This window comes from Melanaphis sacchari, unplaced genomic scaffold, assembly GCF_002803265.2.
Source record: "Melanaphis sacchari strain LSU unplaced genomic scaffold, SCAv2.0 Contig14_pilon_pilon, whole genome shotgun sequence".
Lineage (NCBI taxonomy): Eukaryota > Metazoa > Arthropoda > Insecta > Hemiptera > Aphididae > Melanaphis > Melanaphis sacchari.
This window is the reverse complement of record NW_020270656.1, coordinates 447,320-519,408: the sequence shown is the minus strand read 5'-3', so window position 1 is coordinate 519,408 and position 72,089 is coordinate 447,320. Positions and strand designations below refer to the sequence as shown.

Sequence of the window (72,089 nt, the reverse complement as noted above, 5' to 3'; positions counted from 1 at the left end):
TGCGTACATTTTATGATTTGCAATTTATAATATTAATAGTAGATTAACAATTATTTGTGCCAACAATATTTTAAAAATATTGTGTTCAAATGTATTTTATAATTTTTTTCACTCACGTATTAACTTAAACTTTCATTAGTTAAAAATAACATATTTTTATTTTTATTTTGTCGTTTTATCTATTAATCAATAAAAAAAAAATCCTTACTTGGTGGTAACCAAATAATGAATATTATGTTTATAATACAAATTATATTTACACGAATGAAGTTGTCATGATATCCAATAAGTATTAATATTTTATGTTTAAACGAAAATTACACATCAGCAAAAATGGATGCTCAAAAAACTACAAAACAAACAAATTTCGTCTCATTATATTCGTATTTAATACCACCCAAATATTATAATATTTATTTACGTTAATTTAAAACTGTATCAAACATTTTATTTTTGACGAAAACGATTATAATTATAATATCACACCTGCAAGTGCTACAATATCATTTCAATAGCATTATAGTTTTCTTGTATTTTAATAAAAGTATATGCAATGAGTATTTAACGTTAAAAATATAAGTGTACGTTTATTATCGAGCTAGATATTATATTGTTGAATAATATTAAAATCGTACTATTGTTGTGAAATATTTGATGATACAGGCGATAAAATATAATGTCATATTCAAAACAGTTATTATAGTTACTCATTTTAATATGTTTTTACTCAGAATCTAAATATGAACAGTCATTCGACCAAAGAAGCTTTTTTTTTAATGAATTTTTATTTTCTTACTCATGAACATTTTACAGCAAAAATTTCATAAGAAATTTCATAATTTTAGATTTGAAACGTAGCAAAAAAGAATGTATTTATATAAAACCTTTTTAACTCTCTTTTAACGCAAAAAAAATGTTCAATGCAGACTCAATAAACACAATTTTTTTTTTTTTTTTTAACACATCATTTTACAAAACTTATCTTTTGAATCTAAAATATAACCCATTCTATGTGAGATAACACAATAAAATATAAGTACCATGGAAAAAGTCAAGCGTTAGAAATGTGCGTATCATACAAATGGAGCTACTATATAGATTTTTGAGTAAAAAATAAGTATACTAAACGCAGTTCCGATAATTTTATAGCGCATCATACATATTATATAAGCACGAAAAAAACATAAAAATTCCATTATAAAATATTATAGAAAAAATGAATCAAGGAACATTTTTGTAACTAGTTATAATAAAATATTATCTTTGGGCTTAGATTTAATAAATACAATATTGTTTATATTATTTAAATTGAACAATAGTTATTTTATATCATTGCATAATTATTGAAAAATAAAATGGAAATTATTATAACTGCGCTCGATATGATAGTGTTTTATAAACGAGTAGGTATTAAAAACCAATTAACCAGTGTTGTTCATAGTAGGAAATTTTGGTCGGTAGTATTTAGAGCATTAAATGATGTAATACATATTTTGTAAAATGCAAATTATGTAACAATATTTGTAAACATCTAAGATTTCGGAAAACATTAAATTAATTATAAAATACAAAATAATACATACCTAATATTTTAAAACTCAGTAAGATAAATAAACAACTAAATTAAATATTTTATAAAAGTGCAATTCAAATATATATTACAAAAACTTGATTAAAAATCGATGTTTAAATATAGAATTGGCGTTTTTTTTTAATTTTTTCTTACCAAATTATTTATAGTGATTTTTTTTTATTATTTTTATTTTTTATAGACATATACTATAATATCATTATTTTTTTTTTTTTATAATTTTAGAATAATATTAACGTACAATATAAAATATACTCTTTTCCACCAAATTCATGCCATAAACAATGCAAAAATAAAATATCACATAATAATTCGAAAGTAATTAAAGATGACCATATTCATCTACATCTTTTAATTATATTTTATCCAGACTAATTTGTAAGTTAAATTCTATTATTAATCCGTTTATTTACCATCTAATAGCAGATCTCGGTGCATTTTGGCTGTTTTAAAGGCATTAATTATTATATACACATTAATAATTCACAATCAAAATCCATTTATAATATCCATTATATAGTTTCAAACGCTCTGAGAGTATTCGCCTAAAATAAAACTTGTTATCATAAAATCTACCACTTCTCTCTTATGTAATTTGCGCACATTTCCTAGTATACTAAATAATTAAAAAAGTAATAATACTGGATGTATTTTTTTAGTATTTTTTCTACATTAACAACTATTTGACAAATTTTAGTCGTTGTATAACTATATTAATCATATCAAAAATATTTATATTTAGTAGGAACATATTTGTAAGTAAAATTATAGATTAAAATTTAATGTTATTTTATTTTTTTAACTAATTCTACGAGTTTTCTTTATTTTTTTAATTAACTAGTTCATAGATCTGTTACGACTTGTATTTTTAAGCTAATACTATTTCAATGATTTTTTGAGTATAAGAATGAAACTTAAACAATTTTATTGATTGTTGAAAATATAAAATGTATAGATCTATGTTGTAATGAAGTTCAATTTTTTATAGTTTTATGCGCATTTAAGTCATGAAAATTGTTAAATATTATTATAAGCACTATATTAATTTTTTATTTAGCTATAGTTTTATTTTATTTTATCATTCGTTAATTATATTATTGTAACCGAAATTATTTTAATCGTCAAGACGTTATAAACATTACAGAGGACAAAATGTATATAATAATAATAATAATAAAATAGATATTATATGATATTATTCATTGGTATACTCACTATATTTTTTTTATTCTTAAACTGTAAACCTGAAAATACTCAAGTGACGTATGATGTATGACAATCTATAATTCAGGCTAGTTACAAATTAAAAAACAAAAAAATAGAAATTAAACCACTGTAATCTGAGGGTCACGACGCTCGGCAAATAGCGTGATAATGTAGCCGTTTTGCCTATTCGAAACGCCGTGTTACCGTTAGCGTAAGTTACTGACGTAGGACTGAGGGGTTGCCCGGAATTGAGACCATTCAAAAAAAATGATATGGCAATTACAGCAATACGTCCAGAACAGTTACGGTCGATAAATTATTCTTTGATTTACAACATATAATAATACAAGGTTCAAAATGGAAGTATTTTCTTTATTTTTTTTTTTTTTTTTTTTTTTTTTTTTTTTATCGATATAAGAAGACCTTTTAAAGTTGTATATTATTTCTTGCAAATCGAACACAGTCATTAGTGCTGCTCAGACAAGTTGTTTTCAAAACTTTTCCACAGAAAACCGTCAGCCAAATTACGAAAACCCTTTTAACAGTAGTAAAATGCCGAGCACGTTTCGGCGATATCCATTTCGGTGAATAATACTATAGTGGCTTGAAATATTTACAAACTGTCAATATATTTCGATGAAGAGCCCCGTGTCAGATGTTTTATGTGCAATTTTCAAAAGAAAAAAATGCCCGTTGCAATCCGAATTCGAACATCGTAAAAATACAATATTATAGTTCTTCATATGGTTAAAATATTATCACCCGCGTATTATATACGTTTGTACGATAGACTAAACCAATAGACGATGAGTGAGTGTCACGATACTTAAAAATTCGTTACAAATCGTTTATATATTTTCAAAACTCTGCGCCCAGTTAATATAGTGCTGTATATTGTATCAATCTTAATATCGACGAATCACGACATAGTGTTCCGCGTGAAGGAACAGTTTTACCGATAATAACGAATACAGTATTTTTGTATTCCGTTTAAGCATAATGAATTGTTAACCATAAACCGCTCTCGATAAAATATGTATATAATATATATCCACCACGATTGTTTACTGCTGAAAGTTTTGCTCTCAAACCTGAAATATTGGAAGCCGCGCCCGCCACAAATGATGGTGATACGGACGACTTGGGCAAAAAAAAAAGAAACAACAAAAAAAAAAAAAAAAACTATCATTAAGACTTTGAGCCCCGCTGTTTACGTGGTGGAAGATGGCTGAGGGTAAGTACCACCTGCAGTATACACAATATTTTATAGAAAGGCGGTGAAAAGGAGTGTGAGCGGCGGTGAAAAAGAGATTTCGCGAAAATACACAGGGGAAAGAAAACGCGCATACACATACGTACTTAAAGATGTGTATATATATATAAATACTATATATACCTACACCGTACGTGTGCGTGTATACAAGTCACGGTGATAGTAAAGTCGAAACGGCGACTGGCGGAGGGGAGAGACGTCGGGGAGGGCTGTGATGGCAAGAGAGCGAAACGTTCGAAGGGGCTGGCACTGGGGGTTGCGGCTGGTGTTCGGTAAAGGGGAGGGGTTGGCGCAATTCAATTACACGCCGTTAGCTCATTTAGTATTTAGCTAACGGTTGTCGTCATAGAAACGGGGACGCGCGCAGAATCCACTCTAACCGGAGGTGCCCAGGGGGTGTCGTCGCGCGCCTTATAAAACGCTGATGCTGTGGCGGCGGACGCTCACTCACGAACCCCAGCCACGATGAAGACGACAACCACGACGACGACCGTTCCGAGTTGGTCTCTCTCTCCGACTTCCAACACTCAACTACGCTTTCGAAGTCGTTCGCGTAAGTATGTTTTATATTTTATTATTTAATACCGAGACGATGATTTAAAATTAAAAATATGATAGTATTACTAAACCAGTGTTGTAAAGTATTTGAATAAAATTATTCGAGTAAAAGTTTTCGATTTGTTTTATTTTTTTATCATAAAAAATAATATTTCAAAATATTTTTTTTTAAGTATAATAATTATATTATTTTTTACCTCGTAGTTATTTTTTTTATTTTAATCCCTTTGTTATTATTATTGTTATTATGCATCATTTTATCTGAAACTTTCATTGATACGTAACTAAAAGTTTTTTCAGACAATAATTATTATTTACGTAAATTTTTTCATATTATTTTTAATAATAGGTACTATTCAAACTTGTTATCATATTTTTAAAAATCATTGTAAGTAGGTATCTAAATCATAATTAAAATCATTAAATTTATTTTAATTTTAATATAATTAGGTCTAAAAATTTTTTTAAAGTATTCTTTACAACACTGCAGTATAATAAACGTAGGTATACTACGTAATTTAAACACTCGTGCGATATGCAAACAAGTTTAATAACCGCATTGTATTATGCTTATATAAGTATAAACTTGTTACAATTTTTTGTTAAAAATTCCTCAAAAGTTTTAAAGCTAAAAAAAAAAAAAATTAATACATTTTAACATATAAAATTTATCTCACTTGTGGTAATTAATGTACCTACCTAATAACGAAAATAATATTATACCCACAAAAATTATTTCAATACTACCAACTAATTTTATTAGGTAATTACTTATTTTTAAGATGTTCTATTAAAATTACTTACAAATAATAATCATATTTTACATGAGTTGAATTTTTTCACATATTATATATTTAAACAATGGCAAGAAAGGAAAAAAATTGGCACGTATTTTTTTTTTTTTTTTATTATTATTATTTAAAACGAAAAATGTATACTAACTGCTTTTTATATTCTATTTAATAATGAAAATATGATTCCAAACTTATATTTCTTTTAAGACCTATATTTATTTTAAACTAAGAATAAATATAGGTTTCATAGTAAAATATAGATTTAAATGTATACAATTCCATTTATTTTTAATGATTCTGTACTTAAACTGCATTTACGTGTGTAAGTAAAATTTAACTTTTATCGGATTGTAATGACAATATCAAACGGGGGATTGGATCTATTGAACCAAAGTATACACTTCTATAAATATATTCGAGTAACAAAAACATTAAATGGTCTTTATTATATTATTATTGTTTCTTCAATCGGCTTCGGAAACGTGTCAATAAAAACTTCTGGTTCCCCAGACCATAAAATTGTTTCAATAAGGGTGGTGATATTATTTTATTTTCTCATTCATAATATAGTACAAACACTTAAACATTTTTTTTTTTACAACACAGTCCGTTGCTGTTTTTATTATTCTTATTATTCAATCAGGGAGTAATAAAGTATTGATGTAGAGGATGGGGAATAATTCAGCCGGGTTGTAACAAAAAAAAAACAATAAAACTTCACGTCAATAGGTACATGTCATTTAGTCGCTGACAAGTGTAGGCCGTGTAGGAAGCCGATGAGTTGATCTCCTGCTCTATTATTACCATTATTATTATTATTATTATTATTATATAGAGATAGATATATAGGCAGACGGCCACAGGAAACTCGTACGTAAGTACGGCGCCGCCGTCTCGTCCGTCAATCCCACTCACTGATCAGAGGGGGCACTTGGTATACGTGGTAAAAGTGCACTTGACATGTTGCCCTGACTTTTCACACGCGGAGGCCATAATTTTCCCTCGTCTCGTAATAAAGTTCACGCCATGTACTTTTGCCAGTAATTTACAGAACCTCTGTTAACAGAAAGGAAAAAAAAGTACATCTATACCAAGCGATTCGAGTGGTAAACAAAAACTCCCGGTCCTTTATTATAATATATTATATATGCACAACTGGGTATTTAAATTAAAACGAGTAACGACGTTTTTCCGGCCAACATCCTCTGCACCCGAATAACAGCAGCAATTAATTGTTATTAAACGCGTTTGCTTATTATTTTTTATTGAATTATAAATATTTTAATTCAATATAACTAAACTGTACGCCACAATCGTGTTTCATTATTGATTAACTGTGGTAATTTTTTACTATAAATCTCACGACAGTATCATGCACAATAAATATTTAGTATATACAATTCAGTTTAATCATTAAATGCTTAATGGATGGTGTATTTTGTCCAAACGTATTTAAAAAATACTGTTATTTAAAATTGAAAAAAATAACATTTATCTATTAAAATAATCATAGTGGTTTTATTCCTATGATGCAATTTTAGTAAACTTCAATAGTCAGGTTAAATATTATAAGTATCTTTCTACCTATTACGTTGCACAACAACTAAATGTTAATGATTAAGTATAAATAATAACTTTCTTAATAGAAAAATATTTTTTGTTTCAAAAGAAATATATAAAAGTATTTATTATATGTTAATTATATAAATACGTCGCGATAATTTTTATTGGTATTTGATCTATTATTCAAGATTTAAAGCCTCCGACAAGTTATTACTTTGAAAATATATTAAAAACTATTAGATTTTTTTACATAAATAATTGAAATTGAAAAGAATTATTTTAACATATTTTTATCTAAAATACGTACTTTTTATGATTTTTTAAATGATTATTTATTCATAAAATAGCTTGAATTTATAAATTGATTTTATTTGTATCTCAAATATTTTATTAAATTTGAACACTAAAAATAAATATATACTAATAAATGCAAATATTATTTTGTAACAAGCGTGACTCATCATACTCTAATATTCCTTTTGAATTATTATTTATGATCTTTCTTAGTACATAACGCAATTGATAATTTACTTCAAATCTATATTATTATTTATGAATTATTTTTGTCTATACAATTGTTCAGTTATTTGTCCAATTGGATGAAAAATAATATTTTTAGCTGTTCAAATCGTTTCAAACTAATGAAAAACGTAATGAAATTATTTCATTATAAATGTTTAAAAATAAATAAATAACTTAATATTAACAGCATATATTTTGAAAATATTTTGAGAAATAACGTTTCTTAATGGACAGAGTTTAAAATAAAGGAAAATTAATTTAATATGTTTGTAAAAGATATAGGTATTAGTTTATAAATACTTATGAATACATTTCTTGCGCAGTTTTAAGACATCTATTTGATGTATTGACACGTTTTTACTTTCGGAATTTATAAAATCAAAATATTTAAGACGTAAATTGTAGTCTGTATGATATAAAACGGGTAGAAGGAGCGAGGATGATAAAAAAACTTACTCAAATTTAAATATTGCTTCGTAGGGATGGTGATGACTAATAATAATTATTAAATAACTGAACACACAAATTTTATTTTAAAATTGAATTACTCCGTGAAAAACACATCGTTTAACAACATTATTTGGTTTGCTACTATTATTAATAAATGTATATATATTATATACTATTAAAAATGTTTTTGAGTTTTAATTAAACCTAATGCGCATTAAATGCTATTTTATTCTCTGCGCGTGTTATATCCTGAAGTTCGCAAGTGCACACTTATCCAACAATATCAATATGGTATATTTTTTGTATTTATAGTCAAAAATCAAACAAATTAAGTTAACGACACAAATTTTATCGTAGAGGAATTTTACGTCCAAAACTATTATCAAAATTTGGTTTACGGATAAATAATTTGCTTTGATTGTTAATGTCCTCCATGGGGACCAAATTGACGATGCGTACAAGTTACACCAGACCAATTCCCTAATGTACCTACCTACTCTTGATGTCATATTGATTTATCAACATCATATTTCACTGAAATATATACACGTACTTATATAGTATATATATAATTCCTGAGGTTTATGACGATTACTTTTAGAGTGTATTTAGAGTAATACTTCCCGAGCATTCACCTTACATTAAGTTCCTTTAGTAAATTGTTTTAACTTAAATCAGATATTTTTTACACTAAAAATATCATAAAATTATTGAATTCTATCCATCCATCTATTAATCTACTTACACATGAGCATAAATATATTATAACTGCTAATGCAACTAAAATAAAAGTAACCTTAAAAATATCCAAAAATTAAATGAAATCTTTTTAACAAAGTTAATACATATAAAATGATTATTTATAGGATATTTTACAATAATATATCTTGTATAAAACAATTATACGTTATTCGCTTTGTAAATCCAATAACAAACTTAAAATCTTTATCTCGTTCTGTGCAGCGCCCGTTATACAAAATGTATTTATACCTATGATATATTCCCTCGTCGTATGTATTATGCATTGTCGTGTTATATTTAGTATCTATGTATAAACTATTTATATGTTAGTTACTTACGCAATAAACTTGGTCTGGTTTTAGCATTCACACTTAAGTATTATTATGATAGCAATGTATGTCGTATCCGGTCGTCGCCATTTAACCCTCGATTTGTTCTGATAATTTTTTTTTCTTTATCGTTGTTTCCCTGATGTATTTTAATAAATGTTGCATGCATATTTATTAAATTGTCGGGTTACAACGTAAATAATTTAACACGATCTGCAAATAAAGGATCTGGGAAACATTATATATGAACGAAACACCGACCGCATTGTCCTCAAACGATGTAGCATGTTCAAATGAATGAACCCAACCTAATATTAAATAGGTAGATACTGCAGTTACAGCAATGCAGTAATACAGTAATATTATATTTGTTTGAGTTTTAATTACAAAAATGTTCAATAGAGTGATTGTACTTTACATTTTATTTCCGGTAATTTTACTATATTTAAGTCCTATTATTGCGCATAATTTAAATAGCTATATAATTATAATTGCAGTGCTTTGTTTGGAGGTTAATTTTAATATAAATTAGTTACTGAAAGTTCTTAAACACATATAATTTTAAACACTTTCAAGTTGTGAAGAGTTTAATTAAAACTTGTTGAAAACAATCACTGTGAAACTTTAGCAACAATATATAAAATTCGATAATTTTCTCATACTCAATTATAATTTGCTCGTGTCTTACAATAATAATCAGTTTTTCGTTTTACGTCCGCTCGACATATCCTTATTTTCGAAACCATTAACTAAAAGTAAAAGAAAATATTGACGATAAATCTTTGAGGATATATATACATACTGTCGGGATTGTCCAAATTGTATTATTATTATTATTATTAAATTACAACTCCATTATACTTCAGATATTTATATATTTTTGGTGCGTCATTTTGCTCACAAAGTTCATGAAATGAAGCATAATTTATTAGTATTACTTACACTGAACAAATAAATGTAAGTAACTTAATCGTGTTTCTATAATTTTTCTTTAGAACTGTCAAGTAAGTAAATGTAAGTATAATTTAACGCGCCTTGTCGAGCATCGCTGTCACTCGTCGTCATCAGTAATTAATGAATAATCATACAGATGCAGAAAGGTTTGATGATATTAAAATAAAAGTTTTTTCCGTTTAGGTACCAACCGATTTGCTTGTTTAAATAATAATAATTTATATAATATATTACAATAGTAATAATAACTAATAGGCTTCAATACTGATTTTATTTATATTTTATTGATTACTGATTGCAAGTCAAACCAATAAAAATAATCGTGCAGTAAACATTTGAGTAATATAATATTACTAATCAAATTTAAATATTTAACTAACGCCAGTTTCAAAAAAATAATTTATTTTATATTTCACAGTTAATCTAACAGAATATAATTAAATATTTTTGAATTCCCGTTGTTTTTTAACATAATTATCGTTAGATTTCAGATTTATTTGGAAATTTGGTCGTTTTGATGCCAACACGAATATTTTATAAAAACTGTTATAGTATCTTTATTTATCAATAGAATCCAATCAATTATTATAGTCCATCGAATACGTTATGTTTAAAAAACATTTTATTTATAATTATTCAACTGGTACATAATATCATAAACTTCTAGTTGTTTTATTATCGTTATACTCGTATATTGAATAAAATACTACTGTACTCGTGACCCTATTCTCTGCGACGTCGGTCGCAAACCTTGGCTGCACCATATGCTAACAGGAAATATCTGTTGGTCTACAGCAATGATATTATTAGAATGATTAAATATATATATAATCGTGTGAGATACGAAGTCGATAACGGTGCATACTTGAACGAATACCATATGCATGTATATTAAGGTTTCTGATTAGGGTAGGTATAGTATTTAGAAAAATGTCATATGTGTGTTTTTAAAAAAAGAGAGGTATTAAGTAAAATTCCACCGTGGACTCTTGCGGCATTTGCAGCGTTGAAAATAGTCGTTGTATTTGTGCAGCATCACTAATATTGCATAAATGCACAATACGCGTGTGTGTGTGTGTAAAGTCTCGATACAAAGAATGCAGAATAAAATATGTATATACGATCGTCTTCTGGGAAAAATTCTCAGGATTATATAATGTAACTGGAAACTTCTACCGAGTGATTGGGGATGAGAGCTTTATTTTTCTGCTAAGCTTCTATCAGTATAGGGGTGAGATTAAAAGTGTGAGGAGAGGACATCCCGCTTCTGTCACCGATATAAGTTTTAGTGAGAATAATATATATATATATATATATATGTGTGTGTGTGTGTGTGTGTGTGTGTGTGTGTGTGTGGAATGTGAGATGTAGAACTTGTATATATATATATATATAAAAGCTGGTTAGTAGTAAAATGTATATATCCTTCGGGTGGTTTTTAGATATTCGTATAAGAGCGAAGAGCCATTTGTTGGTTTGAGTATTTTATACGAATCTATCAGTGCAAATGTATTCGCGTCCAACGACATGTTATTAGTCATTAAATACAAAAAACATTTCATAACCAGTATACTTACTTCAAACGGATAATAAAATATGTATTTATCATACGCGTAATTTCCTTTTTTGAATATAGCACCTTTTTTATAATTTAAAACTTAAAACATTTTTACGTACAATTTTTATCATTGAGGGTCGATTAACCATTATTTTAAATTTATGTTTTTTTTTTTTTTTTTTATATTATCTAGCAATTTAATTCTAAGATAGATATTTTTAAAACGTTTTTCCTTTAATAATTAAATATATCTATTAAAGCGAGTCTAAATTGATTTTAAAAAAAAGTTGGAATTAAAATACTATTGTAATATCATAATTTGCTATTTGACGTGTTTATAAAGTAGGTAGCTTTTAATAAAACTTCACAAAATAAATATAGTTTATGGAAGTGCTACTACTATTATATTATATTTTTTCGATTTACCAATATATGTAATTAGACTCGGAAATATATTTATACAATCCAATTAATAGTACAAATATAGAGTATTTACATTTAAAGTAATTGGTACATTTTTAATAAGAATTTTTCATTGTCATTTGTATGACACAAGACGTTTGCCGACTTAAATATTTGTCTGATTTAAAACATTTTTAATATTTTATACCACGCGTGCTATAACATCTGCTGTTAAAACAGATAAAGTTTTTAACAATTAGATTATTTTCAACATTGTTATTATATTTGCTGGTAAACTCGATTGTAGTTTGAAAATCCATAATGTAATTTAATAGTTTAACAAGAAAATAACATGATAAATGGAGGATGAATTGTTATAGGACAAAAATTGTAAAAACAAAAATATTATTTTTGAATACTCAAACACTATAGAAATATGTGTTCTATAAGAAGAACAATAAGTTTTATCATTATTATTGTATACTAATTGATGAATAACTTAATTCCATTTTTCCATTCTACTGGTATATATATATATATATATATATTATATGCTAATATTTCGTTTAAAAATAGTTAAATTAAAACGAATGTCTTATTTTAATTGTGTGATTATAAATAACACTTAATATCAGTTATAAAACAAACTGTTTCTAATAATAAAAGACATAACTTTGAACTCGTGCATTCAATTATAAATAATTACTACGATTTTTTATAGTTTATCAGTTAAATAAATAAAGCCAAGTCAAAATATTATTATATATTTTAATTTGTTAGAATCAATATTAAACACATTATGTTAGCCCCTCTACGAAAATACATGCTTTACAAGCTAATGTATTTTTAAAGTTTGATTAAAAAATATTAAATACAATGCGATTTAACATTTAAATTACAACGACCAAATATAGTTGTATTAATGCTTGTTAGATTTAAATGATTTACGAAATAAATAATTTTTTTTAAAAACTCGCCAAGTCAAAATCATAATATCTGTAAGAAAATTCTACCCCCTTAAATTTGAATTAAAACAATTTATTAAAATAGTTTGCATTGACATATGTATATATTGAGGCAACAACGTACACTGTTTTTCTCTTGAACGCAAAAATTCTAAACACGACCCTGAGTCACAGGTATAATATGTAAATATATTTTTCAAAAGTAGAGCGACGCCAGCTGTTATATTATACATACATTTATAGATACGTATTGCATGTCGACGCAGGAAGTGTTTCGAATCAAAATATTGTTTTTGGTCGATTGCGTAAATGGCGTCGGTAATGCATCGGGCCAAATATATAATATTATGCAGGACTGCAGAAATTACAACGCGTTTTATATATAGCTTATAATCATAATTCATAGTACATTAGTATATTATTTTATGTTACCTATTATGTTAGACTTGACCTCCTCGTATACACGAGTCACGACTTCCGCCGTCCCACCGCGGGACCGATTTCCTGACGTTCCCACGTCATTTAATTCGAATCTAAATAAGATTATATCAATAGAAAAACGATTGTTTTAGGAAGTTCGTAGTAATTTCGTGTCATCAAAACGTATCAATTTAAAGTCATAATATTTTGGACACTAATATAATACATTGTAAGGTCATAATATTATGCAATAAAAACTCAATTTCACAAATAGGTCAGGATATTTTGAAATATTTTGTTATGTTAAATTATTTAATTTAACACCAGTGATGTCATAAAATCTTAAGCACATTGCTCTTCATCTTCGTAGAAAAGAATTGAGATACTATTGATTTTTGAGATTGTTACTTTCGAACGTTGATCATTTTTGCTGCGGGCTTTATTCAAATTTCAATTGCCAAAATCAATTTTGTCGGCTAAACACTAAATACATATTATCAAACGTAATTTTGTTATTATACAATTATAACATAATTGTGTAGGTAATAAGTACTACTGGAATGCGGAATCGGAGCGTTTTTAGGCGCCGCAAAAGTCAGCCAAACAATATAAAATATAATTATTATTTCGACCGGGATGATTCCATCTGTATATGAAATACAAAAACCACATGAATAATAGGAAATGATTTTTTACGCGAATATAGTTTGATGAATCCGTTCACGATACGCGTATAAAATAATCAAGATATGAAGGGGGAGAATGTAAGCGTCGCTGTTTAATTAATAATAATAATTTCAAAAGGATTTTAGTAGATCGCATATAGCGCACACGCTCTCTCTCAAACCCCTACGATCACACCGTAGCCGCCGACGTCGCTTGATTGACACGTTTAAATGCTCGTCCCTTTATAATATGCACAGGAAACAATCAGTTTCATCGGTACGATGATATATATTATATTAATAAAAATAATAACGACATGAAGCGTGATTCTTTTACGACGACCCGTATTTGAAACAGCGACAACAGACGCTTTTAAAAACCGAATAAACCGATCGTCCGCTATTTAAATTGTCATTTGAATAACTTACGAAGACAGTACAGGAATTCGTTATTCGTAAATTCGTTGCACATCGATTTCGATGAGATTAGGTTTTGAATTCGACAACGAGTTGTTCTAACATGTATGAATTATTCTGCATAAATGTGAATATGAATTACCATTTTATAACTATGCGCACCACCAATAAGTCATTATAAATCAAACTCAAATATGGTTATACGTATCGTACACTACAAATTATACTTATTATATACTAATAAATGGTATTTTTCAATATTTCATTGTCGAATTTGATTTAATTAATACGATTTTTGTGCACAAAATTTTGATATTGTACAATATTAATATGCACCCGGCATCAGTATTGAACATTTCATTTTGACCACTTATTCGTTTTAATATCGTTTAACGAGAATGCGTTTTTTAAACCATTATTTTTTAACAGCACCTCCGTGTAGATATGATACGAGTATTTAGTCATACGGAATCCGAACGTCCTGCCAATGTACGAATGTATACAAGGGTATAAACCACTTTAATATTATTAATTAAAATAATTTTATCTAATTATTCAAGTCCCGAATTAAAATAATCGATTAAGGTTTAAGTTTGTATCAACACATATATTATAAATAATACATTATATTAATATTATTTATAATATTTTATTATCCTTTGCATTATCTTTTAAGACGTCAATAAAACGCAAGTAGTATAGTATCAGAAGTATTATATTATGCAATTAGGTATATGTAATTCTTAACTAATATTTAATAAATACGTGATTCATAATAAATTAATATACGCAAGAAAACGTATTTTCAAAATCATTTCGTGAAAAACAATTTTTTTCCAGCTTGAATATTATATCATTATGACGTGTAGAATAACATAAATACGTGAATTATGGAAAAATTGAATGAAATATATTTTGTATTTATTTATTTATAACACAATTCCATCCGTTTTGAGCGAAAGACGCACACCGTATTCGATCGGGATCGAATAAGTAGGAAAACATTTTCCCCATTGGATTGTATAATATAATTTATAATACATCTAAGGTTTTGGCGGAACCTATGTATATAATGTTAAAATTATGTAAAAGTACAACGAGCTTGTGACCATATAATACTGATGGAAAAGTATTTTAAAGAGATTATTCTTTTACAATCGACCCGGCCATTGTAATTTTTGTTTGATATTTTTCTTTCATTCGAAAAAGCTTACAGAAAATATATTATATACTTTACGATTCTTTTTTAATTTTTTTTCAATAATCAAGTACCTACTCCATCGTTTTTCTCGTCTCTGGCTTGCAGATCATATTAATATTCGTTTATAAAAATAATAATAATAATAATAATACACAACATGCGCTAACCCTATTTCTATTACTCTGATTTTCTATTAAAATAATACAAAATATATGATCGTTCGTACAAGTGCATTAAGTTTTTCTCTCTATATTTTTTATAATTGACCATTGTAACTTTTATCATAATAAAAAATTAAAACAAATTGTTATTTGATTAAATTACCAGCTTTAAGGCACAATGTTTCCTGTTTATTAAGTACGTAATGACTGGTGTTGCTCGAGTATTTTTAAATAATAATACACTAATACTAGGTACATCACTTTAATAATAATGAATAATATGAAACTATTGTTCATTTTTTTATTTTTATATTCCAACTTTCAAATACGTGTACCTATAACAAACTCTCAGTTTTATCTTTTCAATTAACACGCTGTACTCTGTAGAGATTATTTCATCTACAAACTTAATATGGATTATTAGCTTATCAAAACAATTTTAAAAAATATACATCTAATGATCGATAAATCAGTTTTAATTCCCAATATACGAGTAGCTAGTATTGATATTATATTTTACAATTTATTACATTATTACAATCGTAATATGAGTCATTAGTTATGACGTATACCTACTGTTTATACAGTGTTGCAGTTGTGTATTATGCAGTATTCTGTAAAAGTATGTGCTGTGTTTATAAATTCATTTAACATTGAAAGAGTAATATTTTAAATATTTAAATATGATTTTAAGAAAAATTTTAATTTTAATATTAGTACACATTTGACCAAAACTAAGTATTTAGATAAACATTAAATAGTGCCACAATACCAGCTGGTCAGTGTACATGTTGCCAGATAAGTTCATATTTTTGTCTACAGATTACCCGCATAACATAATATAATAATATATAATAGGCGAAAGTCATTTGTACACATGATAGGTACAAAAACAAATAATAGTTGAAATAATAATAATAATATAATACACTGATATTACAGTGCCCATATACTATAATAGTGTATAGCCTCTACAAAACAAACGATTGTTATAAAACGTTGTAATACGATATAACAACGCACAGACACATACTATTATTACACCAGTTGAGTGCAGTGTAATGCAATTTAGAACGTTTATATGTATATAAAATTGGTCATTTGAGCGCATTATGTGGGATAGTGGTATTTGTACAAAAGGGTTGTTGTCACAATGGAAAAATGATCGCGTCTTAAACCCTCGACTAACTATATATTATTATTATAGTCTATACACTGTTTTCGTCCGGTAATCCTACTCCGACACGTTAATGTCTCAATCACAGCCGCACCCACGTACATCGCTTGCGTTATATTTTACGTACATTTCACTGTTATAATAATATTCTTTAAACACGGCCGTCCAAGAAACTTTTAAAATATTCCACGTGCGGTCTACAGTACCTAACCTAATCTTTTTGTTTTTCCGCGGCGTCCATCACCGCATTGTTACAGTTTCATATCACGGACAGTGTTATACATGGTTATCATCTCGAACAGCGAACGAGTAATAGGATGTTGTAATAATATTATACTGCGCGTTATTACTTATTAGCTAAAAACTAGGAAATGACGCAATAGAATATTGTATGCTAGCGGCAATCTTGAAATATATCATTATATTATTATAATTATTATTATTATTCTCACTCGTTATAGACATATTTTTCCAATATTTTAAGTGTTATTTAATATAACACTATGTACCGTTAAAATGAACGATAACGAGTAAAAGAACATTATTATTAACGTAGGCTATTAATTCTAAACATTTGATAAGATAACTTGGACACAATACTATGCGGTCCGAATGGTCCGATGCATGTTTCATCGTATGTTATCCATCATCACTGTTATATCTTTCAAAATTTCGACTACTGTAAACTAATGCGCACTGTCATACGGACGAATCGAGATCACAACAATACACATAAATACATAATACTAGTTCTTCGCAAGTCACAGAAGAAATCATTCAAATGTATATTATTTACGACTACGTTAGTTTTTATGCTGTCAAAACGTTTGAACTCAATTTTGTACTTTGTATAGAATAGTAACATATTAACATATTAATAATATTGTTAACACGTGCGCGGATTGTATAGAAAACACGTAATTTTAATGATCATCACCTTTGAGCTATATTATGGTTTTTTTTTTTTTTTTAATCAATAACTGTTATTGTATATATATTTTTTGGCCTAATCATACTCGATTCGCTGTGCCTTTATATTACCCGACGTGTAGTTACAAATGATTAATCGGTGTTTTAATCCGTTTAATTTCTAGTTCGCAGCCGCATTTGGTTTTCGGACTCGCCGTAACGCACGCGAACTACGACTATTATTATATAGGTAGTGGTGCAATACTATCCGAGCTGGTGGTAATATTCGAAATTGAATTTTGGCATACGAACCCACAGCGTGCGGGCGCGCTCGCGTTTTATGTGAAAAGGATGACGCGGGTAATATAGCCGGCCACTCAAATAAATAATAATAAAAAATAAAAGCGTAACGATCGAATGCACTAACAAAATTTGTATAAAATGAGAAGCAATTTTTTTCCTAGAGAAGTTTTAAACGAACGTGCGGCATATATATATATACATCACGGTAGTACGTCGACTGCGGAGCGTGCGAGTAGTAAGTAAATTGCTTTGGCCTGCAATGGAAATACGTACATAATGCACAACGTGGGCTTTTATAAAATATATATCATATAATATATGGCCGGGCGAAGATTGAGACGATAGCATACCTATGTGGAACATATAGATATTCCCTGTTTTTGTGCTATATTGTACATACCGATATCGTCTATCGATTGGCGTTAATTTATAAAATAAAAAAATAATATATATTCGTGACCGTTGTATATTGATGTTATCAGACATTTGATCATGTTTAGATAAGATCGTACGTAGATCATTTAGTGAGCACGATTTTAGAGACCAATTTGAGCGCACTACGTCAGATGAATAGGTAAGTTCAAAGGACAAAATAATTTCTGTTGTAAAAATGTTCAAATTACAGTTTAAATTTATTAACATTAATGATAGTCAGAAAAATATCCTTATAAAAATATCCTCATAAAAGTATATACCTATATTTAATCACGTTTTCAAAATATACGGATTCTTCAGCATAGGTATTAAATTTTGAACAACGCCAAGGAATAAAATTCGAACATTTATTTTTATTTTTATTGTAATTTATACACTAGGTCAATATATAACCATTAAATGCAATTTTATGTCTTCGAATTGTTTCGATTAAATCCATTTTTAAAGACGCTGTGTAGTAAACCAATACTATTTTAAAAAGTTATTGAATGCAGATTCTTTGCAGTATACCATATATTATAATCACTTAGACACATTTTTATTGTAACAAATCGAAACAAGGATATTCAAATCATAGCTACATTGGGAAAATACTTCTAATTTAATATATAGTAATTAATAGTAATATATATATATATATATATATATATATATATATATATATAATATTATACCTTTTATTAAGTAAATATTATTAAAGTTATTAATTATAAATTATAGTTCAGCAAGTATATTAGTAGTTTATTAACTTTTATATTGAGGATTTTTTCCACAATTTAATAATTAAAGCGTTTTCAGTACGTTTATCGTTTAACATAAAATTCGGATTGTACAGTGTAAACATGAGTATAATACTATAATACGCTTAGTAATAACGTTTAGTTTAATAATTTTCATTGTCGTAATAGCTTCTTATATGTACATAAGTACCTAAATGCTTTTTAAGTTCATAATGGAAATTAAAAAAGTAATATTAAAACACTTAATATGAGGAAAAAAGTGTTCAATTAGATTTAACAAGTATCGATTACCTATATAAAACTCTCAAATAAATTAAATAAATAATATCTTTTTTAAAAGTTTTACTAAATAAATTGAAATTGAAATTTCACTTACAATTTATACATAAAAAGCAAAGAAATTATTAATTCATTAATTTTATTTTTTCCCCATACAAAGCAATCTTTGTCTCACTCAAATAATCACTAAAAAATAGTACTCGTGTTCAAATGTACTAAAAAAGTGAGCTCAAACAACCCATGGTAATTTTAGGGTAAAAAAATGTCACCCGAGCTCAAAAACGGGCAACGCCCTCATTATTATACGAAACAGTTTCTCCGAAATAAAGTTCAATCTTCTGTCGCCCGCATAGAATCAATTGTTTAGACCTTGGAGGCTTAGCCATTGTATTCATAACATTAGCTATTATGTAATATATGACTTTTAAATAAACAATATAAAACAGACAACAAACAACAGTATATTATTAGAACATTATTTAGTGTAACTACAATAATTTTTTAATATTGTGTGGTTGCTCTGTTAAGACAATTGAGCACTGACTACTGAGTGGTGTAAAATAATATATGAAAAAGAGGAGCACATTCAACACAAACACTGTTTCCCCCACTTTGTTTTAGTGTTATAAATTCATTTTTTGTTTAATAAGCGTTGATTAAGTACAGATTTAAACAATAGCAGAGATACTTGCGAAAATGTATTCAATAAAATAGTATAATATCATAATATATCTATTTATCTCTGATTTTTTAATCGATTTTTATTTAAATAAAAATGTAACAATGAATATGAATACAATTTTAAATATTATAAAACACCCGAGTATATAATATTAATGTTCCTAGACAAACAATATTGTAATATTTTATCATTTCACGTCAAAAGAGACGTTTAAATTATTTAAGTGAATTTGTTGATATATTTACGCTTACCTACGCGTAACTGATTGAATGATTTTTTTTTGTTTTTTGCAGTACATATAATACACTTATTATTCATGATTATTATATCAAAAACGAACTTCCATATTATGCTCCGTCCCTTATACTCGTACGAGTATCTAATACTAGACGTAATTCAATATTGTTGAGTGGTGACATTGACATAATATACCTAATATACCTATGGGAAAATTCAAAAGTTTTCATTTAATTTCAAAAATTCATATTCACTTATGATGATGTGTGAAATGAAGTAAAAAATATTCTTAAAGTAATCAAGTTTCGATATAGTGCATGTTACAAATGTTCAGTATAATCCAACTATCCGTCCAGCGACCACATATATACTATATCTCTATATGACTATATGTTTTATAAACTATAATCTATTATTCTGTACGATATTCAAAATTTAATATATATATATTTTGATATACCATCATCTCGATACTAACCGATGGTAATTTTCGATTATTACAAACGCTCACAACACACGTAAAGTGACGAAAAGAATAATAAAAAAATAACCAATTATTTCATTAAATATGACATTTAAATATTTAATGCAACACAACTAACATGTATATAGTACAAAAATATGCATTGTACATGACAACAGTCCACGTCATCGCGTGATTAGTAGCAAAATATCGATTATAATAAGTAACCAATTTACGACAGAAAACGTTGAGTTATTGACAAAAAAATAAAAAATTTATCAAAATATTTCATGATATGGAAAAATCAACATTAATGACCCATAAAAATAACGGAAAACTGTTTACGTTGTTGATCGCTCTAAAAAGTAAAAACCAATTTATCATTATAAAAAACCATGTTTAAGTTTTAAGTACAGTTTCACGTTATTATTCTTGACAAAGTTTGTGTAACCACACTTAAAGAAATATAAACTGAATAGTGAATACAAAATATTATAAGTAAACGTGATTACAGTTTACAAAGGTATCACAGAGTTCAATTCAAATGTTAATGTTTTTCTTTGACGCGTTTAGAATTTTGTTTCATTATTCTAAAAAATAATCAAATTAAGAGGATTTAAAATAATATAATATCGATTTTTTTTTTTTTTATTAGCTTCAAGTAATAAATTATTATAGCTCAACAATTAGAGAACACTTTAAGAATAATATCGATTTTATCATAAACATTAAACAGATTATTAGATTTATATATATAAACATACATTTTTTTTTTTTAATCTACATATGCTAATCAATTACTTAACATAATACGTAATTATTATAATGTAATAATTTCATCATATTTCAAAAACTTTGAATTCAAGACTGTATTATAATACAAATATAATATTATTATTATAATTCAAACTTAAATTATATAATTTTGTTTTACTACAGCACTTTTAACGTATATTTTGTACATATAAAATGCCAAAAAAATATTATCGTATAATCATATCCTTTAATAATTTTAATGATAATTGTTAAAAAATAAGTGGCAAAATTGTTATCAATAATTTATTGTATTTACGAGAAAATATTAATCTAATTCCGTAATTAGCCTTGAAATAAAAATTAAATACAAAGAATCAAAACAAGTATATACCAGTAACCTCATAAAATCTATAAAATTAAATTTTATCCAAAATATATACATATTATGATATGGATATAATTATATCTAAAAATCAAAAAATATAAAAACTAATATTCCGTTAAACAGACAATTGGTTGTTGATTACGTCGTAATAATAATTAATAATCGTACATTAACTCTCAACATTGTACTTTTGTGTACCTAACTATAAATGAGTATAATATTATTAATATTATATTGTGTAATCAATATTATGCCAATATGAATAATTCTTTTTTTTTCATTTTTATATAACACCTACATGAAAAAAAAAAATTCTAACGTGTGTTACGTAATTGATAAAAATAAAAAATAAAAATAAATTACGACAGTTTATAATTCAATAATATGTTATAAATTATAATAAATTCATCTTAGATTATCACGAACGGTAGCATTATGCCATAAACGTATGCATAATAATAATGTAATATTAATCGTTTCGAATCAATATAATACGTATACGCTATATCCATTGTAATATCGATATTACATGCGTGTAGTGGAATATTATCTAGGATTTCATCAAGGGGTTTTATCGGTGGTATTTACGATAAATCCATCGTATCATCTTCCTTTTCATAAATACGCCTCTGCTCTGCATTCGTGTATGATGGGTACACCTATATTGTTATAATACCTAATATAGACTTTAATAATACTATGCCGCTGTACGTGTCATGTCGGATACATTGCTGACAGTCCAGAATTTAGGGGATTTTTAGGGAATCAGTCAAATAGTTTTAAAGAGGCTGTAAATGTTAACTTACGATAAATTTTATATTTTTACCTAATACAAAATAAGATAATATGGCTACATGCCTCTACGTGTGTATTTTGTGTATTTTTATGTATTTATTCTGTTCAAAGAAATCAAATAAGTAACATCGTAAATGATGCATAAACTATACAGAATTTATTTTAAGAGGAGCTGTTCAATTATGTAGCATTAAAAGGGTGGCAAACGTCCGAAATGTACAGAGCGGAGTGAATGAATGGTGTACGGTAAAAGGTCTTATAAAGACACGGTCAGAGAGCGCACATAATAATAAATTATTATTATGATAATAATACGTAGTATTTTCGGACAAACGGTCAGACTTTTCTAGGTACTTATACCGAATAACTCCGAACTAGGCAGCTGCGAAGTCTGGCCGCGAAATGCTTCTGTACTGACAATAACCAGCTCATTGTTGTATTAAACACCGCGTATACGACAAAAAAACAGCGCATAAATAATATTTTATTAATAACGGTGATGTTGGTGATGAAATAATTTCAATAATATTGCAATAATAATGATAGTCTCTGTCTCTCTGCTCGTGTATATTAATTTCTTAACAACGTTGGTATATAGCGACAGGATCATAATATAATTATAACCACAAAAGTATTATATGTTATTTCGACGAGACTGCCGATATTAAATCCATGAACGATAGATGAACAAACAAAATCCAAATGAGCCAAATGTGACCGTCAAAATATAAAAAAAAATTCTTGTAAAACGATATGAATTTATAATAATTTATCATTACTGTTATTATTATTATTATTATTATTATATTATTATGCATTTTCCGTCAACCCTTTTTGCATCGTCTCGACTAGTCCACCGGTTGAAACGCTAGCGCTCAACTCACGCACGCGCGCTGTATTTATTGCATTTTATTATAATGTTATAGCCGTTCCGTTTTCTCTCTCCACTCGGCGGCACTCGCGCCACCACACTCGGCCGCCGACGACGACGACGACGACGACGACGTTCGACGTTCATTTGGCTCGCGTGTGCCGTACCGGTCCCGGTACGGCGGCAATCGTCGTTCTCCGCGTCACACTCTTGGCCGCTGCGGTTCCCGATCACTGTGTCTGCAGCAGGACTCTCCAGGACTCTCCAGGATTTCGTCCGTCGTAAGTATCTTGCGCTTTCGATATCGTTTTAGTTATTATAAAATAATATTATCGCCGTCGTCCCCGAACTCACACGGTTCTCTTTTACACGTATAAACGCGCGCGTTTCACACATGAGTTCGAACTACGTGTCATATAATTGTATATTTTATAGTATCGGCGTTTATTACGCACTCGAAAAAAAATTCACATTAATTTTATACTCCGTGGTAGTATGACGTCGAATTTCGGACTCGGGAGCGAAACACTCCTCGCCCCTCCTCTTCCTTCTCCTTTTATGTGGGCACATTTCGCATTGATCAAGAGTTCTATTTGGTGCCATCGTTACATAGCAAAAATTGTGAAACGTTAAAAAGTTAATATTTCGACAACAATTAAATATATTAATAAATTGTACATATTATTTTTTTTTTATCATCAATTATTATATTACGAACCATTAGTATACTTCTTTGGCGATAACGGTTTATATATATATATATATACATAATACAAATATTATACAATTTCCCGGGTGTCTATCTTTAACTGTTAAAGATCATTGGTGATACGATTTAGATAAGTCTGACCGTGGACTATAATAAGGAAAAAAAATCATAATAGCGAAGTACTACTATACTTAGTTTATTATTAAAAAAAAAAATTATCGTGTATCTAATTATTTGACGGTTAGTTTATTTTCGCGCTCTAATGATGTCATTGTACCTATATCGGATTATATATAATGATACATTATATAACTGTTGAACAGTAAATATTATTTTTTTTCGTTAACGACCATTTCCTGTCCATCATTATAATATAACAATGTTATGTCGTACGAGTCTACCTACAACGGGTACAACTGGTACAAGCTCGCACGATTTTAAGATAATATTCAAAACTAAGAGATAAAATAATCGTCCAGAGTTGGTCATCACTCGCCGAGTATAACGCTCACCATGGTATAATGCAGTCAATTCAAACGTTTATTCAATTATTTCAAACTACATTAGTAAGAGCATACATGGACGGTATGAGTATACGACCATATTACAATATTGTTATTGCCATGCAAGATCATTGATCCAATCAACCTAGTGACCTTATACACATTATATTATATTGTAGTATGTTGAACGTTCCAATAACGATACACATCGCTTTGTATAAATTAATCCGCGCGCGTTTAATTTTGTTCGCCTATTATGGCATTTTGTTTTCTAATGCGTCCGGCCACGAAATTAATTTATCTTGGCAACGACGGTTAGACCGTTCGGTCGTTAACGGTGTCGATAATAATTATCATTCGTCGCAGCTGCGCCCTTTCCCGAATTAATTTCTATACCACGTCGAAAATCGAGTTGTATTGTACCTATGCTGCAGTGTATTATATACAATATTATATCCCCTAACACCCTGCTCGCGTCTTCCCGTTCCAGCTACAGCGTCTCTCCCTCCCGAAACAATCTTTAAACTGGAAAAAAAAACATAAACGAATTTCTAAAGTTTTTATGAAACTTACCCGAAGCGCATGGAAGTTTGATATCTGCAAATATAAGGATAAACGACTCCCGTTTAAAATCCCATCATCCATATTTGATTGCGGTTTAGAGTTAGTGGTATACTTTTAGGGTAGAAAAACGTAGACATTTTTATAACACAATATTTTATCATTAAATCATGTTGTTTTATAGATATATTTCCCGCGTTCAAATGGCTATACAGGTTAAGCGAGACTTCATAGAAGTCAGTTATTATTGAATAAGTAAATTTGTTCACAAAAAAAACTATCAAGGTTTTCTCTATAAAAATCGATTACTTACAAATTTACAAAAACTAAAATTAAATTATATTTCTTATAATACGAACCGAGTATAATTTATCTATACCTATTGATTTTTAAAAGCAATTTCAATAATTGTATTGGTATGTATACTAAGATAACAAATTTTTCTACTGCAGAGGTCGTCGCGCTTATTATTACATACTAATCGGTTCCGAATAAGTAATAATATTATAATTTATAAGTATCAAATTATTACATTTTAAATATAGTTTAAATATTATTTTATGCTTGATGTCATTGATCTTATAAAATAAAACAATAGAAGGAACATAGCTTATGAACCGAAGCTCCGTTTTAAAACATAGTGTTCAATTACGTGCCATATTTTGAAAAATATTATTATGATTTTAATATAAAAAACTCAAAACCTATCTCAAAGAGTTACACGATATAAATTTCATTTCTACATTTTACGTTAACAATTTTTTACTTATTAGTTATTACTATTTATTTAGCTTATTCTTTTTTGTTATTTAAATAAATATTTATCATGATATAATATTTTTATTTATCAATCAATATAATATCTATGCTTTGTTTAAACTTCCGTAAAGTATTATTTTGTAATTATTTTGATTATTAACCGAATTTTGAGCTAAAATCAACTACAAAACAATACCATAGTTTTAATTACTGAATACTAATTATATGTCAAACATATTTATTGAAATAACAATCGCCATATTAATTGGTAGGTTACAGTTAATAATTAAAAAAATACTTCGGTCGCATAATAATTAAAGTCGTATAGGTAATAACGTTACCGGCATTTGTGACAACATATTTTGTTAAACAATGTTCGTGTTACATTAAATCACATTATTGAAAGTGTTTTTTGTCACGATAAAATATGTCGGAAAACTTAAAAACAAAAATATTTTAAGCCTTTATTGTGAACTTAGACTACAGGATAATGACCTAGTGTCAAGTATAATATATGGTTTAAAATGGGATCCTTTATCGAGTTTTTATTCTTTCTTTTTCTTTTTTTCTTTGATAGAAAGAGAAGAGACAATATTGGAATGGCTTTTGTAATTTTTTCTGGGTTACAGTGACAGGTAGTCTCGCAAAGTAATTAAAACGTTTGCTCATTTTACAAGTCTGACAAAAAGCTACAAACAAATAAAGGGCAGAGGAAATTGAATAGTTTCACTTGTGTTTGACAATAATTAATGACAATACCATTTTGTAATTTTTCTGTTATTATTATTACTATTATTATTATTGCTACATTATAAATTTCCAAATCGTTCGCAAATATTATAATATATTACTGACCATCAATATATTTTATCATCTGTCTGCATACACATACACATAATTATAATATATGTAGGTACAAGTATATATTATTTACGATCTACCAACATATTATTTCGATTCACTTGGACTTGCGACACACAAAAAACATAATACAATGCATTTTACAGATGTTACCCTGCAGGAGGGTCGTGTTGCACACGCCCGTCTGCACCTGGAAAACTGTAGTCTTAAATATTATTTTTATTTGTGCGTGCACATGAATGCAACTGCATGGGTACCGAATTTCGCAACCCCGTTAAATCGCTGCACACGTTACTGTAAAAAAAAGATTTACTCAGTTGATTTTTTATCTCTTTTTAGAAGCGGTTAATTAAAATCGTATTTTTACCTTTTTTTTTTTATTGCTGCGCTATGCTGACGAATACAACCGGCATTCTTGTATAATCCCTTCGGTCAAGTCACCAACTCGTGTTTAATTCTATTCTAAACAATTCGTTTGATGTGTTTAACTTTTTCATAAAAGCTGGTTGACCGTTTTTATCTCGTAACTTTTTTTTCTGAAAGTTTGTGGAACTGTAAATTATATACGGCAAACTGCATTATATTCCTGCGGTGAATTCTGAATAGTTATACAATATGTATATACATGTTCGGGTGGCTTTTTTCTCCGATTAATACGCACACTGCCATCCTTCCAGAATTGCTCTAAAGTTAATTAAAATTTTATTCTGAAACCGGGTTTATACGTTATACTAAACAACAATGAACCTGACTACATGCATAATGTATTTTTGCTGTGCCTCAGTAGTATCGAATTTATCCCTCTTGCCGGAAAAGCTTTTAATATTGAATTTTTATCATCACGAACAGAGCCGGCACGAGCTATTTTGCCGCCCTGGGCTAAATTATAAATGCCGCCCTATTAAAACTAAATAAATAAAAAAATTAAATAATCATATGATACAAATTATGCAATAATATTGGTTTATCTAAAAACATTTATTTTCATAGACATAATATTTTCGTCATAAACATAAAATTAAAGTATAAAATAGTCTTTACATAACACATGGATATAAATATACTAATAATATTAATACAATTATAAAATTGCGAAAGTTTTAGCTAAAATGCCGCTCGTCCAGGCCGTCCCTGCCTTCTGCCGGCCCTGGTCACGAAAACGCCCAATGGACGCGAATTATTATCATTATTACTATTATTTCCGGCTTGATTCACTGCTATACAATAATTTATCAAATGACTACGAAACACATACTGTTGCGCGGTGCATACATAAGACACGCAGCCAGCTGCAGCCATCCCTATAACATAGTATATACGTGTATAAATATTTTGCAATGTGCGGGTCGAAGGTAACCGTTATACTTGACCGTCATTTTTTGTCATCAAACGTTTGATTTATGGTCGTGCTTGTCACGTATTAATAATGTATTAAACATAAAGCTACCAACAAAAATGAAAATGTCCACCTCAACTGCTGCTAGCAATGTTGAAATGCGTTCAAAATTAAATGTCACGGTGGCGAACGCATATATCAAATTACCACTGTCACTGTGTCATACTAAAGCTGATCTTCAAATTAAATACCATTCGAAATCCCGACGGTTAATATAGAAATAAAAAAATAAAAAAACGTTTATAGCATAATATGTCGGTGTATTACAGTTGAACTTATCGAACAAAAGATAGGCCAAAGTCATATTACCGTACAATAGAACATAAATCCTTATTGTATTGTATTTCACTAATTATTTTTGACATTTACATTTCGTCGTCTTCGTTTCCAATAATCATAAATTCTAGTGTTTATAATGATAACTGGAAGTAAATATTAGGCACTTAGTTACCTATTTGATAATTAACATGATTTATAATTTTTGTTTGGTCTACAATTATAAGTCTTATTATCAGCTCGAGTCATATATGGATATAAGTTTACTGTTGAACGGTACACGATTAGTTTGCTATGACGTAGATTGTTTTAAAAAAAAATATTATTCTAATGATGCCTAATTTTTTAGTGGCACTGCATAAGATTAAAACGACTTATCAAATCGTATATCAAATAAATTAATTATGGGTATATAACACCATAATGGAGACGGAATTTAAATTAATCAGTATTGGTGTGATAAATGGTTTTTGACTTTTCGTACAAAACACTGTTTAACTATATTGTTATCGATTCACTATTTACGAGGATGTATAGCACGTATTTAAGACACGTGTGCAGGCAACATAGAAAAATGTTTACCATAAAATGTTGTTATTTTCTTGTGATATGTGTCGGCTGTTTGTTTGTCAGCGACTGGCTTTTAGCTGTACAGCTAAAGAATTTTGTGGATATTTATTCTCAAAACTATTTTCGGCGTTTCGAAACCATTATGTTTCACTTATTTTTCTTACATATTACCCTATCGTACTTTTCTATTCCCCTGTCGTTGATCACACGTCATCAGTATAAAACCGAATATAATCCTATTGTGTTTCACAAACAAAAGTTACCCGGAATAGTTAAAAGACCTAAACAGAAGAATAGTAATAATAATAAGAAGAGAAATACGATAAATATATATCAAAGGGGATAAAAGCGGACGCATGATACGTGACCGACGCCAGTCGTCCCTAATCTTCTACCCAGCCGTTCTATCGTTCCTCGTGAAAATGTCTTTACAAAGTCTTACGATCAAAACGCACGTGGTAGGTATTCTTGTTGTGCTTGTGTCGTTTAATGCCCGTGTAAACAATACCTATGATAATATAATACATAATATATATGGTCCCACCCTCGAGGAATGCCTTTGTTATGATAATTTTTTCGTCTATACGCGCGTGCACCGTACATACGTACGTATGCGTAGTCGTGGATTTTCAATCGTTTTACGTTATTATTTTTACAAAAATTTAGCACGCGCCCAACATATTGTAATAGTTGTATTGTAACGTGTGCAATTGTGTAAATGCATTATTATGACGTAAATGAAATGTATAGCCGTATAGGTGATTTACCAAACATTTTCAGTCCCCTTTTTCTTCAATCATTCAGTAACCTATTCAAAATCTGATTTTTGTCATTTTTAAATACCTATATATACTTAAAAACCGTATTTTAAAAGAAGTATCGTATAGAGATACAAACATATTCTATTTTTCAAATACAAAACCAAACTTTTTCTACTATAAATTACAAAATACTCGTGTTTGGCGTGTTCAAAGTTTTAGTAATTAACTAAATCAACAAATAAACACTACCTAGATCCAATTATAAATCTATTTTTTATTTTTTTTTGTAAACCTATTTTTAGGACATATCAGCATAAATAGTTGAATAATAAAAAAAAACTTTCTATACGAATTTTTGATTTTGATACGTCATAATGTTCACAAAAATTATCCAGTAAATAATTTAGGTAGGTACAGTAAAAATGAAGGCCCTTGTTTGAAAAAATAAATATTTATTGTCAATCGAACGAACCCGTCGGTCGCCACGGCATGAAACCTTTCGAAAGCAACGCGGTAAGAAAAAATAACAATTAAAATGACGACCGAAATAATCATAATTATAATATAATGACCCCGCGCATTATAGTGTTTTTGTGCTGACACAAAGAATGAATCGGATCGGAAGAAGAGTGGAGGAGAGCGAATTCGGCACGGATTTTATTTCAGTGAAAAATTTGCGTTAAACATCTATAGGTACACACGCAGGGAAAGAAAGCGTCGTTTGCTAATCGTTCATTATGTAGTATTGTTTTTCGTTCGTCGCGTTCCTGCACAATACGGTGAGGTATACGTGCGCGTATTTCACACTAATATTTCGCGTTCGATCTAAAGTCCCGTTTTACGATCGAACATCTTTAAAACCGTAAGTTATATTATTATTTCAAAAACACATAGGTACACGCGCATTTTCGGCGTGCCCGTTATACAAACAAATGATCGTATTGTATAGATACGTACGATACCGTCGATCGTCTCGTTAATAATTATTCCCAACACTATTATTATTATTGTTATTATTATAATTATTGTCTTTGGTCGCCGGAATTCGTCGACGTATTTTAAAGAGGGAATCTGTTTTCTTTATCTCTTTTTTTTTTTTTTTACCGACCAGGTGTTGGAGGGTTTACTATATGCGTGTACACTGCTTTTATAAACACAAAATGGGACACCCCCTCCGTGCACAGCTGCGCCCGTTTTTAAACGGAGAATCAGCCGGCCCGCAAAAATGTGTGTGAGAAACGGTGCAGCGACTCGGTCGTATGCTTGAAATAATGTGTCTGTGATTTAGACAAAAAAAATTAAAAAATATGTGTCTGTACATTTTGTTCATCATATTATTATATACAATATACATATGTGTGTGTGTGTGTGTGTGTGTGTGTGTGTGTGCAAGTAGGATATAAGAGAGATTTTTTTATGTATATAAATTGTGTATTATCTCTAATATAGTGGGTATAAATACACACATTTAAAACAATTAACTGATTTTTAACTTGAATATTTTTTACAAGACTGGTCAAGTTAATTTTTATACACTTATGAACTATTAAATTTTTAATTTTTTCTTATCATAAGATATTTAATTAATTTAGATTAAATTTAAAAACAGTAATATTATCTCATATATATTTAACGCTTTTTATATTTTCTTAATTTTTTTTCAAGTCTTTCATTTCTTTTAACTAGATATTATTGTTTATTAAGTTAATCGATAATTAATTAATCATATGCTGTAGATTGTAAATAGACATTCAAAATAAATTGATTGAAAAAATTAGTAATAACTAGAAAAATTATTATCGAAATTAATATTTCTCACAGCATTCTTAGTTTTATTTGCCTATTAATAAGTATCTCGTCATTAAGTAATAACATTATTTTAACCATGTTATGAATTTCAAATAGTCCGACATCGAAACAAATATTATGACGTAAATCGCGTGATATACCTACGACAAACACGTTTATGGAAATATAAAATACGTATATTTCGTGTCTTGTGCTTACAGCACGAAAGTGGATAATGGATTATTTACTTATGATTGCTTCACAACATAACCACTAGCAAATTGTTTTAATTACGTTTGAAGATTATCGTTTTAATCTGATATATTTTTTTATGTGGTACAATTTTCAAATAACTTGATTGGAAATTACGTTAATACAATCAATATTTTCATTTCATTTATTATTAAAATACGATGCACGTTATAACCGTGCAATTTTCTAATTTTGTATAAAATTGCAATTCACAATATAGGGTAAATAATTTTCCAAACTTTCTATGTCGACCGATAATTGAATTTTTAAGCGAAAAAATTCGCACAACGGCGTCAATATACAACCCTTTCTCTATATATATTTTTGGTTGGAGGTGGGTAGTTTCGATGGAGGGACAAGGCCAACCAGGAACTCGAATAGTTATTCGTTTCGAAATCGAGCGAGAGAGATTTAGGGCGACGATGAAAACGGTGTTGTTTCCGTTATAGCTAGTTTGCTACGGGTGTTTATTTTTTAATTATTTCTGCCCTTTTGTTTAATTATTACGTTCAGGGGAAAAAAGAAAATTGAATTCGATCATGCGTGAGCCGTACAAAAAAAAAAAAGAAACCACTTTAAAATTCCCAATGTATAAACATCACTTCTGATTGAATATCGCTGAAATGAAAAAACATTTATTGTTTCAATCGAAAACTGTACGATTTGAATAATAATAATAATAATAATAGCTATTACAATACCTTATTGAAAAAAAAAACAGACTTATTTGAACGACGCTGTAATAATATTATGTTTGGTAATAATAATAATAATAATAATAATAATGAATACAATACATGAATAGATATAATTTACATTTATTATATATTATAGTAATTGAAAGTAATTGAAGGAATAAAAAATGAGTTTAATAAAATTGTGGACTGCGGTACGTCGGATGTAGCTAACTATAATAATATGTTCTATGATAAAAAATTCGATAAAATAGATGTTTTCATATGTTTTATTGCAAAATAATGTACATAGTACAAGCGCCATCGTGAGTGGTAAATCGTTCGCTGTCTTAGTCGTCATTGGCATTTAGTATATCCCAAAATTCTTAGAATTATATTAATGAAAAATCAATATGTTTAAATGTGAACTTTTTACAACATTAAAAATTTATCAAGTTATATTAACATAAGTTTTTAACATTTGAGATATTGTACATATTTGTTGCCAAAAATAATGTTTTATTACTAAAATAAAAGTTAATAAGTATATTGTAATAAAATTATGTTAAACACAAAAAATCAAACTGGAATATTCGGTTTTCAAAATTTCTAAAAATTTAACTGCACAAAAATTATGTTTTTCTGAATTTTAAAAATGTACCATTAAAGCAAAACTGTTTGTTATAAGTTATACTATTGGAAAACCCGCATATAAATATGTAAATTTATTTTCAAAGGAGATACGTGGGGCGATACGAGACTTTTGTTGGCACAAACTGCATATTATAGTGCGGGGCCAACCGTATTGAATATTGTAAACGAATTTGAAGCAATCAAAATGATTGTAATATATATATGTCCGACAGATGTTGTCATCGACTCAATACGGGGTGAAACGTTGAATGCGCTTAATAATAAATAATTCTGAACAGTAGGTATACAACAATACCAGCACGGTAGTCTAAGTACTATATTATTGAAAGTATATGGTTAAGTTATGGTAGCATTATTAAACTATAGTAGTGTGGTGTAATATACATAATATATTAATATATTATTGTATTAGTCAGTAGCGTGTTTACAGGGTAGGCCGACTAGGCCCGGGCCTACCCATTTTTTATTTGACTGTTTAATTTTTTTTTTTTTTTTTGTCACAAGTAAAAATGTTATTATTAATATTTATTATTGAATATTATTATTATTATATCGCTGACACTACAGTAACAAAAAACAATATAAAAAGGTGCTGTGGGTCGTTACACATCTATGGCGGCAATACTATCATTATTAACTAATAGGGATTGGAAGGTTTGTCCATTGTCTAAATGTCGTCTTGCAAAGAAGTACAAATTACAATGTCACTGTCACTGATAATGTTTTAAAAATAAACATTTTGTTGTATTCTTGTCAAATTAAGACTGAAGTTATATTTCTTGGTATTTAATTAATATTGTTAAAAATTGTTTACTTTTTTAATATTCTTGAAATAAAAATTAAGCCATGTTAAGGATAACAACCAAAATTAGAAATTCAAAAATTCATTACTTATATCCCATATGATAGGACAAATCTTTCCTAATAGTTATAAACATACTACAGAACAAAACTGGTATAGCCAATTATTATGTGCTGGACACGCCACTGGTATTAGTTTAAAATACCGTATAATATCGACAGTCTGCAGTTTTGGTTATAATAACCCGCAAACGTGACGGCATTTGTGTTCGATTTTACTGTTTTTAGGCGTATAATTCAATAAAAACGGATTGTAAAACCAAATTTATTGTACAGTGCAGCGTATATTATTGATACATTGTAATATCGTTTGCGACCCGACTGTGACCGCACCGCGTTCAAACGGTCAAATTTTTTTCCAGTCTTTCGTTATTACACACACGGACTGTTGTCAAAACAATTACTTCCGTCAGTTTATTTATTACGTTTATAAATAATGCATATAATATATTTTATGACCATAGCGTGTGGATGAAAAAAAAATCGTTTTCATGTAGGTACTCGTTTGTATAGGTAAGCACGTGTAAACATCGCTGTCAAATCAACAATAACATTTTAATGAGAATCGAAACAAATGTTTACGAAAATTAAGAAAATCGTGTTTTACGTGTAGATTTTTCAAAAGTTAATCGAATAAAAACGTCATTGAAATAATAATAATACATCATGTTTGGAAAAATATAATTGAACGACGTGGGAGCGTCGACCACGCAAAGACAAAACAGTGGTGTAGCATTCATTATAATTTATAATATATAGTAGTAGTTTTGAAACACATGGTGTCGGATAATTAAATATTTGTGTGTGTGCGTGAGTAAGTTAGATTAGACGACAACAGCGAAAAGCGGTTTACGGTGATGATTATTATTATTATTGAACGCGAGCATGTCAATTGACATACATTGCATCCGAATATTTCGAAGCGACGCCACTACGATACTGATGATTATGCTTGACTGCCTGAGACACGTATAAATTGTAATTTGTAAATTATTAGTGAAACATTTCGACAGATTTATATTTATTAAATTTCTGTTATCGTGTACACGACTACCGCATATAATCAACGCGAATTTGACGTTCAGTCGTAAAGGCGTTACGACGACGTTAGGGGTGCGCGGCAGATTTATTTCGTCTTCGAAAATCATTTTGCAATGTTTTATCGACTATTATTTTTAACTGCGTCCATCGGCACAGTAAAACGTACGTTCCACGCCACATTAAAACTTACTTTTATTCTTTATTTTCAGTGTAGAAACGAAGATATCAAAGCAGAGTTCGCGGGGAGTAAGCCTTTCGTCTGGCCTGTCGTCCGTACACCATAGCGACTGCAGTAGACGGCCAATATCATACATTTATACTGCAGTGTATACCGCCGCGCACGTTTATCTAATAAAATATCACGTCAGCGAGGATGCTGGATGGACCGCGACAACGTGACCGCACAAAACACGACATTCGCACATACACCTCGAGGTATACAATATTATAATTTACTATACAATACGTCCGTTCAGTATATTGTTGTAATATATGCGCGTACACCGCTAACTATCGCGTTCTCTCCATCGTCCAGTCAACTCGCACTGTGTCTGTGCTATAAATATGTATTTCATAAATCATACGTACATATATATGCGTTTGTGTGTAATGTGTACCAAAAGCACCAGTGGTCACGTATATTGTATATAACGTTGTTGTTGTTCCATTACACAATTATTAATACAGATATGTAGAGAGAGAGAGAGAGAGAGAGAGTGTGTGTGTGTGTGTGTGTGAGAGAGAGAGAGAGATATAGATACATCAGCTGTACGACTGTAGGTACATGATATTATGTATATAAGTCAATTGTATAATATGTGTGCCTACTGCAATTGTGTACAGCCGTTTCGCGTGCGCGACTTCCCAGAGTATTGAATATAATATGCGCGCACAACACAGTAGGTATAACTCACACTCTGCACACGCATTGGTACTTATTAAAACAACGTCCGTCTCGTATGCGCGTGTATGTGTGTGCATTACCGTATACGATTTAATGATATGCGAGCGTATATCTACATAATATTACTGTAGAACATATAGGTATATATATAACACCTATACTCTCATATACCGGGGTTATGTTATAGTGCAGCGCACAGTATATATTAATACATAATATGTTAATCGCATTACATTACATTAAACTGTCGCGCTCGCATTCACCTCGTTCCGCGTTTTACGGTTTCGTTTGCGAGCTTTTTGTTTCAATTATTTTACATACACGTTACCTATACATGTAAACACGCAGTGTATTTGCAGGACTCTGCAACTATCCCTTGGGTACGAGATTCGGTCGCAGTCCCGCTGAACGTTATTTATAACCGTTGACGTGTGCCGCGCGCGTACCTATAATATGTATTATTATAATACGCCATTTTATACCGTAAACACATACATTGTATTCAGCCCCGTCGCACATGCGACTATTTAAATACACAATACAATTTACAATAAACCGTGTAAACGACTATTGCAGTGACGCTGTTTAACGCTGGTGCGACGAGAAACGGAGAAAAATGACTCGATCGACGACGATCGTATACAATATGGCCTCCGTTCCTCGGACGTGGGATAGACGCGCGTAAACGTCACGATTCATTTTTCCCGTCGTTAAATAACGTGATCTATTGATTATATATACTTTTCTCGTTTTAAATCGAACGCGGAGTAGGTGTATAATATGCATTATTTCCGAGGGTGGATATAATATTACGTGCATACCTATATAGCAGCGAGTGATAAATGTCACCATAGGACGAGACACATACGATGTATCGTTGTACGCGCTCGCAGGTACACTGCAGACATATATTAAACTAGGTATTATTAATTATTCGTAATTTGTATTTTACGAGCGAAAAGTCTCAAAATTTCGTACGTTTCTTTTGTCACGCGCGGGTGAGTCCGAAACACGGGCTGTACGTGCGATAACTATTTGTGCGGCGAGTATCGATGACCTATGCGGTTTTAAAATATAAGGCGTTAAGTTTCCGGTTGATTTATCGCCATCGAGAATGTGATCTCTGCAAAAATTACAAACGTATGACGCTCAATATGGCGCATTAGACATTTGGTGCTGACTGTGCGGGGCGTGAGTGTATTACAATATATTAACGCAGCTGAAGAGGGCGATCTCAGGGGCTGCGAACGGGGGCGCTTGCACTACCATTCCGATACAGTGGTAACAAATCGTACTAGACCGAAGCCGCTCAAAAATTCAAATTTAAAACGAGGCATGTGTACATCGTGTACCTGATAATTTTACGCGAATACAATACTTCATCACTTGGCACGCGTAAATTTGGTCTTTATGGGAGTGGAATGATGATTTTGACATTGTGTTGAATTCTTACCGCCGCACCTAATTCGGTCACAAAAACACGACACAAACACAATATACCTACTATACTTTATGTACCTACATTGCGCACAATATTACTAATTTATCGTGTTATTAAAACATCGTTTGTTTTGTGTTTCAGACGTGCGTGAAACGTGAAAATATCGTTTCGCATACCGGTCCTTATCATTCTTCGCCTTGTGTGCAATTTAAACAACTGGACGGAGAACTGATAAGGGCTGGTATGTCGATACTGCGCCGTGTATACTTGCCCGACGACAACGACGACAGAATTACTAACGCCATAATATTTTGTACAATATTTTTTTTAATTTTGTTGTAAAGTCTTAAATCTGATACGTGCGTCCCCCTTGGACTTGCCTTTTTAAATTATTCTAATACAAAAATATACTTTACCGTATTGGCATTTGGATTTGCATACAAATTTCAAGAAAATAAAAATTTATACTTGATTTCCGTTTTAAATACAAATCATAATTTGTATATTAGTATTGAAAAATACTCAATCAAATATATTTTATTTTCTTGTAATACGTATTATGCCTACGCATTTATTTAGTACCATTATAAAATTGTTACATTTTCGTTTTTCAGATAATTTATTTCTCCAGAAATATTAAAAAAAAAAAAAAAATGAGCTACTCTTTAAATTTTAATCTCAATATTGAACAATATTTTTTAATTATTATTTATTTATAAATACTACCTACCTAATTATTAAAAAGACGAATTGAACATTCTGATATCATAACAATTCAATTATGTTAAACTCTAATAAATCATAGTCCATTAGCCCATAGTCAATACATAAATATTATGTAACATATTATATTAAAAAACAGGGCAAGTCTATTTGACGTAGACGTTTCTTTAAACTGTCGCCTATCAGTCGTTTGTTTGACTTCAAGGTTAATAATATTATGATGTACGACGATAACGTCGCAAAAAAAAATGTTATACTTTTTTTTTGTTTACTAAGAAATTACTTTTGCAATTGACATTCTCCGCCATCTACCGCCGCTAGGCATGAGGAATCTACTCATTTATCATGACTGGGGTTCAAGTCTTGTTGTAATTACGAATCCATATTGACTATTGAATGTAGTAAAACATAAGTAGAATAATAATATACAAATGCGTTTTAAAATACATAGAATTCAGTCACAATATTGTCAATATTATATTAATGATACTTTTTCACTTTAATGGGTTATAAACTATAAACTAATTATTGTGTTTTATTTGGTCTTCGTTTAAAATATTTAAAAACAAATTAAAAATTAATTTGTTTGAAAAAAAACTATTGTACTTAAAATACATTTTTAGTGAATAAAATCAAATTATTTGGCCATTTGTAAGCGCATATCTTATGATATCAAAAAGATTTTATCACATGCATTTGGAATAATTTGATGATTTAACTCTGTCTTGAAATATCTACATTTTTTCGTTTCAACTGTAAACGTCATTTAAAAAACGAGTTCAACACAAACAAATTTAATGACGTTCTTAGAAAAATAAAAATATCATAGTTGAATTCCGGTTCAAAACATTTTACATGCGATTTCATGTCATTGCCGTTGTTGGTTGTTCTATATAGTCATTTATTACAAAATTAAATTTAAAATTAAGACATGTTTAAGCGGGGTGGCTGTTTTTATATCTATAACGACTTAGAATATTGAAAATACTATAATATAGAATTTCTAAAAAAAGGATAATTTTTTGAAAAAAATTACATGTGCCTGTTGGTTAAGTATTTTTTTTATTTTTTTAACAGCTGTTATTTTTTTGCTTTTATTATTTTGAAAAACGGGGGTACCTATTATTTAAATAATTTCTTTAAAAAAAAAAAAAAAAACCGTTTGAAACTTGTATATTTTTTCCTCCGTAATCATACACTCTACACACAAAGAGTGATCACTGGTGTTCTCACTTCTTCGTTGGTATGTGTTTTCACAGTACGATTTCGATGGTTTTACATCCTCTTAATATTGTTCAATTTAATATTCGACAGACGGTATCTCAAACCTATCGGTTTAGTCGTACTACTCCGCCATGTGTGCACGAAAATAATATTTCATCGCACAACACATGGAGACTGTCGGTGCACTGCACGACGTGTGCATGTATTAAACGTAATGCAGAGAGCACAGAGCCCGACCATTTCGACAAACAAAACCGAATACACATGTATACGAATGTATATATAATATTATTATTATATATCATGTGTTTGTGTGTACGTCGCTACCCGATCGTTAACGATGGTCTCGGAATTCCATTAAAATAACGTGAACGCGCCGCTACACGCCCCGAGTATATTATATACAATATTATTTCGAATATATATATAATAATAAGTCCTTTATTGCGAACGACATTCACGCATATATACAAATATATGTATATATATATAAGTATGCGCCAAAACGATATTGTAACTAGGTGCCCGCCGAGGTTTCACAGATGAACCCATGTCCAAACTATGCACATATATATAATTTAGAACTTATAAATAGCAATGGTATATATATATATATGGTTTATACCATAGATACGAATATGTATATAATACGCGATATTATTTATGAGGCGTGACGTGGGTTCTTCGGGGACACGATATTGGCATTTAGCTCCATTACGCATGTATATATATATATATATATATATATCTTATTTCGAAAATGCATTCCATTAAAATAATGTATAATACGTCACACATACATGAATTTTGGTAGAATCAAATATGAATTGATCGGGAGAGTTTTGAGGTATAATTTTATTATATTTCCACAGACGGGTTACAATAATAATTAGATTGTGGACCGGGTCAGCCCAGGGACGCGTTGGAAGATATACGAAACATAGTATATAATTTTTATAATACATTAATTAACATAATAGTAATATTGTTACCTATATTATATTAAATATATTTTTTATTTTCTGGTATAACCCGCCGCGATTGCCCTAGAAATATTCCTATAAAGTGTTTTCCTAAATATTTTTTTTTAATTTTTAGATTATTTTGAAATGTGGGTACTGAGAATTGTTTACTTTCGACCCCCTAAAGTACCTGCCAACTATAGATCCTATTCGCTACCAAAGACATCAACAAAATTAAGGACTGAAACATTTTACTTTTCCTAAGGGTAACGTCAGTTGAAAAAAAAATATATAATTTAATACACCACTCAGAATTTTACCAGCATTAAAACCTATTTTGTTAAAGTTGTACCTCCACCCAGAATTAAAAATGTTGTCTCTGTCTGAATTCGGATTTATACAATATTAGTACAAAATAATAATTAAAACATAAAAATAAATAATATATAATTTTTTTTTAAATGTATATTATATAATTTTCATTTCTAACTGATAGAAAAATCTTATGACCCAGGCAATATCATTTTAATAATGATTACTATTAATAGTATTAATACTTACTGTTATTGTTATTATTTTATAATACTTCCTGTATTCGTATAAACTATTCTGAAATAATTTTTAATTATTTCAATGTATACTGAGTAGACATTCTTGATTAATATCTCAAAATAAATGTACCTAATACTTACCTACAGTAGTAATTAAAAACGTATCGAAAATTTATGTAAAAATATACGAGACCAAAATATTGTCGTCTGTACGAGTTGCTTCGGTATAATTTATTGCTTACCTAGCTATTCTTTTTTATTTTTTATTATGCAATTAATGTATAACCCAACCTAGATACGTAATTTATTGGTCGTTGATATTATTTATGTATTATACCACGGACAACAACTACTCCGTCAGAATTTATTCTTTATTTACATGTACATATTATATAATCACGAAATAATAATTTAAAAATAACAATTTTACATCTTAAATCGTCAGTTTAGTAAAATTATTCCATGCGCATTACGCACTAGATTTATGTTTCACAATCATTTTTTTTTTTTTTTTTAATTAAATAAAATCGCTTTTCGTAATTGTTTTCTACGTAGCTGTGACATTAATTTATTTGTTTTCCTATTTTTTATATAATTTTGAATACCATAAGATTAATTAGGTAATCAAAATATCAAAAATATTCGTTTTTTTTTAAATATTGTATTAGATAACGATTCATCATCTAAAAATAAATGCTAAATTCTAAATGATGCGCTGAATATGTTGATTGTGATGATGGTGTTTATTTTTTATTTTTTGAATATATATATATATATGCTTTTTATAGAAAAAATACTTCAATGTTCGTCTTTAAGAGTAATTTTTGGAAGAAAATTGGATCTTATTGGTACTTTTTAAAAATCAAAATTGAATATTTACAGTATTTTTCAAAATAGTCAAAAATAGAAAAAAAAAATATTAAAGAAATTATCAATTTATATGCAAAACTAATTTTGAACAAAATCAATTTTTATTTTGTTGTATAATTCAAAAACAAATAACTTTAAAAATTTAAAATATTCATCAAATATTTATATTAACATTTTTATTATTATTATTATTTTTTTTTTTTTTCATAGTTACTTGATACTTTTAACGTACTATATTACTAATCGTAGAATATTTACTATAATATCAATATTAATATACGTATTATCATAAAATATACTTAATAATATTGGTTACAGATAAAACATCTCCACTTAGAACCATTTTTTTTTTTTTTTTTGCAATAATTTATCAATTAATTCAAATTTAATACATCTATTACAATGATCTGGCTCAATTACGATTTACACTCGATACTTACTACACAGCAGAATGGTTATCTACTTTTTAGTGTTATTCTTACGCTTCAATTTATAACCGAGACTAAACTTTATCACTATTAATATAAAAACAAAACAATTCTTGACAACAAAAGTCGTTTAAAATATACATTTATTCTTTAATTAATACTTTAGAAGAATAATTATTTTTATTTTTATTGTCAAAAATATGGCTAGAAAATTATTTCGTCAATAATTCAAGATTAAATAAGTCGAACTCGGGACAATAGTAGGTACTTACTTACACATGTTATCGAGATTACATAGGTTTTAATGCATTTATAAAACTGTCAACCACTCTTGTTTAATGATCCAAAAACAGGAGAATAAAAGATCACACGCAACATACAAAAGTACTACGATATAATATTAATATTTATTTTTCAAAAATAGATTAACAACTGAAGAAAAAATTATAAAGATGCTGTCACTATAATAGTATAAGGTAACTGTTTTTTAAGACTTTTAAAATTACTTAAAATTAAATTTCGAGGCAACGTCCAAATATTTTTATATCTATCATTTTAATTTTAAATAATATTTGGTCTAGTATTTTCGACATAATATTATGTTTAACGTTAAAACTTAAGGTTATATGCAAAAAATGTACTTATAAGTTATTTACAAGATCATCAAGACCATTTACCTACTCATAGTATTACATTAATGTAAAATTTTTCAATACATTTTTAATTATTTATTTATATTTATCTGAAATATCTGAAATATTATGGTGTGATTTCCATACACGCGAGATAATATTAAGATAAAATGAATAATTATTTCAAAAATTTATGTTCAATTTATTAAGCTTGCCATATAAGTATCTTCTACTATAGATGTTTGTTTTTAAATATTTTTAAACTTCCCTGGGTCATGGCAGTCATAATATTTATTAGACATATTTTATAATTTTTTAATCATAACTTTTGTTATAAGCCCTAATAATTTGAGTTATTTGCCAATTATTGATTGTACTTACTGCCTAAACAAAATACCTAAGTATAGACGATAAGTATCAATGGCCATATAAACAACGATTTATTCTTGACTGTTTAAGAAAATGTTTGTATAATTGAAATAAACAATATATAAATAGTTTACGAGTGAAATCATTCCAAGTCGAAAAACCTCCGCAAAACCTGCAACGTGTTAAAAATATGCTGCGCTTCGACGGAATCTGCAGCTGTAATGCTGTATACTTATTACTTGGACTATTATAATAATATATTATACTATACTAACACATCACGATTTGTTTCCCACGTGTGTTTGTCCCGATTTCCGATGAGTCGTTTTTTCTTTATTTATTTTTTGCTCCGTCTGGCGCATAGTAATAGTTATTATTACAACATACTATTACACGAAATTACGCAAATACAGTCCTATATTGGTCATAAAACATTTTATGCATCAGCCCATCTAAAGATAAGCACATATTTTTTCGATTCGTTTTTCTCGGCCAAAATATATATTATTGTCGTGTCGTTCAACACAATTTTGTTTCAGACCCTTATACTTAAAACATACGTTCAAATAATATTCTGCGCACCATATATTTTATTAAATCGTATAAGCATTGTAGTATTATGAAGTGAGGCATAAGGCAAGTAGGGATACTCATATCCCGGTAGACAGTTATTAATAATTATTATTGTATACCTACCACGGTACATTATTAACGAACTTGAAAACGAAATTAATAACATTAGATTATGTCAGCTGCAGTGCACACACATATTTTTTTTCTCTGATCTACTTTTATGAAGAAGAAAATTAGCAGGGTGTTAAAATTAACTATGACCAATAGAGGATCGCTCTATTAAAATTAAATGGATAGACACTGTTGACGTATGCAGAAATTCAAAGTTTCAATAATAAGGTTAGTTTTACTAAGAATACAAATGGAACTATAAAACAACACTAAAATAATATATTATACGTGCCTTACGACTTATATGAACAATCGTGTCATACGATTGATAATTATTATACAATTTATAATGTATGATTATTATTAACTATGAATATAATTATTCTGTTGTACAGTAAATTTATAACAATGCCTTTAAATAAATCAACCAAATAAAAATAAAAAAAACTGATAATATTTTGATATTATATTATCATTCATTTTAATTAATTCTGAATTAATTTAAACCACATAAATTAAACTTATTTTATAATTTTATAAATTTGATATTTTATTCCGTTGATTATTTTAATATAACTAAGTCACAATGATGAAATTCTAAGAATTCAAAAATAAAAATCACACGAAAACAACTAAAAACAACCAATGGATTAAAATAATTTCACCTTCTCTACAACAACCAAAATGTTTTTAAAATTAATTTAATTTTCATGTTCAACTAATGAATTAAATTAATTCAAAATATAAAATCTGATAGCAATAAAAAAAAAGAAAAAATTTAACGATGCTTAATTTTCAATGTTATCTATGGTTAAAAATTAATAAATTATTCTTGACTGCAAAAAACCCTTGTGTACACAACTTTAAGTTTTGTCAAGTGTTAACTCTTACACAAAATTGCATTATGTAAACATAGAGCTTAGAAAATGTCACAAAAGATTTTTTTAAATTTTGTAGAGACTTTTTGATCTTTTATAATCAATTTTATAATTCATTCAGCCGACAACTAATTTGATCCTTCCAGACTGCCGCTACGTATTTTTTATTTCAATATAGAATATTTTACAACACACATTTATGCTCTTATAATAATAATAATAAAAGAGTCACATCGTTTGTCGTAGTAAATATAACTTTATTAGATTGGAAAAAAAGTTAAATGTTGTAAAATGAAATAAATTTTTTTTAATTTCATTTAATTATAAAAAATAATAATGAATATTAATGTTTAACTTTGTCTGTTTATATATATTATATAATTTTATAACTTTTAATTAATTATAATCGAAACAATACAGTTCATTATTATACCATATAAATTTAGGTATATGTATATGTATTAAAATTGACGTCTGCAAGATTATAATAAAAATTGTTAATTTATGTAAATTAATAATTAAATCATATTGTCAATTTAATTAAAATTGTTGAACCGCTCTAATTAAAAATATGCTTTTAAATTAAGTTTAAAGGGTCTTTAAAGAATATATGGTAATAATTTTAATTGAATACGACTTATACCCACTTTCTACTCTATTTTACTAGAATAGCTTATCATGATAACAATAGATAATAATTTAACTGATTCCATTTATAATTTATAACTCAATAAATTTCACTGGTTTAATTAATCGATATAAGCCTATAATTATGGCTGCTTAAATTGCATTTTAATAAAACGTAGAAACTTAAGTGAACATACTCAAAGATGATTTTTACTTGCTTTATCTTAGGTTGAATTTACATTCATTCAACTTTTTTTAACGATCAAGAAAAAACGGAATCAAAGGAAAAGGAAAATTATTACGCTAAACCATTTAACGACAAAATTGATTTCTTTAATATGTTATAATTCAAAAATAATAATTGTAAAAACATGGAATTTTCATCAAGAGTTTAAATTATAATTTTCTATTCAAGGTATAATTTAAAAAATATTTCGACTATTTTTGAACTATTTACAGACAATAAATTGACAATTTAATTTTTAATTTTTTTTTTTTTTTTTGATAAATGCTGATAACAAATTTATAAATAGGTGAAAATACTTGAAAATTTAATGCAAAATCATAAATAAGTTTTTTTATATTTGTAAAAAATTATTAAAAATACAAGGTTTAATTTAATTTTAAATACATTTTAAGTTCAGATTTTTACAAAATTAATGAAAACCATAAATATTATGAATTTTGTGTATCTCTATATTGTCATATTAATATTTAATACCTGTTAGCTGTTAATAAATTGATTAAAAAATCTGAGTTTAATCACAGAATTGATTTAAACATAAAAATATATAGATATACATTAAATATAAAACAGAACTTCTCTAAATTTATTGTAATTTTATACCTAATGTAAGTAAAAATACAAAATAGTGCTATATAATATTATACTTCAAGCAGAATATTATTTTAATTATTTCCAAATTAAAGACTTATCTAACTCAATCGTGGACATAATAAATATTTGTAAATTTTTAAATTTTTTTATTCATTTCATTTTAGTGATTTTCTTAAAACAAATATCGTACAAACTGTCGTATATATTATTTTTAAGCTTATCATTCAGTTATCATTAATCATTATTTACCATAGAGTAAAAAATATATATATTGTTTTAATAAGGTTTTAATAAAGACTTTTTTGAGAAAATGAACTTAAGTCTACACATTTAAGGAATAAACAAAAACCTAAGAGATGTAATAGCAAACTGTATCTTTATTCGTAGTGTTAGAGTGCGAGTGTGTTGATATGCTAAAGAATGAACTGTATTGAATAATATGAATACGTATAATTTTATAACTGAAATATTTTCATTTTAGAGCTAATAGTTGTTACCAAAAACTATACATATAAAATTTATCTTAAACACTTATTAAAGATAACTATTAAATAGTTGCGTATAGCAACCATTGAGTTAAAAAAAAAACATTGTTCAAGTTATTAATTTATAAAACTTAGTTCATATTTAATTTATATTTTAGGGAATTATATTGACTAAATTATATTGTTAAATTATAACAAAATGAACAATTTTAAATTATCTAACGTTCCCAAAAGCAATTTAGAACGTGTTCAAGAATTTTTACACCCCGTAGAAATTCGGAAAACAAAAATTAAACAGGAATCCGATTTTAGAAGAAGAAAATTATTATTGAATTGGGAATTACAAGAGAAACGTATCCTGAATTTTAAAAATAGTCAGAAGATTAAAAAAATTAAAAAAATCGCCGACAATAAAACTAAAGCTGATGAAATTAAGTTTCGGATATCTGAGATAAATAACTTAAAATTTTATAAAAACCTGGATCTGATGAAGAAATTTAAAAAAAGAGATAAAAAAATAGTGGCAAATTTAAAAAATCTTAAGCGTTCTGCATTTGCTAAAAAACTAGAAAGAGATTATAACAGGTATTGGAATAAAATCGACAGACATACAAAAATGATAGAAACCAACAACTTATTGATAGAGAAATGTGTAGACCACAAATATCCAACAGTTGAAGAAGAGGAGATGATTTATGAAATAGGAAATAAAAATGAAGAAATAGAAAAGGAAACGGAATCTTCAGAAAAATGTTTCTACATTCCCGTGAGTAATATGACAACATAATTTAACCGTAGACCATTTACATAGGCAATACATAAACATAATATGTGCAATCAGGACATTTTAAACATTTACGTGTCTATAAAACTTCTAAAGATTAAATTTTAGTCTATAATTTTAACAAAATTAATTATTTTTTTCATTTATTTGATATCAAATGCCTATCACATATTATAATAACGCTTAATTTAACACTGAATCATTAACAAAACCATATAGTAATATTAATAACTCTTCTTTAATTCTTCGTTTTTGTATTTATTCAAATGGTCGACACGACTGCAACCCATTGTCGCTTGTAATACCGCCAACAGGCATGCGAAATGTTTCCGACATTAAGTGTGTCATGTTATACATTTTTGTTGGAAAATTTTGTGCTTATTTATTAGTGTTATTGTCGCGTGGGCGTGGTTATAACCGCTTTAACTAATCGTTGTATCATAATATTGTTATTTTAACACAACCAACTCGCTGCCGAATCGTCGTCGTGTGTTTATACTGTGACGTTTTGTCGTTCGTACTGCAGAAATTAAAATCTACGGACCGTTACACATTTATCGAGCGCATTCAGAATTTAAGAATGAGTTCCAATAAATGCAATCAGTATGCTGAGTTTTGGGAAAAGACGGCACCGCTGTGGGATAAAATGACATTGTGTCTGCAAGCCAACGATACCGGAACATTGGCGGTCAGTAAATCGTCATTTAACGAAGAGTACGCGGAAGAAAAAACTCGACAACAGCACTATGATTTGGTGGACGAAAGCCGGCCGCCGACATTGGTGCAGGAGATTATGATGAATGGTACCGTCGTAATTATTATTATTACTGTTACGATAACCATGGTTACATATTGAGCATGACTGATGTAAAGTACATTAAAACAAAACGAAAAAGTTTGGCCATGTGAGTACCGCTTTACTGTAGGCACAATATAGATGTCGAATGGGTCACTATAAAATGTATGTGTCAAATTTAAATTTAATAAAACATCGTTGGATACAAAAAACGATTATGACCAGAGACGGTATAGACTTAGACTATAGAGTCAACCTATATTATTAAGTATAACACACGTTTTGATATGTTTTTTGATATTGCTATATTGAAGTAATTTATTTTAATACAAGTATTGTGATAGGTTGATTCAATGATTGCCGAAAATATTGCACTTGTTATTATTTCATTATTGATATTTAATTAAATAATAATAACGTGTATTTATATATGATATTTATTTTATCAATTTACTAAACGATAACACTTTACAGTAAAACACTACTAAACAGCGTAAATAGATTAATGGTATTAGTTTAAAATAGGTAATACGTATATTAAACTCATATTATACGTAAAAGTATTTAGTCTCCGTTAAGTAATGTTTTTGAATTATATCAAAATAATAAATATCGTTTATCATTATTAAAATATGTAATTTTTTTCCAAATTTAAACTTCAAATGTTTACAAGAAATAATTTTTGACATTTTTTAGTTGTTAAATAAACCATTTTTGAGAAATCATGTATAACGTTTTTGAAAATTTCTATTCTAAAATAAATTTAAAATTTACATTTAAAGAAAAAAAACTAAGTAAAATTGAAAATTTCAAGTATTTATAAATAGTTAAAAATAAAGCAGAATATTTTGAAAATTGTATTTACATATTCTGATATTCAATAGTACTCAGAATTATTTGTTTATAAATTACAATATAAAAAAAAATTTATTATTATTAAAAACTAGTTTTACGTAAATATTCTGCTTTTCCAAATTTATTAATTTTTTTTTTTTTGTTTTTCCTATTATTTTAAAAACTTCAAGGAATTTTTTTCTCTTGATACCTCAAAATACCAACTAGATTTAGTTTCTACTAGAAACCACCACCAAAGTTGAAAATCAAAGAATTTTTACTATTTTAAAATATGATGATAATCAGATAAAAAAACATTGTAAAATTTATCGTTTTTCTTAGGATGTAAAATTTTAATTTAACAGCTTTAGCTTCTGATCAGTCACGAGGAAAAGTATGCTATTTTATATTTATATTCAAATATATTGGAATATATTTTTTTATCAAATCAGTTAATTTTAGATAAATAATAATAAACATTTTTTTTAAATGTATTAGAGGAAAATAGGTATTTATTGTTTTTTGTCCAATTATTAATTTATAATAATTAATGTGTACATCGAAGTATTAATATATATCTATAATTATATTTCAAGTTCTTAGTGTATATAAGTATTGAGATATTGGAAATATTCAAATATTCAAAAATAGAATATGTAGATATCATGTACCTACTATAATTATTATTTATTGTTACTGATACTTTCGCGTTTGAATGTTTTCGCATTCATATTAAGTTTTACGGTTTTTTGTTAAGACGTGGACTACTATATATCAGATGAAATGGTGATTGAAACGATAGAACGGGCCAAATCGCTGTCTGAACCGAACGTGTCTGCGGCTAATCTTATACACTTGACTAAGTGTATAATCGAATACGAGGCTGACGTTAAAAGCAACGTTGATTATATGGTTTCCGGGCTCACGGAGAGAGCCGTATTCGAGTTTACGAAAAAGAAAATTTCCGGTGAGTAGGTTTAAGAACAAATCCGTACGATACTGTCAATACTATACTATTTTAACTATTGCACTTACTGCGGAAAGCGTTCAATTTCAGAATTATAAAAGTCCTATTTTCAATTGTCTTAATTACAAAACTTAATTTTCACTGATAAATGTACCTAATTGAAAATATCGAAAACGATATTATTTTATTTTTATCTGTGTTAAATGTTCTATGGCAAATTAATGGGGAAATCCACCTCTTTTTATTTCAACATATTATACACTTCTACTGAGTATTTTTTCTATAAAATACTGTTATAGTGTATTGCTATCCCTTGAATATAAATAGTATAATAGGTATGTCTTCTTGTTTAAATAACTGTTCCATGTCGTACATGTATAAGACGGAGACAACACATGCGGGTGCGACGTCCTCTTAATATAAATCCTCGTATGTAATATCCTCAAAAAAACAACATGATTTTACAGTCTTGAACCGCGGTCCGCGATACTTTCTTAAATTAAACTATATCTGAAAAAATAAAGTTATAATAAGGGTTATTATTTTATTGTTTTATTCTCATCCAAACATATACTCCAGCTTTGAAAAATATCGTTTAAAACCACTTTTTATTCTTGCACAATGCCATATTTTTTTTCAATACATTAAAATTTTTAGAAATATCTAGTCTGAACACATTATCGTTTATATTGTGTTCTGTATTCTACGATATTGTGCAAAATCACCCGGGAATTAAACGTACAATTATTTACGTCTATATAAACGTATCGTACTTTGTTTCGTAAACGCATTCAATGAAATAAATAAAAAATTTATTATATTTTATACGATATTAATTGATATTTTCAGAGAAAATATTTGTGGACGTGCGTAGAACCATCGATAGGCTTCAACACTTAAACGACGACAATGTAATTCCCACCAAACTGATAAAATCCAAGAATAAAGTCGAAGTCACCTCTTTCGTTTGCAACATGATCAGCAACGTTGATAACAAAAACTTCAAACAGTTCGACAAACCGATTGATGACGATCCGCATTACTTGGCTCTGATTTCAGAAACGGCCGACGATAGATTACAAAAGTTTCTGTGGGAAAACTTTAATCAAGAGATTATGTCCCCGATAAGATTCACAATGAGTCACCGAGTGAATCTTTTCGAGGTAATGTTATTTTTAATAACATCGACAAATCACCAGTGTTTTGAGAGTTAAAGATGTCTCTTTGGTGTTTTTTAATGGAGCTTAATCGTTGTCAATTTCAACCAAAAGAAAAATGTAATCCTAAGAGTTAGTACTGATTCCATACATATCTCCGCACATTACTGTATAGCCCTTTTGCTTCTGTATCATTTCCATTATTAGTTATCTGTTTTATCACGTAATTGTAACAAAATTATAAAAATAATTCATTAGAACACTTTAATTCCGTAAGCTTATTTATACAAATATTATCTACTAATTGTCTCAATTCATTTAAACAATTTAATTATCTTTACGAGTATTCAAGTCTAAAAATGTCGTGTCTTATAAAAATTAATTTACAAATAAAATTTGCTATAAAAAAAGAAAAACCAATAAATGAAAAACAATTTTTTAATTTAAATTAGATTTTAAAATAAACATTTTCATAGAAATTGTAATTACACACTATAATAATTCGTTATTTTTATTGTGCAGTGTGTACACCGTCTTGGTACGACGAACAATTTAACGAACCAACCAATCTTATCAACTAAATTTGTTTTTTTTTCGTTTGTGCCACCTAGGTTATGTAGCATATTTGCACAAACGTCATTGACCATATTTTAGAAATGTGTTTTTATTTTGTCACGGTTTTGCATCGCTCACTCCCGGTCACGTCCCGCGCGTGTCGTACCTACTGCCCGTTTCATCCCGTATCGTTGTCCTTAGCACGTCGACAATGTGGTTCGGTCATTCTTGGAGAAGGCGCACCAAAAAACAGCGCACTTCGTGTCCACCGCCAAGGTAGACGAATATGCTGAGCACGTCAAATCGAAGACGGAAAGCAATGACACAACTGTAGTGTCGCTTAAGATGGATTTGGTGTACAGGATTTGTCGAAAACTCACAAAGCTAGTGTTCGGCATGTTTGCGACGGAAGAACGAACGGCGCATAACCTTGAGGCGACTGTCAACGCGTACGTGTTGCATGTATCGAACCGGACAACCCGTGTGAATTACAACAAACGTCACTACAAACCGCGTGAGCTGGTTGACACAAATTACTTCACTGATAAGTACAAAAATGTGGCAAAATCGCTTCAAAACCAATATCGCGCTTTGCACTTTTAATAGCAATAAGAAAATCCGCAGTATTAATTACCTATAGCTATAACTTTAACTACACCAAATCTTGCTCTCTTCCGGAATACGCAATATGCTAAAAAAAAAAAAAAAAAAAAAAATAGTACAAAAATAATTGTGTTAAATTTAGAACTTAATTTCGATTTGGTATTATCGTTTAACAAAAAAAATATTTTAGTACGAGAGTATTCAATAATTAAAAAAAAATTTTAATCAAATATTAGCAGAATTAAATACATACAGTCCAATAATTTACTAAAATAATGTATTATTTTATCTTATATAATATTTATAATTTATATTCTAGTAGTTATGTGTAATACAATGTTTTAAGGTTGAATTATTGTATAAATAATTCGTATTACTATAAAATAAATACAAAATATATTAATTTTTAATTTTTTATCATTTTTACACATTACACGACATTTCTGTAAAAATGAATTTATTCAACATTTTTCTCTATATTAACTATTTATATTATTTTAGAATAAGATATATTGTTAACACACAATATTATTGACTAATAACTTAACACTCTTAAGTCGACTTGTCTTTAAATAATTCGAATAAAATTATTCATTGAGTCATTCGTTTATTAAAGGAGTTTTGTATAGGCAATATTTAAGCTGATTAAATTAAATATTATTTTTTTCTAGTAAATATTATTTATCAATTTTCAATTCATCATTCCGTTAATTCTTATGATATGATACCAATAAAACTAAATTGAACAGAATATTTCTCTTATATTAATTATGATAGCTTGAATAACTTGTATGCTTTAGCATTTGTTAAAACAATTTTTATAAATTAAATCTAAATTTCGTTAAAAGTTTTGAGTAGAATCTTAATTAGACAAGATAATAAATCTAAACCTGATTTCAAAATTCTTATAATGTAACAACATTATTTAGCAAGAAAAATGGGAGAAGAAAGATTGATACAAGAAAAATTTACATAAAAATTTAATAAATATTGAAGATTTTACTAATTGTAGAGATGAGTTTATTAGAATAAAATAGTTGTAGAGATAATTAAGAATAATTATAAAACCATTTATTTATTTTATATTTTGTAATATTTATAATCTCTTAAACAATATGATTTGCAAGTTCCTATTAAAGGAACTTAAGCTTTTTTAAATAATCATTTAAAATATAATACAACGCATTATACTATACTATATTATTTATTAATAAGTAATTTAACAAATTTTTTCCGAGGACCATATATTATTTTCATGTTTTTAAAAATGTCTCTATATTTTAATTAAGCTTTGAAAGTATTTATGAAATATTAGTTGAAAATTAAACTTAAGACTTTATAAGTTTAAACACTATAGAAATCCCAAGTTAATAAATTAGTTGTGTTATATCTATTTTATAATAATTATATACATTTATTATACTGATAAAATAACAAGTGATAAAACTCATAAAGTCATAACCATTTGTAAAAGATACTACTGAGTAATGTCACAAGTACTTAAATCATTATAATTTATAAATTGAAATACACTTTTTTTATTCCTATCAAATTTAATAGCAATATAACTAAATTAAGTATATTCTGTATGATAGAATATTTTTTTGTTTTCTGAATAATGTATACATGGTAAAGTAATTTTAAGCATAAAAACCTCTGATCTTTAATAAATAATAATAGAATATTTGTATAAATTAAAATGATTTGACAATTATTTTTTTAATAACATTAGTTTAAAATTTGTTAGTTTCATTGAACCCGATGAGTGAGTGTCATCCTTGATAAATATTCAATAACTAATCTAACTATATCAAAAAAGAAATTTTAATTTTAGTTTATTTTACTTACAACAATAAACACACAAGTTGATTTAAATATTTTTATAATACCATATTATAAACTTTAATATTACTTAATTGCTTCTATAAGTGTTGAAAAGCTGATAAAAAAAAAAAAATTAATACTTATCGTAATTATTGAGTAATTAATAATAATGAATGTGCCTCTGCATTAGGATTTAAGATTAATAACAAAATGTCATGTATATCTTTTGCTACATAATTTAATTTTTATCTAAAAGAATAGGTTAGGTTAGTTCTGATCAAAAATACATCAATAACTGAAATCAATATTTATGATAAATGATTTAATCAAAGTATAAAAAGCAAAACTATTGATTTAAAATTACTAAATATTCATTTATTTTATATTTTTTTTTTTACTTACTTAAAATACAATAAAAAAAATAATAATTACTAATATTTTACTTATATTAATAATCAAAAATTTAATTAGTTAGAAAAATAAAGAAATATTATAAATTCTTTTATAGACAAAATATGCTGTCATGCCTAAATTAAACCAAATATGAACTAAAGAGGAAAAAAAGGTAAAATATGAACACTTTATAGTTTTATATAAAGTAATACATTTGTATATTATTTAACTGAATTTTTAATAATTATATTGAATGGTTATCTCCTAAAAAAATACTTACATATTATTTACTTGATTAAAAATAATACCATATATTTGTGTATTGTGCTTATGCATCTCAGTGTAGATAATAATAACTTGATTTTATGTGACTTACTCCCATTGTTTAGTTTATAAAATTACAAGTTATTAGATGTATATTATTCAATTTAACTGGGATATATTATTACACTTTATTATGTCAATAATTATTCTGTTTTAAATCCTAAGTTCAGATACATATCAGACACCAACCTACAGTGCAAAAAAATAAATAAAAATATGACGGGCAACTTTTTGAGTAAGAATTGCTTTTGATTCCTTTTTACTTAAAGTATTTTAAGAAAAAGATAACAAATAATTATATAATTACAATGGAAGAATTTAACTAGATTAATTATTACTTAAATATACATTTAACAATTAAAATAAAATGATATCATTCGATAAATAACATTACCTAAATCTTATGCATAACCTACACTAATCAGACCTTTAAAATTTACAATTTACTTAACTAGAATTTTTTATTTTTACCTTTTATACTTTAATGTATTTTATACTTATTTTAATATCATCTTCAATAACATTGGATTTGATTTACTATACTACAAATATTTAGACAAGACAATACATTATTATTATTATTATTATTATTATTATTATTAATTAATAACTATTTAATGGAATAATTTTTTATAATACAAAGATTAGTTTGATGATATTATGTTTAATCTTAAGACAATTGTATTTGTATCTTGATTCATTGATGGCAAAATACCTGAAATATTTTTATTATTTAAAAAATTAGGTACATTATATCATAATAAGTGTTATAAAATTGACACACACTAAAAATATAGCAATACTATAGAAATATAATTTTACCAAGAAACTACATTAATTTGTTATTATAAAACAATATTTTTTTCATATATTAATAGAGAAAAAATAATTGAATTGTACTACAATATTTGTAACCGATCTGATCACCTGACTAACTAATTATGATATCAATCACATAAAAAAAAAAAAAAAATACTAGGTTAATACTCGTAAAGATAATGAGACTAATTTAGAATACTTATTAGAATACATAATATATTATAAACTTTTAGATCATGATTTAATATACTTAATATTTATTTTGATAAGATTGAAAAATAAAAAATTAATTGTATATTTCATTATTTTGATGATATAACTAGTGTCTAAAATGGTAAATAATGGCTAAATAAATAAAATATTTTGTGTTTAAAATAATTGAATAATTATTTTTTTTAACTTTATTAATTAATAAATATGTCTATAACATTATTTAATACAAATTTTACGTGTGGACAACCCATTAAGTGCAGCCTATTATATTCTCAATAAATAATTAATAATAATTTATAACATATATTATATATTTATATTTTTTAATCATAATTTGTTGTAATTTTATTATTATTGTACTAAATTGTTTGTATTATGTATCTGTTGTAGGCGTATGGTCAAATCAGGCATTTTATTAAATGCTTAGGCATATAGTCAAAGAATTTAATGTTTATGCAATTTCACCATCTGCCTAGACATTTAGTTAAATGCCTATTTCATGCCAGGCAAATAATAAAAAAAACATTTTGTATTATTTTAAAAACTTAAATATATTTTCTATCAGTTATTTATTGCTATTTTATATTTAATAAAAGGTATGTATTATTTATTGATATGAAAAACACTTAAGTATATGAAATAATATGTTTAATTTCGTGTTCATTATTATTTAGTATTGTTTTAAAAATGAAATCATAAATATATACAAATAATAACTAACTAGATGTGAAACATAAATTATAGTACAAATATATTGTATAGCCTATAGTCAGTATAGTATGAGTAGTGGGTATTATATTATATTCTTATTAAATAAAAATAAAAGTTCCATTGGTTTTTACCTTGGAAAATTAACGTAGGTACTAGATTGTATGAGAACCTTATTTATATTGAGTACTGTGGGACAAATTATAATCTTATCGATTATAACGACATACATATTACGACGTTACAGAAAAAGATACAGAACATACGATTGAATTGTACAATAATTTAGTTTAATACGTGTATTATGTTTACATAAATCGTATGTAGTGTGACAACAAGTAAAAGGTAACAAAAACTTGTAGTTATAATATAACTTTTTTATTTATTTTTTATGATTTCATTTTTAAAACAAAGTAATAGTGGACACGAAATTAAACATATTATTTCACATAGTTATTATATTATTATTTTATTTTCTACGTTTTTTACGTATCAATAAATAATATATAATAAATAATACCTTTTTTTTATATAAAATAGCAATAAATAACTGATAGAAAATATATTTAAATTTTTAAAATAATACAAAATGTATTTTTATTATTTGCCTGTCACGAAATAGTCATTTAGTTAAATGACTAGGCATTTAATAAAATGCCTGATTTGACTATATGCCTACGACATATCTATAAAAATGTCATGAAAAATTATTGAATTTGAGTATAAATATACTTATCTAATAGAATAAATAGTCTTTTCTCTTGGAACTATTCAACTATCCTTAGTGTGTTATTTTCTTTTTCCTTTTTTGACCAGTTTTTAGGTTCTGGAAAATAATTAACTTAAATTAGTATCATAATAAAAGAAGTTCCAAAATATATTTTACTTTGATACTTCCATTGGCGAATAGTATTTCATACAGCTCCAATGAGAAGGTCTGATAGATGGTAATCGAACAACAAACTACGCACATAAAAACAAATATACAACAATGTTATGCAATGAACATCATAGTAACTATAATTAATTGTTCAATTTGATTTCAGTACCAATACTACAATCCTGCAGTAGTCTGTGGCATTTGCAAGTCAAAAACTCCACAATCAACAATGATATTTCTTAATAAAACATTGTTAATACTAATTGTATTCTTGAATAGTAAACACAGTTGTACATCAGCACGACGGAACTTGAACTAGAATTGCGTTGAATTTGATGAAATGACAATTGATAACTGCTAAAACTACAATAAAAGGAATATTTTGAATAATTAATGTTCATTTTAATCGATAATTTGAAAAAACTTACAGGTAATAGAGTAAGTTACAAATTACAATTAAGAGCATTGAGCAACGTTGTAATCAAGTAGGTAGAGCAAAGATTTATTGTGATTGTTGAATATTCTATAATAATCTCCTTCTGAGACTTGTAAATTCAAGTTGGACGGACGAGTATCAAGACTCGAGAGTGTGACAATTGTTAGACAGTTAAGACAGTTAAGACAGTTATCGAGTATCAACTGGAGTCGTTATAATTTTTGTCGGCACCAAATTTCTTATCTTTATTTATTAGTTATCATTGTTATCAAATAAATTATTTTATGATATCTAATTATCTAATATCTATCATATAAATACGTAGGAATCACAAACGCTTCACGGATGTATGCAAATCATCTGATCAATTCAAATAGGTATAATAAAATCTTCAAGAATTATAAATAATTAATATTATTCGATGGAAATAGCCGTTCATGTCCGTTTTCCGTGTAATGCGATATTGTCATATGGTCATGCAGAGACGGAAGCACTCGACTCAGTGGCGGATTCTAAATTTTAACCGACCTAGGAAGATTTCGTTTCACCAGAAGTATGAAGGCCGTTGTTTGTTACATCAGGTGTGCCCAACCCGTGGCCCCTGGGTCATATTCCAACCAGTCCGTGACCATTTTATAAAAATTAGAAATTTGTACCTATTGGTGTAAAAAAAAATGAAAATTATTATTTATAAAAAATGTTATTTTCTTAAGAGGACGCCGCACCCGCATGTGTTGTATCTGTCTTACATACATACACATGGCAAATTTTCGTTCAGCTGAATCCATTTTATGTTGTTAGCTTTAACATTAGAGTAAATTTACCTATTATCAAACTTAAAGATAAGAATTGTATCTAACCTAACCAGGGGCGGACTGGGACCCAGTCGGCCCACTGTTCTGTAAAAATAAATCGGCCCTAACATAATAGCATAAAAAAACATCTAATCTCTTAATTTTTTAGTTTTCAATTTATTAATTCTGTACTGTGATTTACGTTTGATTCTCTTTAAAATATAATATAATATATATATATATTATAAAATTAAAACTTACTGATGTACCCAAAAAAAATTTATAGTAAGATTTTTTATTTTGAATTATTATACATAATTTTTTAATTATAACATACATAGTATACATAAAATAAATAATATTATATAATTTACTTTGGTCTTTACACTGATAGCATTTGGTTCATCAATGATGAAAATTTTTTTATTATATTTAATATTTCTTGGAAATCAATAGCATCCAATATATCTCTTTTGATAGACATTAGCATAAATGCTTCGAGATGGTCTTGATTTAAAGAAGATCGTAAACGATTTTTAATTATTTTAAGCTTGCTGAATGCTCTTTCACAATTAACCTGTGTAACAGAGAGCGTTAAAACAAATCCAACTGCAGAGTACAAGTTACAATATGTAGGTGAATGCATATTTAATTGGTATATTAATTTTTGTAGACATATTAGGCATGATTTTGAACTATGATTATTATTGATGGCTTTTGATTTTTCACACACTAAAAAAAAAGACAAACATTTTTTCACTAAATATAAAAAAACATATTTTAATATATTTTACTTTTAACTTCTGAATCTATTTTATCCCAATCTAGTGTAAAGTTGTCATAGTCACACTCTTGGTTATCTTGAAATGTATCATCATCATTATACATTTTTGAAGTATTTGAACTCAGAGGCTTTGCAATATTGTTATATATTTTTGAAAAATGGTTCAGTTCAGACACTAATTTCTGATGGTTTATTAATGATAATTTTGATAATTTTTTTAATGCTGATTCTGGTAGATTATTGTCTTTTGCAAGTTGAAAATTCTTTGGCAATAAATACTGAATATCAGCTATAATTTCCTTATTACTCGAAAATCTTTTAATAAAACTGGTTCTTAATTGATCAATAGTGCATTGAAAAATTTGTACTCTAAACTTATCAATAGGATTTATAATAGATTCATCTGAACACATTTCATCATAATTGCGCTTCTTATGTCTGGAACGTATTAATGGTAATTTATCCTCCACAATAATACTATCATTCAATTCAAAATTTGTAAATTTATCATTCATATTTTGTGAAAATTTCTCTGCTTCAATGACAATTGTATCAAAATTTATTTTTCCAATTTCATCAACTGTATTTTCTACCATTAACCAAACAGCTAAAAGATCTAAATTACTTGACTGTAAATATTTTGATGTATGTCCGATAGAATCAAAAACTTTAAGAAATAGATGGGCTGTTAAAATAATTTGGAATTTACACAATTTATCTTTTAGTGAAGTCAATAATATTGATTATATTTTTTTTTGGATGTGTACTACTTCATTAAGAACCCACGAGCCGCCACTAGTCCTATGGATATAATATGACACCGGCCCACTGTGCAAATGCACTGTAGCACAGTGGCCCAGTCCGCCCCTGAACCTAACCGAGCAACTTATGTGGAAATATTCAGTACTTTAAACACACACGATTAGGGTCATAAATTCGATAAGTGAATAAAGATAGGTAATATTATTATATCAAATAAAATGTACAAAAAAAAAAAAAAACCTGTGAAGTTTATACTGCCCGTAGTATAAATAAAAAATTTTATTGCGGCCTATAAGTTGAAAAAGGTTGAGCACGCCTGTGCTACATCGTTTACACGCCGCGCAGTTGAATCTACGTAGGAATAGGTACGCTAAACACATTAACCACCTTATCATAGATCATTGGTTAACCATATTATCTTAAATTGTGATCGTTTTTCACCCCATTATCAAAGAAAAAAGACATATTATTATATAGAATAAGTCATAGATGATTAAAAAATATTTCAATAAATAATAAAATCAGTTTTATGATCATAGTCATAACCAGGCTCCGATCTCCCGGTGGCACAATCCGCCACTAAGGTTCGACCTACTCTTTTCACACATTGCTACTAATGATCTCTTACTATGCATACAGCCAGACATTTACTAGATTTGTACATATGAAAATAGAAAAATATTGTCTATTTTGATATCATTGAGTGACTTGCGTGTGACCTGTTTTTTTGCATAAAAGAATATTATTTAGATAAAGTGATTTCAATATTTACTTATTTTTTTTGTTTTTTTTTTTTTTCATTGAAAGATAAAGACTGCTTACAAAGTGCATAGTACTTTGATTTTAAAAATAACAATGTAAAGTGAAATATAAAAATGTATAAAAACGAACAATAATTATTCATCAGAGCAAATTAGAAAGAAGACATTAGGTATGCATTAGCTATGATACAATTCAGTATTTTGAGTTATTATTATTACATCAAAAATTAAAAATGCTACATTTTTTATGAATTCTTAAATGCAAAATTCTCGTAATAGAGATTAAATAATCGTATTCCTAAAAAATTGGTAAAATTAAAAAAGAGATTCAATATTTTTATTGAAATGTCGCACTTTCTATACAATAATTATGTTATATATACAAGTTAAGTTCTTGCGAAGAAGATAAACTAATATATTTGAAGATTTTTAATCAAAGTAAATTTTTTTAATGTAAAAGATGTGGGTCATTTTCAAAAATCAATTGTAAAAATATTAAAATAAAAATGTAAACCAATTTTTTTACAGGTACATAAATATTGTTTCCTATTTTTACTTTTTATTTTTTTAAAGCTAAATTATTTTCAAATAATATTATAATATAAACATAATATTAATATATTAACTGTTAGTTTCCAATATTCTTTTTTACTTATATTGTAAAAAAAGATAAGTAGATGCAGATGATACTATAATAACATTGTGTTATATGAAGTTATTTTTTTCTAAAAAAATTACCATTATCTTATTGTTATTTAACTTTTATCATTCTATCTGTCTTTCTCTTTCAAACACATACACCCACTATTCATAGATATAAATGGACTAAAGTTAGGTACATGTTATTTATTTCTAATAAAATTGTCCTTAATTTTCTCTACGCTTAGTTGGTTTCATAATATATATACCTATGTGTTTTAACAAATTAAACTAACCCTGTAGCAATTATATTTTTATTTTTTTTATTTCAGACGTATGTAAATTTTTACAGTACTCAATGTTTAGTTTTGCTGTGTCAATTCTGTCATTCACATTCCTATCATAATTATAAAGTTCTTGAAAAGTTTCTTAATGAAATAAATTCAAATGTGTTACTAAAAAAATTCAAACTTGAATATGATAAATAGTAAATAATTATAAATAAAAATTATATATTAAGACATTAACTTATACCTAATACATTTTTATTTTTATCGTTGTTTTTTTTTGTTGTCGGCTATTGTTAAAAAAACACTAATGAAATACATACATTTACAATAGAAACAATTTAAATTTTTAGAGATCTGCCTACTTAAAAACTAAATTTTTAAATATTTTTCCAGATTATGTCGATATAATATAATATATAAATTCAATTATTTTATTCTAGTAATGATATACAAGTTTATGATATAGTACTTTATACCTACTTATTTAATTACTTATATTATTATAATATAAATAATTTGAAATTAAAAGTGAAAAATGGCGGACCATGAATAATTTTTTGTAGTCTTTGGTTAATCTTATAATTAATTTTGATAATAAAAAAAATGATTCTAACTAGATATTTACATTATATACAAATTAATTATAATGTATTTTCAGATAAAATAACAAAAATCTAGAATTTTCTTTAGAAGAAACAGAAAAATAAATTGAAAATTTTAAAATTAAAAATAGGTTATTCATGAAGAAATTGGTAAAGAAACAAAAATGTAATGTTTAATATACTAATTTTAATTTTAATTAATCATGAACATTAGAATGTTTAAATATTAACATTTTTTTTTTCTGTTGGCATTTCCAGGTTACACAAAGAAATAAATAAACGCGCATTTGAGCTAAAATATTTGATTGACAATTTTATTGTTTTTACTGTTTTTAGACACAATTGGTGAAACTTATAAAAATAAAGTAACATTTAAGAATTTACAAAACAAAAATAAATATTATATTGAAATTCCAAAATCAGTTTTGAGTCACAGCAATCTATCTGATAGGTATTATAAATGTTTCAAGATTTTTCGTATTTTAGTTAAATACTTTTACTATGTGTCTATGTATAATATATAATATATTTGTCGATATAATAAAACTTTTGTTTTAGGGTTGTATTGAATAAACTAGAAAATATTAACAATAATACAATAAATATATCAAAAGTGACGTCAAGGTTAGAAATTTATTTGAAAAATAATTTTGATGAAACTATGAACAATTGCATTTCAAGTAATTTGATGTGTTTATTAATAAAATTAAAATGAAATTAACCAACTCAGAAATTATTTTTTAGCTATTAAAGAACTTGGAAATATAATTACATCGCCAATTTTCAGTTTATCAAAAACAAACAACATAAATACAACATATTTTGTAAATCTGCAGATGAGAAATAAATATTAGAAAATTAACCACGAGAGGATATTATTGAGCAATGAACTGCGAAGACTTCTTTTGATTAAATAGAAATGGAGTATGGTTAAATGAGAATTCATAATAGTATACGGCTTAAATTGAATTCATACTTTATTTACGTAGACGGAAGAGATGTGGCAAACAGATTTAAAACTTGTTCATCAGAATATTTTATTTCATCAAGATAAATTTGTTCAGGAATTGTAGATCCCCTTGAAGATTACAAATGTGATCCCAAAATTATTTTGGTTTGTTAAATAAATTGCTTTTGAATATAATGTAAATAAAGTCTGTATAGGCATTTCTATTCAAATTTAAAACAAACACAAAAACAAGAAATTATTACATTAATTAATGCCATGGAACTTTTTATACATTTTATCGGTCCGTTTCTTCTTGAATAAAAGGTTCTTTAAGTTCTTTTGACTCGGTGGTGAAAAGTTAATTTTAGAATATTGGTATAATGGCATTCGCTGTGAGATAATTTCTAAAATAAGTATCTCCCAGTTAATAGATCCCAAGTCCTTAAATATTAAGTAATTAATGATTAGTTTTTTAAAATCTTGAAAGTTGTATTCAGAATATCAAATGGGCGTAAGAAAAGGACAAATGGAAAATTTTTAGACAGTGCATGGTGATAGTTTTCTTGAGATTAGAGTGCCGGGTAACCGAAAAATGTAGGAGGAACTGTTTCTGAAAAAAGATTAAATAAAGGAAACAGTATTATTTAGAATATTATTTTTTTGTTGACAATGAATTAACCTATACTGGTCTATTATAAACAAAATATGTCTGTGATAGATCTATTACACTCAAAGCTAGAATCACTGGTGGCTCATTAAACTAGTTGTAAATTAAAGACACCACAAAATTATTCAAAAGTCGAAGGCCAGATATGATCTATGGAAGCGTTTCTTAAACATTTTTATCCGTGGAAACCTTTTTGATGTTCACTTTTATCGTGGAACATGTGTGAAGCGAGGTGGGGAACTTCCCTCCCTCTGCGCTTTAAACTAAATTCTATTTCTTATACCAAACGTGTAGATTTTACTATAAAATGTGGAAAAAGGAAAAAAAAAAGATTATCAACTGGCCTCCTCCTTGATTAAAATTCTAGCAACGCCCATGTGGTGAAAGACTTTTTTAGCTGTTTTTAGGATTATTTGCAATAAAAATTATAATTATTTTAAGTGATAACATTGTCTTAAAAGTATTTAATTCAAAAAATATTTTAAAATAGTAATAATTGTATATAATAATACTTGGGTAAATTACTTTAAATTAGACTAAAATGCTAATGTTATTTAAACGATAATTAGTAGCGTTGATTATAAAAAATATTAATTAGACATAATATTAAAGTATAAACAGATATTATATCCTTACGCTTCGAAAAATTAAAAACAGGCAACAAGTATATACTTTCACGAAGTAAAAAAACCACTGATCTTTGGAAAGTACCTTTGAACGGCTCGGATAGGCAATACAATTAACAAATGCCGGGAATAAAGATGACGGTAACTTAAAACAAGATAGAATTATAAACGTGGTTAGGTAATAGCATGGAACAATATTATTATTTTCAAAAAAACGACACACCCAAAAATCATGGAAACTAACGTTACGACGCTATGCCTTTGTTTTCCCTTGTAGTAACAGTCACTGGTGGAGGGGTGAACATTCGGCGAATGGCGAACCAACACGACAAAAGCGATTCTCATTCTGACGCGCAAATGCGCAATACCTACTTAATAATTTATATGCTCTTTGACTAAAAACGAATAAAAACGGATCGTCGTGACAAAAAAAGTAGACAGGTATGTCTGTAGTATAACAGTTTTGAACGATATCGCGCATATACCCACTCTCCGCCACAATACCATCTGCCAAGCACTGTATTTAGTATTAGACGTCTCAGATTTTGCTGTTTTTAGTGTTTTTGTTTTATGCTTAGTTTTCTACGTTTACTTTGTCTCGCGGTCTTTTATGATTTCACGATAAATCAAACATTAGGTTAGAGAGAAACCGAAACCAACGCGGTGTTTAATAAAATTAGTAATTACAGACTACAGTCGGGACTATTCTTCCGTATCACAGACAATTCTAAAATAATAAGTAATTAATACAATTTTGCATTCAATTATCTTTATTAATGAAAGTGTTTCTTTATGCATGATTACAAAAATATTCACGTTGAATTGTTTTTAGACACAGACTATTCATCCAAAGTTCAAATTTCCATTTCAATCCACACAAGAAGAAGTTAATACTATCAATATCAATATGTCATTCTATTCGGGTAACACAAATATTATTTATAATTATTTTTGTACATCTTAGATTATGATAAAACTTACCTCATTAATATAAAAATTATCTAGTTTACGTACCTACTGAAATTTTTTATATGATATTCAATAAGTTAAAGATGATGATACTTAATTGTTATTTTTACTATTTTGTCCTAGATTCTGATAATATTGTTCCCGATCAATGTGCATGCTGTCTTCAGAATGTATTTTATGAATTAATGCAATGTCATAGTTGTAAAAAGAAATATCATGATCATTGCCATATGCCTATGCTTCCTGAATATCCTACTAGGTACCAAGTAATTAAACTTAAAGTGTATTATATATAATATATTTTATATTATGTAATACATGTATTGTATTGTGAAATATTATTTTAAATTTTAATATATTAATATCTATTTATGTTAATAAATTTCCTAAAATACATAGTCCTCATTGGTCATGTACCATGTGCAATGATCGTGAATTTTTCGATGCTTTGAAACTTATGAGGTCAACCAATCTTGGTGTTTCAAATGGTGAACCTGGACGTACAGTTATTGAGCATATAATAATGACACTGTCCAGTAAAAATGATAATATTCATTTTAGAGAATATCCTAGTATGAAAACTGTAAGTTAAACTATATACATAGATATTAATTTTTGCTTTGTACAATAATTTTTAATAATAAGTGTATTTTTATTCTAATATAGTTCCCAAAATTTTTCGATACTATTTCCAATCCAATACATATAGCTATTATCAACAATCGTTTAGAATCGAATTTACATTATATAACAATCGATCAAGTTATTGATGATTTAAGAAAAGTGTTTACAGATAGTTTGAAGTTTTATGATGTAAGTATAAAAAATTAAATTATATACTCTTACTAATCAAAGAGGGATTTATTTTTTTTTTGTGTCTTTAGGCACTAAAAGTTTGTGGCCCCTTAATAGGTAAACCAAGTTATAACATCCTCTCCGAAGTACTTTAAATATTAAATATAATAGACAATGGTGTGGGTATTTATTTTTTCCCAAAATTACGTCGATCATTGATAAGAAAAGTATACTTTTGTTACTTGATATATAATGATATAGTCGATAGTGCTGACCTTACATATTTTTAACGTAGCGATGCGAGCTGTACGCTAACAATTTCAGCAGAGCTCAACATGTTAAATTTAATATTATCAAAAACTGTTTTCTATACAATAAACTTACAATTTTTATATTATTTTTACACATTTTTTATCACTTAATGATGAGTAATGATTATTTAAAATAGACATACATTAAAATCTTTGTTGTCATTTAGTAACTATAGTATATATGTATTAAAGATTTAAAACTACATGGTCATAAAATTTTATTATTTATGTAAATTGAATTTCATTAGTGTGTATGACTATAATTTAAAATAAATTGCTGAGCAATCTCACAAGTGCATGATTATGTCAATAATATATTAACAAAATAATTAATATTTTGTATTTTAACTAATCTAATTATTCGATACAATTTCTGTTCACATATTTGAAGTTGTGATGGAGTATACTTAAAATTGACTTCTTTTTAGTTTTAAATAATTCATAATTTAAATTCTTAAGTTGGTTGGTGTCGGTTCATCATTTATTTTTTCTCTTTGACTTGCATACAACATAGCTAATTTTATGTTTATCAAAACCAACATTATAATATTAATTTTAGTGCTAGAATCAATTAACCTTTTATAAGACTAAAAGTTAAAAATATCAACTGTGTTTTTTTACAGTAATTTAATTTTGAGTCATAATATGAGCATTTTTAAATTTTAATTGTTTACTTATTCATAACTCTCACAAAAATATGAAAATTGTGTAAAGAACAATGTAAGAACACAGATAATATTATTAACTTTAAGTTTAATGATAGATCATTTCACTCTATACCTATCAACACATAGCTGGTTCAGTTGGTCTAAGCACAAATTTTATACTTAGTACATAGATGAGAGAGAGAAAGTTAATAGTGAGCTAATATAAAGATATTAGGGTTATTAATATTATTAAGGTTAGGTTAATTTAAAAATCTAATTTTGAAGGTTTTAAAAAGTGGAGATGTTTTCAAATAAAATTCAAATACATTTTCAGAACCTTAATCCAATCACTAGAACTGACATTAGATACATATATTTGGGTAGACAAGACAAGATCTAATCCCCTTAAACTTTAAAATTAGTTTTATTATATTATACATATTTGATAATGTAAATTTAACATGATAAAAACTGTAACAAAAACAGAATTAATATTAATAATGTAATTAAATATACTTAAATTATTGTTGCCTTTGTTTAATGTCAATATATTAATATTTCTAATATATAATCAATATATTTTTTAGAAGACTCATAGATTTTATGGTTATGCCAGAAACCTTCTAGATTTGTTGGAAAGAATGGTCTCCAAATGGATACCAGAACTCGAGACTAAAATATCGGAATCGAGTTCTTAAATAGCATTGAAAACACAATCCTGATTGTATCGGTATTTTAATTTTTGATTAATTACCTATTATATAAAATGAATCTTAATATTTATGTTTTATCCTAAATATATCAATATTTAATTATAATCTCAGTATGGGCTGAAATAATTTTTTTAGTATCAAATAGATGGGACAAATTTTGTTTTTCATTTTCAATTACCTCATGAGAGGATCACTATTCATAATACTTTATCTTTAATATAAAATTACTTATTAGATATACCTTTAATGTATGTTGAGGTGAATGTCTACAATCAATGAATGTCAACATCTCTACTAAAAAATGTTGGTGTATGTTAACATTTCTACAGATAGCCACTTCCACTAGTGAATGTTAATATTCACCATCAGCTTTTGGTGTATACTGGCATTGCAATAAAAAAAATATACCAGTGTTCAGTAATACTTTTTATATTTAAATACAAACAGAATCAATTATAAGTATTTTATATACTTTAATACTATTTGTTGTAATACCAAAAGCTGTCAGCATTTTAAGTTTCATTAGTTTCAAAGTAATCCAGAATTTTTGTAACTACACTTTTTTGTGTACATTTAGCTTCTTTTCTATAATAATACCTCAGGAAACCTTGTTGATCATTGATTTATATTTCTTTTGTAATTCATTAGCAGTTCCTCTGTGGCTTAGTTTGACATGAGTATCGTATAAAATGTTATATACTTCATCATTTTTCATGAAATAGATGGTTTTAGACTCATGAGACAATGAGTTTGATGTGTAAGACATTCTATGATATCATATAAATTATGTACAGCTTTCTATTTGGTTTCTTTGCCTTTAAATTTTAAATTTTCACTTCACATATTTATTGTATTTTTCTTCTTTCAAAAAACAGGAATTGTTTTCTTATATTTTATTTATACTTATTTCAATATACATTTTTTATGTCTTCTGTTTAACTGGTACTTTTATAAAGTTAACTGAATTATATCGTGCTGACATTGAAAAAATAATATACCTAAACCTGTCTTAGTCATAGAATAGAAACACTCAAAATAATTTATTGATATTAATAAATGACGTACCAGTAAATGTTATTTTTTGAGAAAATCTGCATATTTATAGTAGATGTTGACATTCACCTCAACTTATATAATATTTATTATATACTTTAGTAAAATAAATAAAGTACATGAGACATATATAAATAATTTTAATTTTAAATTATTTAACTATTATTATATAGCTTGTTTAATTTATTTTGATAAATAGGTAGTAGGTACTTAAATATTATTACCTTAACTTCTAAATTTTTAATCGAAAAATAATTGTAATAAATGTATTAAAAACAAAAATATTTGGTTTTATTAAAATTACATAAAAAGTAGTTGTATAACAATATTATTTTTCCTCTTTAATCAACTAGTATTAATAAATCATTAAAGAAAATATAATTCTACAAGTTATTATTATGATTAATAATAAAATAATTAGTTTTGCTATTATCAGAAATTATAATATTTATAATGGCAATTCATTATGAATATTATTTGATACCTTGTAAATTGTAAAAAAAATAAACAGGTTGAGTAAGATTCACTTAATTAACTTCATCTAATAGACCATTTAAATATATCTGATACTCATCAGTCATTTGTCTTTTTGTTATTTGATTATGAAGAGATAACAGTATTCAGAAATTTTATAATTATATAATCATAACAAAACTAAAATTTTTGCTTTTAAACACAATTAAAAAGTATGTCAAATAATAATTATTTGTTCATTTTATAATTTACTCCTAACTGATATATTCTTAAGATAAAAAGTACAAAACTAAATTAAAATGTAGTAAATAAAAAGTTAGATTTAAAATTAGAAATTTAAATTAAAATATGAATTGAAAAAGACATATTTGCATTGTTTGCAAAATAATTATTTGAGTGGGAAAAGTGAGTATAGTTGGTTGTAGTATTGAACGCGGAAGAAGCTCAAAAAATAAGATTTGTGAGCACATAATTATATCAAGCCTTATGATTTATTTATAATTTTTTTAACTAGAATATAGCTATTTTTAAATTTTATTTTGATAAAATAGTATTTAAAATGATTTATATTTATTCAATTAATGTTCACAACATTTAAAAATTTTAAGTGTTTAATAATTAGTGTAGTTTTGAATTTTCAAGGAGAAAACTCAAAATATTTTTGAAATGTCTTGATTATGCGTAGCATCAAAACAAAATTTAGAATTATGCACAAATATTATAACATTTATTGTCTATTAATTATTGTATTAATTAAGTTTTAAATTATAATAAAAATGTAATGTTTGTAATCATAATTTTATATCTTAGATTTTAGAAACCTTATATTATCTATAGTGTTAATTAAATGTGTTGTGCTGATTTAAAATTTGATAAGTAATTAATATAAACTTAAAACATAAGTATTAGATGTTCATAATTGTTCAATGATTAATATTAGTACACTTGTCTTATTTAGTGTATAGTTTTTAATATATTAAAATTGTATTTTAGCAATGTCTAATAAATAATAATAATAGGTAAATACTTCATCGATTTTATGCTTGTAATGCATTTTGATTGTAACTTTAATATCTTATAATATTCATACATTTTATAAAACTATATCAATGTAAAATGTTTTCATTTCTAATAAGTAAATAAATATTACAATAATTAAACAATTTGTTTTAAAAAAAAAAATTTGCTGTTGAATAGTTGAAAAAGAGCTTGTGTAATACGAATCATAGAACAGTGGTCAATGATCAACATGATGTAATTACACCCAATTCATGTAATTTTAGTTAAATAAAAGTGAGCAAAAATAAAATAATTATTCTAACGTGTTTGCTCATAGAATCTACCAAAATATACAAATGAAGAACTCTTGGATTTATAGAGGCCCATTTGTGCTGCTGAATACTATGTTTATACAGTGCTTACAATATACATAACATATATATAACACGGAAGTATTTATAACATAATACTGTTAAATTCACTATCCAAACAAATAAACTATGTCATAAAGGCATATAGGTGACATCAGATCAAAATTTTTAATGTATAATTTATATATCGATTGAGTACAATATCAGTTATTATAAAATATTTACAATAGATACGCATAGGATAATACAATAATTGCATACAATAAACTAATGTAACTCTGAAAAAATAATACAAATTATAATATACAAGCATGTGATAAATTATATTTAAAATAAAAGACAATTACACAAAATAACATGTCAACATAAGAATCATTTAAAAATATGTAATACAATAATTGTATTATTCTTAGCTTAACAATATCAAAAAAAAAAAATTTTTTTTACCATTTTTATTTTACAATAAAATTAATTGCTTTAACTGAATATATTCTAAATAGTAATAT

General features: G+C 27.1%; 3 protein-coding genes and 2 long non-coding RNA genes across 5 annotated transcripts; 3 read left to right on the top strand and 2 right to left on the bottom strand.

Annotated features, from left to right (window-relative positions):
- Window positions 1-23,863: 23,863 nt before the first annotated feature.
- Window positions 23,864-38,245, top strand: LOC112591978. The gene is made up of 3 exons (XR_003114538.1): window positions 23,864-24,083; window positions 35,678-35,903; window positions 37,955-38,245. It is a non-coding gene; the product is annotated as an uncharacterized LOC112591978 (long non-coding RNA).
- Window positions 38,246-47,283: 9,038 nt separating this feature from the next.
- LOC112591971 lies at window positions 47,284-52,920 on the top strand. The gene is made up of 5 exons (XM_025335935.1): window positions 47,284-47,850; window positions 48,395-48,671; window positions 50,256-50,465; window positions 51,315-51,628; window positions 52,379-52,920. Exons 1-5 carry the CDS (start codon window positions 47,284-47,286, stop codon window positions 52,778-52,780), a joined length of 1,770 nt encoding a protein of 589 aa, XP_025191720.1. The 3' UTR covers window positions 52,781-52,920.
- A 4,704-nt stretch (window positions 52,921-57,624) lies between these two features.
- On the bottom strand, window positions 57,625-58,594 carry LOC112591956. Its single transcript, XR_003114537.1, has 4 exons — window positions 58,370-58,594; window positions 58,111-58,304; window positions 57,948-58,024; window positions 57,625-57,887 (listed from the first exon to the last, which is right to left on the bottom strand). It is a non-coding gene; the product is annotated as an uncharacterized LOC112591956 (long non-coding RNA).
- A 959-nt stretch (window positions 58,595-59,553) lies between these two features.
- On the bottom strand, window positions 59,554-61,325 carry LOC112591970. The gene is made up of 3 exons (XM_025335934.1): window positions 61,313-61,325; window positions 59,966-60,640; window positions 59,554-59,780 (listed from the first exon to the last, which is right to left on the bottom strand). Exons 1-3 carry the CDS (start codon window positions 61,323-61,325, stop codon window positions 59,554-59,556), a joined length of 915 nt encoding a protein of 304 aa, XP_025191719.1.
- Window positions 61,326-65,663: 4,338 nt separating this feature from the next.
- LOC112591951 (tripartite motif-containing protein 66-like) lies at window positions 65,664-68,752 on the top strand. The gene is made up of 6 exons (XM_025335916.1): window positions 65,664-65,990; window positions 66,084-66,174; window positions 66,344-66,479; window positions 66,620-66,803; window positions 66,887-67,033; window positions 68,561-68,752. The coding sequence occupies exons 2-6, from the start codon at window positions 66,159-66,161 to the stop codon at window positions 68,669-68,671; spliced, it is 594 nt and encodes a 197-aa protein (XP_025191701.1). The 5' UTR covers window positions 65,664-65,990; window positions 66,084-66,158; the 3' UTR covers window positions 68,672-68,752.
- The last annotated feature ends 3,337 nt before the right edge of the window (window positions 68,753-72,089 follow it).

Coding starts and splice junctions, on each gene's coding strand:
- LOC112591971 (XM_025335935.1), top strand. CDS start 47,284: ATGAACAATTTTAAATTATCTAACGTTCCCAAAAGCAATTTAGAACGT. Junction 47,851..48,394: donor AAAAATGTTTCTACATTCCC/GTGAGTAATATG, acceptor TTCGTACTGCAG/AAATTAAAATCTACGGACCG. Junction 48,672..50,255: donor GCAGGAGATTATGATGAATG/GTACCGTCGTAA, acceptor TTTTTTGTTAAG/ACGTGGACTACTATATATCA.
- LOC112591970 (XM_025335934.1), bottom strand. Junction 59,781..59,965: donor AATAGATTCAGAAGTTAAAA/GTAAAATATATT, acceptor TGTACTCTGCAG/TTGGATTTGTTTTAACGCTC.
- LOC112591951 (XM_025335916.1), top strand. Junction 66,804..66,886: donor AATATCCTAGTATGAAAACT/GTAAGTTAAACT, acceptor ATTCTAATATAG/TTCCCAAAATTTTTCGATAC. Junction 67,034..68,560: donor ATAGTTTGAAGTTTTATGAT/GTAAGTATAAAA, acceptor TATATTTTTTAG/AAGACTCATAGATTTTATGG.